Source organism: Hibiscus syriacus, unplaced genomic scaffold (genome assembly GCF_006381635.1).
Source record: "Hibiscus syriacus cultivar Baekdansim isolate YM2019G1 unplaced genomic scaffold, ASM638163v2 tig00110213_pilon, whole genome shotgun sequence".
Lineage (NCBI taxonomy): Eukaryota > Viridiplantae > Streptophyta > Magnoliopsida > Malvales > Malvaceae > Hibiscus > Hibiscus syriacus.
The window spans coordinates 1,785,534-1,851,881 of record NW_024062630.1 but is presented as its reverse complement, the minus strand read 5'-3'; the positions used below and the strand labels follow the sequence as shown (position 1 = coordinate 1,851,881).

General features: G+C 33.8%; 9 protein-coding genes and 2 pseudogenes across 9 annotated transcripts; 4 read left to right on the top strand and 7 right to left on the bottom strand.

The window, feature by feature from the left end:
* The first annotated feature begins 1,772 nt into the window (after window positions 1-1,772).
* On the top strand, window positions 1,773-8,786 carry LOC120113709 (annotated as a pseudogene).
* Window positions 8,787-19,726: 10,940 nt separating this feature from the next.
* On the top strand, window positions 19,727-22,938 carry LOC120113728 (AP2-like ethylene-responsive transcription factor BBM). The gene is made up of 9 exons (XM_039134780.1): window positions 19,727-19,968; window positions 20,086-20,734; window positions 20,826-20,908; window positions 21,072-21,080; window positions 21,162-21,250; window positions 21,654-21,727; window positions 21,816-21,866; window positions 21,951-22,027; window positions 22,115-22,938. Exons 1-9 carry the CDS (start codon window positions 19,743-19,745, stop codon window positions 22,936-22,938), a joined length of 2,082 nt encoding a protein of 693 aa, XP_038990711.1. The 5' UTR covers window positions 19,727-19,742.
* A 1,326-nt stretch (window positions 22,939-24,264) lies between these two features.
* LOC120113911 (acyl carrier protein 2, mitochondrial-like) lies at window positions 24,265-26,753 on the bottom strand. Its single transcript, XM_039134972.1, has 2 exons — window positions 26,434-26,753; window positions 24,265-24,658 (listed from the first exon to the last, which is right to left on the bottom strand). Exons 1-2 carry the CDS (start codon window positions 26,656-26,658, stop codon window positions 24,482-24,484), a joined length of 402 nt encoding a protein of 133 aa, XP_038990903.1. The 5' UTR covers window positions 26,659-26,753; the 3' UTR covers window positions 24,265-24,481.
* A 904-nt stretch (window positions 26,754-27,657) lies between these two features.
* LOC120113707 lies at window positions 27,658-30,860 on the bottom strand. Its single transcript, XM_039134769.1, is given in 10 exon segments — window positions 27,658-27,917; window positions 28,745-28,890; window positions 29,002-29,115; window positions 29,117-29,402; window positions 29,488-29,598; window positions 29,646-29,915; window positions 30,029-30,154; window positions 30,241-30,354; window positions 30,454-30,746; window positions 30,827-30,860. Coding segments are annotated over 9 exon segments (1,548 nt in total). The 5' UTR covers window positions 30,628-30,746; window positions 30,827-30,860; the 3' UTR covers window positions 27,658-27,710.
* A 1,252-nt stretch (window positions 30,861-32,112) lies between these two features.
* Window positions 32,113-34,830, bottom strand: LOC120113952 (receptor-like kinase LIP2). The gene is made up of 5 exons (XM_039135006.1): window positions 34,701-34,830; window positions 33,954-34,111; window positions 33,145-33,334; window positions 32,647-33,038; window positions 32,113-32,549 (listed from the first exon to the last, which is right to left on the bottom strand). The coding sequence occupies exons 1-5, from the start codon at window positions 34,801-34,803 to the stop codon at window positions 32,244-32,246; spliced, it is 1,149 nt and encodes a 382-aa protein (XP_038990937.1). The 5' UTR covers window positions 34,804-34,830; the 3' UTR covers window positions 32,113-32,243.
* Window positions 34,831-35,713: 883 nt separating this feature from the next.
* On the bottom strand, window positions 35,714-38,605 carry LOC120113910 (receptor-like protein CLAVATA2). Its single transcript, XM_039134971.1, is given in 3 exon segments — window positions 35,714-36,211; window positions 36,213-37,315; window positions 37,835-38,605. Coding segments are annotated over 3 exon segments (2,172 nt in total). The 5' UTR covers window positions 38,478-38,605; the 3' UTR covers window positions 35,714-35,785.
* Window positions 38,606-38,641: 36 nt separating this feature from the next.
* Window positions 38,642-52,919, bottom strand: LOC120113705 (annotated as a pseudogene).
* LOC120113906 (tropinone reductase homolog At2g30670-like) lies at window positions 41,859-43,888 on the top strand. The gene is given in 6 exon segments (XM_039134969.1): window positions 41,859-42,032; window positions 42,165-42,372; window positions 42,448-42,567; window positions 42,570-42,669; window positions 42,779-42,885; window positions 43,535-43,888. Coding segments are annotated over 6 exon segments (819 nt in total). The 5' UTR covers window positions 41,859-41,937; the 3' UTR covers window positions 43,724-43,888.
* On the bottom strand, window positions 47,486-48,473 carry LOC120113909. Its single transcript, XM_039134970.1, has 2 exons — window positions 48,118-48,473; window positions 47,486-47,999 (listed from the first exon to the last, which is right to left on the bottom strand). The coding sequence occupies exons 1-2, from the start codon at window positions 48,199-48,201 to the stop codon at window positions 47,742-47,744; spliced, it is 342 nt and encodes a 113-aa protein (XP_038990901.1). The 5' UTR covers window positions 48,202-48,473; the 3' UTR covers window positions 47,486-47,741.
* Window positions 50,922-51,721, top strand: LOC120113706 (CRIB domain-containing protein RIC4-like). Its single transcript, XM_039134768.1, has 3 exons — window positions 50,922-51,054; window positions 51,129-51,260; window positions 51,487-51,721. The coding sequence occupies exons 1-3, from the start codon at window positions 50,922-50,924 to the stop codon at window positions 51,717-51,719; spliced, it is 498 nt and encodes a 165-aa protein (XP_038990699.1). The 3' UTR covers window positions 51,720-51,721.
* A 224-nt stretch (window positions 52,920-53,143) lies between the features above and the next one.
* On the bottom strand, window positions 53,144-62,373 carry LOC120113905. Its single transcript, XM_039134968.1, has 9 exons — window positions 62,167-62,373; window positions 59,962-60,087; window positions 59,817-59,860; window positions 57,450-58,003; window positions 56,533-57,365; window positions 55,052-56,418; window positions 54,459-54,563; window positions 54,151-54,325; window positions 53,144-53,561 (listed from the first exon to the last, which is right to left on the bottom strand). Exons 1-9 carry the CDS (start codon window positions 62,173-62,175, stop codon window positions 53,499-53,501), a joined length of 3,276 nt encoding a protein of 1,091 aa, XP_038990899.1. The 5' UTR covers window positions 62,176-62,373; the 3' UTR covers window positions 53,144-53,498.
* Window positions 62,374-66,348: the final 3,975 nt, after the last annotated feature.

Genomic DNA, 66,348 nt, shown 5'->3' with positions numbered 1-66,348 from the left:
AGATTCGAGGATAAAGTCTTGTGATATGAATCTGATTGCACAATGAATTTGTGTATGACAATATTTTAGGATTGTAAAAAAATTCAACTCGAGATGCTATATCGATTGACGGTTGATCTAGTAGAAAATTTGAGTATTTTTCTTTAAAAAATAAATAAAATTCACAGGTAAGATACTTAATCCACTAAATACTATGGGCTTAGAGGTTGGGTGCTGGTCGCATAATTTTGTTTGGACGATCTATTTTTATTTTTTAATTAAATAATTAGATTGAATTATTTCATATTTCATTGTTTTTTTAATTAAATAGAAAGATATTACATTTTAGAAGTAAATGTCATGATTTAAACTCATACAAGATATAGACAACATAAATATCTTTGACCACTCGACCAATTATTAAATCTCTTCATATATTATGTTTATGTGATTTGAATTTTTCAAAATTTATATTTATTTATGCGAGTTTTTCTATAATTGTAAAGTGTAACGTGTTTAAGGCGTTGCGCAATTATACTAATATACGTGCCGACAAATAATAAGATAGTAAGTAAAATCATTTTCACAATGATTAATGGGATTTAACTTTCAAGTATTTGCATTAAAATAAATCTACATAAATAATGAGTTAATGATAATATAAAAAAGAGTAAAATAATAAATTGTAGTCAATATGTCAAGTCAATTAAGTTGCTAAAGCAATTGCAAGTGATGAGATAGAGAAACCCTTATTGGGAAGTTGGTATTGTTGCCGAATGAATTGCACCAACAAATCAACTCGTTCAAATGCTAGACAGAGCTTCGGTTAAGCCCTCCAATTATGTCTAACAAGAGACTTAGTGATAAATCTGTCACGCAATAGCTGTTTGCGTAAACCCTAAAATGATTATAATTGATTAAATTCACTTTTTTTAGTCGCATGAAATCTTTTTTATGTCTGGTAAAAACTAGACTTCATTAACCTTCGAATAATTAAAATTTGCATCCAATAAATAATTTCGTGAACTTAGTTCTTTCAAATCTAAAGTACATAAATAATAATAAAGTATTTATGTTTAAACTATTTGATTTATGATGAAACATATTATCATCTGTAGTCCTCTTGTCGAGGTAGAGCATATCACTTTATTGAGTCTTCGTCGATAATTCAATACGATGAAAACTCACACTTATAGTCTTATTCCTTATTTGACGGCTACTCCTCACGATGAGAAAAAAAAATTAGTGTTTTTTCCCCGCTTTCTCCTAATGATCTTCTCCACCTTTTTAAATAAAAGATATTATAAAATTTAAATGTTTCATTAATTGGACTTGGTTCCTTATTTTTCTCATTGATTTGAATTGATTCCTTAATTTTTGAAAAGGAATAATATCCTGCACAACACCACAGAAAAAGACTCAGCCCCACAAGTGACATTATAATTTAATGAGTACAAATAAAAGCTTCGAAAATACATACGCAATGCATTAATGCGACTAAATGTTATAGAATTCAAATAAATATTCAAGTGTAAAGACATCAAATATACCCTTTTTCATAGAGTTATCATATAGTTTATGTCGACCCTCAATTTTTTTTCGTCCCGTTATTATTAAGTTATTATTATTATTATTATTATTTAAGATTACTAAAATAATATTTTTATTTACAGATTCGGCCCAAATACCTCAAACCCAAATTACAGTCCAACAAACCTAAGGATGAAAATCAACTGGGGTTTCATCATGTTCTAAGGCAGCCACCTAATCCTAACCGTCCGATCGAATGGAAGATGAAGGGCCCATATCAACCCTCAGTGAAGATTTCCCCCTTGGATGCTGTCGTCACCTTGCAAGAGCCGTCCGAACTGGACCCATCTAACGGTCTAGATCGAGCTCAGGCCATCGAATCTGGCACCATCACAGTCCTCTTCACCAACTGATAATTGGATTCACAAGTCAAACATCAAGACCAAGACAAACCCGTGATTTCAATCTATTTTTTACTTCACTCATGATGTTTCAGAAAAAACAAGAGAAAAAGAAAGTGAAAAATAATGTAAATCAGGGTCTATATAACAATCATTTTTATTTTGTTTTATTAGAATAATGATATGGTCTTCCTACTTATATATATATATATATATATTACAGTCGTTTCTACTTATATGGTCTTCCTATAATATAACAATCATTTTTATTTTGTTTGATTAGAATAATGATATGTAGTATGTAAGGATGATATTATTGGTCGTAAATTACATAAATACTAGTAATTGATTATTGTATATATTGGATTATTTAGATTGTGAATAACATAATGGTGCAATAGTTGATGAGCAACTTAATCGTTATACCCAGGGAAAGTACTTTTCATGTCTCTCTAACATAGGAGTTGTTTTAAATTAATACTTTTATTATTTAATGAATAATTAATCTTTATATCAATAAAAAGAATCGCATAAAATTATTTTTTCAAAAAAATTAACATTATATATTTAAAATTATTATTATAATAAATTTAAAATTTATTATTTAAACCTGACATAAAAATATTTTTATTATTTACTTTTCAACTCTAAATAAAATATTTCATTGGAATAAATATAAAAAAAAAATGTTAATTCTGCCTAAATTTAGCATGAATCGAGGCTTTTTATTTGCTTAAAACTAAATTGATATGGGATTAATTTTAACCGATCACTATATAATAGGGACCTTACTCGTATTTTTACCCTTTTTTATAGTCTGAGCAAAATTTGTTTAAAGTCTCTCCAGGCCCCCACATTCAGTTATACGTCTTTCTAAATAAAGGACGCGACCGCTATACTAAAAAATTAACGCGCCAAAATTTCATTGGCGGGAAAAGTGACGTAGAAAAAATTCATTTAATAAAATAAATTAATACTATGAATTTTTATTACCAGTGACCGTCAGTATTTTCCTTTCTTCAGTACAAGCAAGACGTTTCAATTTGCAGAAATCCTTCATATTCTTTTTTCATGGGTTACGATTTGGTGTGTCTCGATTATAATAGCGGTTTCGGTGCCGTTAATCGATGTGGATGATGATCTGAAGTCCCTCAAAATGAACGGTCAAGATCAACACAGTAAGGGTCAAAAGATAAGGACCTATGGACTGTTAACATCTGTTTATCTCTAAGATGAAACGTAAGGAAATTCTTTAAATTACGATCAGAGGCTTATCCTGTTTTGACTATTGAAACTGTGACAGTGAGAGCTATTTAGGATTCTATTAAAAAAAAAGACCTCTTATTCCCTGGTAGAAGATTATTTGGTTCCCACTATATATTCCTAAACATAGTTTAATCTCTTGGATGACTAAGCTTGATAGACTTCCTATAAAAGAAAGACTCCACCATATGGAATTGATTAATGACTGCAATTGTGTTTTTTGTGACAACCATACTAAAACAATAGATCATCTATTCCTTCAATGTTCTATGGCAGATTTCATTTGAAAATCAATTTTTTTTTATTTCTTACATTTAATTTTTTTTAAATACATGGAATTCTTTTTGTGCGTGGACCACTTCTTTTTTTTTAAAAAAACTCTACTAACTTCAATTTTGAATATAATTATCAACACTACTATTTATTTTATGTGGGATGAAAGAAACAAAAGACTATTTTAAAACTGATCTAAGAATACTCAAAAACTGTTCTAAACCATAAGGATATAATAGAGCTACATTTAAAGAATAGAAACTTTAATAAAAATGACAATATTAATATTACTATCGTAAGAAATTAGAATATATATAATTTTTTATTATTTTTTAAGTAGGTTGCTCACTGTATTTTAGTCGTTGTTATTTGGGTAATAAAGTTGAAAATATCAAAAAAAAAAAAAAGGGCTAGAAGCGGAAGAGAGCGTCATGGGTTTCAGAGACCTTGAGCGGCGAGCAAAGGGAGGCCCAGATCAAGGAACTGAAACAAGAAATGGAGGGGCTTTTTGGGTGTTACAGAGAAATGATGGATCAGAAATCGAGTTTCGGGATGGGGTGCGACATTGGGTCGGTCGAGTCCGGTTGTGCATTAAATTCAGTGGTGGCTGTTCTAATGGAGGAAAGCGACTTGCCGCTGGAGAAATTGGTCGAGGCAATTCATGAGAAAGTCAAGGACAGAATGGGAAATGTGAGTTTGGCCGCCGTGAAAAGCGCCGTGCTACTTGTAGGCCAGAGAGTGAAATATGGATTGAGTAATGAAGAAGCTGATGTTTTGGAGGATGATTCTCACTCTTCTCTTTGGTGTTGGGAGGTATTTTTTTTTCCTTTCGTTTTTTTTTGTATTTAACTTATTTAGTTATTTACATGCATGCTTACAAATGTGATAGACAAGAGATGCAAAGTTAATACCAATGGCCGAGAGAGTCACAATAAAAGCTCGGCGTACTTGTAGGAGGAAGATTATCGAGAGGATTACTGCTGTTTCTGGTAAGAAGAAGAAATTTCTCTGATTTCTTTTCTATTTGATTCTCTTGGATTTCCCTAATGGACATCTTTCTTGCATATTTGCCTGTGCTTTGCATTTCACTAAGGAATATGCTGTTTAATTGATTTTTCGTATTGATATATGATAAGAATTCATTTGATGTTGCATAGAATATGATGAGCAACTTTTCAATTGTAATACCTTAATTTTATGCTTCCAGTAGCTAATGGTGTTTGTGGTTAATTACAGCAATGATAACTCTGTTACAAAAGCCAGAGAATGATCGTAGCTACAAGCATGATTTTGTTAAAGCATCTGAAAATCTTGCCAAAGTATTAAGTGAGGCAGATATTCGCTTGTTAATGAGTAGCATGTTGCAGAAGACTGATGCTGAGATGTATGCATTTATATGATTCTACAATTTTTGTTCTTGAATTATTTTATTCACAGTAAAAGTTTTATCTGTTTCCATAGGGCTGAGAAAGAAGCAAAGCGAGAAGAAAAATTGTTGTTAAAGCAACTGGAGAGAACTAAAAGAGAAATTGAAAAGGAGAAGAAGAAAGTGGACCGTGAACTCCGGAAGGAAAAGTTGCAAAATGTATATGCAAATTTTCAAAACTTGTCCATGTGTGAAACTGATTACTATCAAATATTTGTATCTTTAGTACTGGTTGTGCTATCGGAATGTGTAAATCTGAATTATTCCCAGGAAAATGATTCTGTTGAGTGTGTTATTACTTATTTGCAATCCCTTTTACTGCTTAGATTTTCATGAATGTAATTTGTTCCAGGAAAAGGTAAAAAAGCGCTTGCAGGATGAAGCAGAAAAGGATGAAAAACGTCGTGAAAGAGGAGGCTGAGATGAGGGTGAATCTGCGAAAACAACAAGAAGAAGCTGAGAGAGATCAACGATGGCGTGAGAAAGAAGAGGCTGATCTTAAAAAGAAACTTTCAATACAAAAGCAAGCTTCAGTTATGGAACGCTTCCTCAAAAAATGTAAAACTTCACCATGTCAGATTGAGGAAATGACTAAGCCAACCACATATTCTCCATCTACCAAAAGAATTGAAAATGTGCCTGAAACAATTACCCTCTCCATGGACAGAGCTCTTTCATCTAAAGAAGAAGCTAATACTGATGATCTTCGCAAGTGGGTTTCTTTGTTTTCTTTGACTTGTATGATTTTACAAGCTTTGATTCTGTTATATTTCAAGTAAACATTCTACTATCTTACTTCTCAGGTTGCACTTATCTTCTTGGCGCCACTTGGGTCATTCTCTTCATTGGAATAGAAAACAGTGTTGGGGGATGCGTATGAAACCCAAGAGGGAATTGTTTAAGGAACTCAAGTTAACTGCCAATAAAGGGTTATCCCATGATGACTGGACTGTTGAAGGGCTTGCAGATGCCTGGGAAGAACAGCATTCGGAGGATGGATCCCGCCATATTGATGCTGATGTTTCAGTTCATGATGTTAAGAAGTGCTGTGTAAGAAAGCAGTTGTTGCAGTTTGATAAAAGCAACAGACCTGCATTTTATGGTATTTGGCCTAAGAAAAGGTAGGCTCCTATTTCTTGCTTTTGCTTCATTTTATTCTAAATCAAGCTATATTCACCCTAGAAAATTAGTATATAGTTGAAAGGTTCATTGTTAAATATAAAGAATCGTTGTTATGTCAATATGCATGTAATTGGTTAAGCATTTTATTTGAACAAATATAGAACCAGAATGCATGATTTTATATCTATTACCAGTGTTTCCTTCTGAGTAAAGACCCAAATTTTTTAGAGCTCGGATAACTAAGATGAGAGGAGTTAGGAGTTTCAATCCCTTTCTTAACCTCGTCTTAAACTTCAAGTTTCAATGCCCTTTCTTAACCTCGTATTAAACTTCATAATTTTCAAGCTCATTCAAGTGAGACTGAAATAATATTAGAAGGCAGTGGTGATAATGATTGGGAAAAAGGTTTTTTTGACTCCATTCAGTTAGTGTTCTTTGTGACGCTGCATCAATGCCACTTAGCTTTCAATCTCATAATTAAATTGATAATTGGTGATTTTTTCGTATCTTCAGTAATGTTGTGAGGCCTCAATGCCCATGGAGGAAGGACCCAGATTTAGACTATGATGTGGATAGTGATGAAGAATGGGAGGAGGTAGTGTAATTTTGTTATTCAGACTGAAAATTAGAGGAGAACCTGGAAATAACATTTTCATTTAACAGGAGGAGCCTGGTGAAATCCTCTCAGATTGCGATAAAGATGAAGAGGAGGAAACTTGTGAAGGATGCTCTAAAGCTGATGATGAAGATGAAAGTGAAGATGGATTTTTCGTACCAGATGGATATCTCTCAGAAAATGAGGTAAAAACCGACTTGGGAAGATATTATATCTACCTTGGTACTAGCTTCTGAACCAAAAAAGAATGACATACCATTTTGCAAAAATCAAAGGATTAAAGTGCTTATTTGAGGCTTATATGCAGGGTATCGAAGTTGATAGATTGGAATCTGATGTTCCAGCTGTAGAGACCCAAGCTTCCCATATTAGTGAGCAAGATGGGAAAAATGAGGAGTTTGGTGCATTGCTTCGGCAACAAAAATATCTAAACAGTTTAACTGAGCATGCACTTCGAAAAAATCAGCCATTGTTTCTATCAAATTTATTGCATGAAAAGGCATCACTTCTAATGGCTGAAGATCTTAATGGTACTCCTAAATTGGAGCAGACATGCTTGTTAGCTCTGAGCATGCGGGTATATCCTTTTGGCCCATCTGTAGAGATATCGATTGATAGCATGGAACATGAGAATCAAGAAGCTCAAGAAGCTTGTATGTCAAATGGGAAGGCTGGTGCAACACCAGCCTTGTTTGTAGTACCAATTCCAGACTCAGATTTGCCTCTTATCGTAAGTTGCAATTCTAACCAGTGTTTAATGTAAAATGTCCAATGGTTATCATGTTTGGGAATGTATTATGATTGCAGTAGTGAGGTGGTCTTATGATATATTAGGAGCTTGGAACTTCAATTTTTCTGTTAAAAATGCTAGCATTAAACTGCTGTGGTTTGCTGCTGTTGATGATCTTGCTGGTTTTAGGTATCGACAATCCAGTCATGCTCCCGTGGTATCCGAAGGTTGTTAGAGTCTTTGCAAGCAAAGTTTCCTTCGATTCCAAAGTCTCAGTTAAAAGACAAGGTGCGAGAAATTTCAGATTTCTCTGATAATTGTTGGCAGGTTAGTGCCTCATTTTTTATTTTAGATCTGGCTCTCTGCTAGTGGCATCTTCTTAGCGAAAGAAAATGAACGATTTGATATTATAAAGTCATTTTCATGAATGAATTAGTTAGCTGAACGTTCCTTTCAGTTTAAGAAAGTCTTTGACGGTTAAATAACATTCTATGCACTGATATGGACTGATTCTTTCGTTTGCAGGTGAAGAAATAAATTTTAGTGAAGCTTGGCATGCCAATTTCACCAGGTATTTATTCATCTTACCTGGTCTGTCTCAACTAGTTTAATTGTTAGTAATTTTCTATCAAATGAACCATACACATTTTTCTCTGAACCCGATTGACAGAGAAGGGCGGTGGACACACAACGTATTGCTGCATTTTTCTCGAAAAGGTGCTGCCCCCCTGCTGATAAGAGTAGCAGCAGCCCTCCCACTGAATCCTCTTCGCTGCACTTGCTGATTTCTGGTTCTGCTTCCCAGGAGCAACAGGGTTGTACCTTCAACCATACATAAAATCGCATTTCTCCTACCAACTAGCTATGGGGTTATGCTGTAAAATTTTGTTAAGAATGATGGAATGAAAAAAGGGGTTGGATATTGTTACTGTGTACCATGTTTTTGAGGGTGTAAGTTACACTTATGGTTCTCTTCTGATCATCTTCGTAATATGCTTCCCTTCTAATTCTAGATAAATCGTTACATTTTAGACTCTTTTTCTTTTCTTGTTAAAATAAAATACTAAAATATGGTTGTCAATCATAATCTATCAAAGGATTGGCCATAATGTATCGTTTGATGCTCTTCCTTGTAAATCTGCAATTGTGGTCCTATCTGAAAGATTTGATGAATGGTGGTGCTGGTGTATCCCGGGCAATGGGATATGAACTCTATCTTCCTCAAATTATATATTGGCTAATGATGAACGGAAAGAAGATATAGTACCTGAAATTCTTGATGGTCACAATGTAATCGACTTGATCCAACCCTGATATTTTGTTTAAGACTTAGCGTTTGATAGTGAAGCGGATCGTGGGCAAGCAGAGGAGGAAGCAGTGGCTGAGATCATGAAAAACAAAAGTTTGCTTATTCAACAGCATAAGATGAAGAAAAGCACTGCCTAAAGTACAATGAAATTTGAGGTGGAAATAGTCCTCATAACTACAACCATGGAGTCTTGTTTCCTAGTTTCATCAAGGCCCATTTCTCTCTGTTCCATTAGCCAGCCATTTGAAATCGGATTCTACCAACGTGAAACCATGGGGTCGGCACATGCCTGCAATTTATGTCACTAATCACGATGAAGAAAACATCAATTAAATTAACACACGTCAAGGAAAAGATCAACATATGTTATGCGATGAATGGAAAGTGTGTGTTTGCTAAAGTCCCCAAGTCAAAAAAGTTTGAATCCCAAATAGAGCTGGGAACCCTAATTAGGGCTTCAGAGGGGTTTTTTTATTAACAAATTAAGGTGAACGTGAACCCCAAGGAAAAAAGGGGAAGATTGAGAATTCCCAGAGCTGCTTGTTAGCTTATACATGAGGACTCTATTTAATATAGATATAGCAGAGACAAACCACGCATGAGGACTGCCCATGCATTATTCTAATGTTGAAAAATTTAGTTAAAATTAATTAATCAATAGGCCCAAATCCCATCTCTCTCACTCTCGCTACTTCGACTTGACTGTATGTCTTCTTATTCATGCCATTTTACAACCCTAGTTATCTTCATGTAGTTTTGAGGTCAATATTCAAATTTTGTGATCTTCCTTTTAAAATTATTTGTAAAATTCAAATTTAAATTCCCTCTTAACTCATTGAAATATTATTTATCACTACACCTAACTCATTATTGTCAAATCATACCACATGCATGATTCAAGTATAAACAAAAGTTTTTCGAAGTACAAATGGGAGATTCTATATGACTGTTGTTTCTTGAAAGTTTAAAGGTTGAAGATACATTAATAAACAATTTTTTTATCAATAAATCTTTAAATGTTATAAACTAATCATCAAAATTTATTAAAATATTACATAATTATCATTAAACTTATCAAATTATTATAAAATAATCCTAAAACTTATACAACGTCGTATATATAGATATATTGTAACAATTCGATAAGTTTAATAATCAATTTGTATCATTTGAAAGTTTACTAATCACTAAAATCATTTCAACATAATTTCATGACCTCTAATATACTTTATCCGAAACTTTATCAAGAAGTAAAAATGAAAACTAAATAATAACAACACCCATGCATGCAAACAAAATCTTAGAAAAATCTAAAGAGGGGAGAAGGATCTCTTTTTTGGTGTTTAATAAAGTGATTACTTTACTTGGAAACATTTTCTTTCTTTTGAGGTATAAGAGGGTTTTGTTTTTGTTAAGAAAAAAATATTTTAAGAGATTGCATGGAAAAGTGTAAATAGATAATTTAATAAAAAATTGGAGATAGAGAGAGGCAACATCAATTGGCAATATGGTATATGGAAAACAAGGCAAGCCATTAATATCATGAAAAAAATGAAGATTGAGAGAGGAATTATTATTTCCAAGAAGGAATGGGCTGATTTCTCCGATGCAATCCCACTTCCCACCAAGCTTTAACTCTTGCTTTGGTTTTGCTGCTTCTTATGGATACCCTCTCTCATTCTTGTATGTTTCTGCCTAAAACTAATTTAATTGAATATGCATATCCCAACAAATTAATAAACATTAAGCATCGATTATTATGTATTATTTATACGATTACGAATTATGGATTTGAATATCCAAATTCAATTTCATATTATAAAATGAAGATATTTACTTTTAAATATATAAAAATCAAACCTTGATCATTCAAACATTTAATGATTTTTTTATGTAAATAGAAGCCACTGATTTTATTAAAGAAAAAGATAAAATTTAACATTACAAATAAATATATAATTAGGATATATCTCGATAATCAAAGACGGATGCAAGATTTTATGCTAGGAGAAGAACTTATAAAATTTCAAGAACGGAGAAAACTTGTAAAATTATTCCGCGAAAATCTTCAATACTACATTAGGGAGTTGGAATGTTCTCACTAATTATGAATCTGCTATTAATGGTAGAATATGGCTTCTATGGAAAAAAGGAATCGATATTTCTCTCTGCCATTCTAATGACCAAAGCATTACTGCAAAATGTCTTTTTAACAACACTCCTTTTATTATCACTGCTATTTACGGTAGTAACAGTGGTTCTTCTAGAAAATTTCTTTGGCAGCACCTCAAAAATCTTGATACTAGGTTTGGGTCTCTCCCATGGATTATGGGAGGTGACTTTAATACCTATCTTCACCATAAAAAAAGCTCTGATTCTCTAATTCTCGGACCTTATTCTTCCTCTGAAATGATTGACTTTCAAGAATTGGTTCAAGAGCTTTCTCTTTATGATCACCCTTTCTTTGGCCCTACCTATACTTGGAGCAATAAACAAAAAGAAATGTATCTTGCTAGAAAGCTTGATAGAGTGTTGATTAACACCCTCTGGGCTACTTCTTTTCAGAATTCTTTTGTAGAATTTACAGCCCCTGGCCCTTCAGATCACTGTATGGCTCTTACCTGGATCAATAAAGAGATTCAAATCAATAGGCCTAAGCCTTTTAAATTTTTCAATTTCTGGTCTAAGCACCCTAATTTCCTTGAACATGTCCTCCATTCCTGGCAGCAACCTTGTCAAGGAAACCCTATGCAGAAATTGTTTCTCAAGCTAAAATGCCTAAAACCTTGCTTGCGAAAGCTTAACAAGGATAGCTATAGTGATATCTCTGCTAGGGTACGGCTTAAAAAGATCGAATTGGAATAAATTCAGATATTAACTCTTAATGGAAACAATTCTTTAGATAAAGAATTGAGTGCTCATAAGGAGCTGATTGATTTAGAAGAAACTGAGTATATGTTCCTTAAACAAAAAACGGAAGTCCAATGGATCAAAAATGGAGACAAATGCACCAAACTTTTTCATTCTGCCATAGCCTCTAAAAATAAACGAGACACCATAAGGATTCTTATTAATAATGAGGGTAAAAGGCTAGAGACTTGCGATGATATGGCTAATGAAATAATTGATTTCTTCCACCATCAACTAGGTGCCAATGATCCTAAAGTTCAACCTCCTGACCCTTCTTCCTTGAGAAACTTGCTTCAAATCCATCTGCCTACTGACGCTACAACTGATCTTATTAAAAATGTTACTACTGATGAGATCAAAGAAGCTTTATTTAATCAAGGGAACGACAAAGCTCCGGGCCCTGATGGTTTCACTCCTCACTTTTTCAAACATTCTTGGTCAGTCATAGGGAACGACTTTGTTGATGCTATCAAGTATTTCTTTCAAGAGTCTAAGTTCCATCCTGCTTTTAATTCCACCATCATTGCCTTGATTCCTAAAATCCAGAATCCTAGTAAAGTTAAGGATTTTAGACCCATCTCTTGTTGCTCAGTAGTCTACAAAACTATTAGTAAAATCCTAGTCAAAAGAATGAATTTGTTGTTGCCTGACATTATATCCCTCAATCAAACCGCTTTCGTGAGAGGTAGATCTATCATTGACAACACCCTCCTTGCTCAAGAATTGGTCAAAGGCTATGGTAGAAAGAATATTTCTCCAATATGTGCCCTTAAAGTTGACTTACAAAAAGCCTTTGATTCTCTTAACTGGGATTTCATCTCCTCCATTCTTAGAGCCATTGGACTACCTCCCATTTTCACTAAATGGATTGAAACTTGCTTCAAAGAAGCTAGATATTCCATATCTTTTAATGGTAGTCTAATAGGGTACTTCAAGGGTCAGAGAGGTATTAGACAAGGAGACCCCTTATCTCCAATCCTTTTTGTGATAACTATGAATACCCTCTCTAAAATTCTCAATCTTGCTGCAGCTAGAGGTATTTTTGGATACCACCCTAAATGCAAAAAACTTGGTATTACTCACTTATCTTTTGCTGATGAACTCTTAATCTTTTGCAAAGGCAATCTTGATTCTATTGCTGGAGTGACAAGTGTTCTAAACCATTTCTATGTTTTATCTGGTCTGAACCTCAATGTTAACAAAATAGAATTTTACAATGCTGGTATTCCTGATAGAACCCTGGACTCCATTAAATCTGTCACTAGCTTCAAACAAGGTTTCCTGCCTGTTAGGTACCTAGGAGTTCCTCTAGTTACTCAGAAGCTTACTGAAAAAGACTGTCTACCTCTCTACGATAACATTATTCGTAGGCTTCACCATTGGTCTGGTAAAATTTTAAGTTATGCTGGTCGTCTTGAGCTTATTAAAACTGTTCTATACAGTGTTGTTAACTTCTGGAATAGGCAATTTATCCTTCCTCAGAAAGTTATCAATCGTCTAGAACAACTTTTCTCTCGGTTTCTTTGGAAAGGTAATGATACTGCTGCTAAAGGTGCTAGGATTAGCTGGGATAAACTGTGTTGTCCTAAATCTGAAGGAGGTCTCGGGTTGAAGAACATTCATTCCTGGAATAAAGCTTGCATGTTACAACTAATACAAAAAATAATGGCTGGAGAGGGCTCTCTATGGGTTGCTTGGATCCATTGCTATGTTATTAAAAATAATGATCTTAACGACATTAATGTTAATTCTTCCCACAGTTGGACCATCAGAAAATTGATGAAAATAAAAAGTAAAGCCTATCCAAATTTAACTGTTGGTGCCACGAAAACAAAAGATTTATGGGAAAATATAAGAGTTCATAGAGACAAAGTTTTCTGGCATAAGGTGATTTGGTTTCCACTACACATCCCAAAGCTAAGCATTATCTCTTGGATGGCAATTCTGGATCGTCTTCCTACTCGTGATAGACTTATTAAAATGGGTATTGTGACTGATAGTTATTGTATTTTGTGCAATCAGGACCATGAATCTAGAAATCATTTGTTTGTTGACTGTATTTACGCTACTTCACTATGGCATTCTATTATGAATCTATCTAGCATGAGAGATACTTACAGGTCTTGGGATTCAAGGCTTCATTGGACTGCTCAAACTTGGAAGGGCAAATCTCTTATTTCTACCATATTGAGGATCGCCTGGACTGCTTTCATATACTTCATTTGGGAGGAGGGAAATAGAAGAATTTTCAACAGAGGAACAAGAACAACATACCAACTTCTAAAGGCTATTAAGGAGCTTGTTCGTTTCAAACTCAGTGCCAAAGGTTTTAATAGACTAGACTATGTTAATTCTAGACTTTGTAATTATTGGGGTATAGACTAATTCTGTAAATATGTGTTTATACTCCCAATTGGGATGACAGTTGTATGATGAACCATTTCTATTGGGTAATAAAATTCTACTTATCCAAAAAAAAACTTGTAAAATTTTAGGAAGAAAAAATAGATTATTGATAGACAATACACAAAAAATTAAAATATAGGATAATTTGAAAATTTCAGGGGTAACTAGGACCTGCCCCCATTCGGTCCATCCATGCGACTATAACCATTGACATAAGAAATTAGTCATTTTAGATCATATAAGGACTATACAAAGAAAGGTTAAAAAGTCATCTAAAAAACTCGAACAAAAGATGGAAACAAATAGATCTGACTGTATCAGCAAACGAACCATGGAATCAAACTGTTGAAAGACTATTGAAAATTGTAAATCAAAGTCAAGCATATGAGAAAACTATCTTCAAAGGTAAATCGTGTTCCAAATCCAATCCAAGAGTTCAAAGTAGGGAAGATCAACAAGATAAAAATAAGTAATTTCTTGATCAGTCGAGACGTTGTCAAGTCCAACGATAAGAAAATTAAAAAAACGACTAAACAATCGAAAATGTGCCAAAAATCATGAAAATATTTCATAAAGAGAAATGAAAATGTGTTATAAAGTAAAAAGTTACTTAAAATCTAAAAAAGGGGAAAAATACGATATAAGAAAATAAAGTGCAATAGAGAATATAAACGATTGAGGACTCGTACCGAGATTGATGTCATGGTGTATCAAATAAAGAAAAAAAAAAGCTAAACATTTAGTGGATTTGAATTCATTTTCTTTTAATAAATTTGCATATTTAAGATATAATTTAAAATTATAAATAGAGATTTTTAATGGATTAGATATTCACCTTATAATAATATTTATTTCAAATTAAGATTCTTCTACTGTAGATTCCAAAAATACTCGTTTTTAGCCAATACTCCTTCACACAGGCAACCTAAAGGGAGGTATGCCCTGTCAAGATAGGCCATATATGCTGAAAAACAGTCATCTTGTCAATTAACCCAATCACCCTCCACAGAGAACGTAATTGATTAACCTTCCGCAAAACAATCTTAGGGATAACAAAGTGTCTACGGTCTACTAAAAAGAATTTGCATCTGAAAGATAACCGATTGCACAAAACTGCATCCACCCACCAAAGATTAATAACCAGGAATGAAGTGAGGGAAGATATCGAGACCGTCGACTCTTAAAGATTTTAAATTTTTATATATTTTAAATAATTTTTATATTTTCTATTCATAATTTATTTTCATCTTCTATACTATTATAAATTTATTCTTTAATATAAAATAATATAAAATGTTATGTAAATTCATACCAGAAACCTTTGCTCTTATTCTTTCTAATAAAGGTTGAAAATCATTCTCTTAGAGCCTTTTTAGTCACTAGAGGTATTCCGAGATAGAGAACTAAAGGCTTCTCCACTTTGAAAGGAGTAAGCTCTTGAATCAAACTAAGCTCATCTTGTGACACACCAGCTACAAAACACACATGGTTATATATTTGATCTTTTTTTATTATACAACGCTTTACATTTTTATTATATTTATTTATATTTTGTGTTAGTAATTTGTAAACAAAGTCATAATCAAAATGATATCAACGTAAAAAAATCATATACAAGAGTTGAGAATTAACGTGATTTAATCTTGTCAACTTCCATGAATTAGATGAACAATAATCTATTATAAACGTAGAGATAACGAATGTATAAATAAATACATGATATATCAGGTATCCTAAAACCTTATGTCTATACCAAAAGGTCCAAGACTAGGAGTATCCTAAATCACTTTTCCAATATCCATACAAAACTATCTCTACCACATAAACTCCATAAGTTACAAAAACTATAAAATGATTATATCTCACCAAAATAAATCTTTCTCATAATTATAAAAGTTAAGACAAATTTCATATTTATAGAGTTCAATATTTGATCACCAATAAACTTAATTCCATATGATATCTTGCGTAAAATAAGTATTTACTTATTAAATAAACTTAATTACCAAATAATATTTAATTATTAAAATTATAATAACGTTAATGTAATTAATAATTAAAACTTGAATTAATATCTAATAACATAAACTATTAAATATATATAAAAAACACATATTATAGATATAACTACTCGATTCAAAACTTTATATACAACAAGCATATAATAATAAATTCAACAATTAAAAGTTGCATTAAGATATTTTTTTACATAAAAATAAATGTCTAGCCGTGGCCTTTCTAAAAAAACAATGAGACTAGGTCAAGATCTGCCTTATAAACTAAGTATTAATTAATGAAAATGTATTTTAATTTGTACTACACCTTTAAAAAAAACTCTCACGCAATTGCAATGTTTAGATTATGAAATGCAACTCATAGCTTTTCGCCATGCACGTGTGTTTTGTTTATGTATTTTTTCGTTTTAAATAAGCATGTGCTGTATACATATAGTAATCATATGAACTTTTATCTCATGCCAAAAAAAAATATTTGTCGTACCAAAATATATTAATAATTAAAATTTATTGAATATATAATAATAAACATTTTTGTATTTGCAATATAAAATCTATGATAATATAACCATTAGTTTAAAATATCAGCCACATATAAAATTATAAAAAAAAATAATTTGAATTGGAATATACATAAAGTGACGGCATGTGTCGCACGAGCAGACGGACACGGATGCATTCCAAAACAAATAACCTAATGATAAAGAAAGACCAAAGACAGGATTAATTAATGTTGTCCTACCTGATTTTTGATTTACGGTGAATAAAAAAGTTATTAATTTATTTATATAAGGAGATTGAGACAGTGGTGGGTTGGCATTTAGTGAGGATCCGTAGGGGCAACGCTGTTCTCTCTTAATTCACAAAACAAAGACAAATTTGCAAAGCTAAGGGCACCCTGGTTGGCCACTACCCTTAATTTTCAACCCTTAATTTACGTAAAGATCTATTCTCATGCCCTTAATTTTGACCATCTGCCTCCACCACTGGGCGGCGCTCATATATTCTCGGCCTTATGTTTTGTTACTTCTTCTCTTTACCATTACCAAAACCCTAATTCACTGCATATGCCTTTAAACTATCACAAACTTCGTTTTAAGCATATTAGTTTTGAAATACGTGGCAACAAAATAAGGGTTGACAGAGCTAGATAAATACGTGGCACTAATGGGATCAATACATACCATTTCATGGACACTTCCTTTGGATGCCTCCAAAGTTTAAACATGTCACGAACTTCATTTTAAATTCAAACAACCCCTGTATTATTATCTTTTTATATAAAAAGAATATAATTAAAATGTATTTTATAGAGTTCCTTTTCATTGTTCGGGTCTTAGCATGTTAATCCATAGTTATTGTGTGTTCGTACTTTTACTTTTAAATTTTGATTATACTCCAAATTGCAAGTGAAAGTACTCCCATGTCCATGTGTGTTAACATTGGTAATTTTTATTCATAAAATAAGAAAAGAAATATTGGCCAACCCAAAGAAGATGACCAAGCTAGTTAGGTCAAAAGTGATACTCTTTCCCTCTCACTTATTAATTTAGAAGTATAATAATATAATATATATTAAATAAAATTTTAATCATTTGATAATAAATATTTATAAACTCTGATAAATATATGTTCGAATCTAAGATATATATTCCTACATATGTTATTCTCAATTTTAAAATTTTAAAAAATAATAGCAATAATTTTACTATTGAAATTATTTAATTATTCAAGTCTATTTTATATATATATATATATATGAGGAAGCGAGGAAAGGGTAAGCGGCCATCGAGTTTCTTTTATATATAAAAAGAGAGAGATAGGAGAGGGTAAGCGGCCATCGAGTCTCTTTTATATATATATATAGAGAGAGAGAGAGAGAGAGAGGGAGGAGGGAGAGAAGAAAGGGTAAGCGGTAATTCTCAGTCTAAGAAGAGGGCTCAAAGGAAAGGGTGTGGGGGAGCATGAATGATTAAAACGAGTGGATTACCGATACCATTTATTTTTACAGTGGGGCAATTAGCAGGCTTTTCCATTAATTTAATACAAAAAATTAAGCTGAGCCCCATGTGTTTTACCCCCTTTGATTCCTTTCTTGACGGTCAAACAACTGTTGTTCCTTTTTTTTTCCACCCTTCGAGATCAATCCCCCCTCTCTCTTCCTTTCTGCAACACTTTATCTATTTATTTATTGTTTTTGTCTACACCCCTTCCCTTCACAATTATCATCATCATTTACTCTGCGTTTATATACTCATAATATACTTATATATAAAATTTACTGATTTTTTAGAATATTCGAATTTAAATAATTATATCTAAATTTTTTTAATATATTATTTTATAATAATATCAATTTATTTAAAATAATAATAATATATTTGTATATGTGTGTAATATTTCACAATGTTCATTATTTCTGCAATTAGGTTGAAGCTAGCATGTGACATGCATGATAAGACGAAAGAAAATTAACTTAATACCAAGTGAATCACAATTTGATTGATTAATAATTGTATGCAAATGAAAATTATGATATGTATATATATATGCATGTTAAAGCTAGCCTTGTAGTTATCATACAGTTGATAACAAGAGGCATTGAAAAAAGTGAATGAGTTTCCATTTAGATCCTTTGAAACATTACATTTCATCCATTCTGTACCTGGAAACTGAAAAATAATAAGATTTTTGAGAAAAAAATGAAATTCAATAGACGAGGGTAGTGTCTTGAGATACGGATGCAAAGTGCAAACCCTTCTCCATATATATATATATTATTTTTTAAAATAATGAACATCAGATTCTCCTCTCATTTTTTGCAGTATTTGATTTGCTTTTAAAAGAAAAGGAAATCCAGAAAAAAATGTCAGACATGCATGAATTATTGTTATGTGAAGTGCAGAAGAGAGAGAGATACTCCCGTTTGCAGCGGGGGAGCAGGTTGAGTTTGATGATTAGGGGTTTGGGAATAACAGTAAAGTAATTAATGGCATGTCCCATGGATGGAATGTGAAAAAATTATGGGGTTCTGTTGGCAAACTCTGATGGCAGTTCAGCACTGCTGCTGCTTGCTATCTGAGAATCAATCAAATATAGATTCTCAAACCTGCACTAACTTTTTATAAGAAAATTCATACTATTTCTTAACTATGTTTTGGAATGGAGGGAGCAATGAAATGAGGGTTGGTGAGGGGGAAGTGGTAGCCTGGTAGGAGCAGTTTTCATTGACAAGGAAGAAATGAGGTGTGTACAAATGGGGTTGAATAAATGGGTGTGGAGAGGGGCTGGTTTCTCCCACTTTGTCAGACATATATATTTATATACCATCTTCTGCTACAGGTGTTTCACTGCAAATAAATGAGGAACAAAACAAGCCACCCCTTCAATTATTTCAAATCCATATATACACACCGATATTATGCTATATAGTAGTATATATAATCTGTAAATATCTGAATGTACACACGTGTATACACACATAAGTAATGAATTTAATATTATTATTTAATGAGAGAGAAATGTTTCACTATAAATATTCTTTGTTTTTCTACTTTAGAAGAGATGAATTCTCTTCAATGTTTTTAACCTTTCCTCTTCTTTCTTTTTCTTCTGCACTTTTCCTAGGATGCTCGTCTAACTTCTGTCTCTACTAGTACTAGTTTCATGCATGAGCTAATTCCACATCTCCTTTTGTTCACTCACCAATTCTGTTGCACTTAAAAAGAACAGGAGAATTTCACGCTTTTCATTTCATTTGTTATGGCTTCCATGAACAACTGGTTGGCATTTTCTTTGTCACCTCAAGAACTACCATCACAATCCGTTAATCATCAAGATCATCACTTTCAAACCGCAGGCCCTCGCCTCGGCTTCAACTCCGATGTGTCCGGCGGCGAGTGTTTCGATCTCGCCTCGCCTCCTTCTCTCAATCTCCCTCCACCATTTGGCATACTTGAAGCCTTCTATAGAAACAATCAACCCCAAGGTTATGTTTAGTTTGCTTTTGTTTAATCTTAATAACATCCAAAACACTAACCATTCATTGTTTTTTCTTAAATCATATTTTATTTTGAAAAATGATTCTTTGTTTTTCTTCTTGCAGATTGGAATACAAAGGGTTTAGGTATGAACTCAGATGGAAACTACAAGACAAGCTCGGAGCTTTCCATGTTCACGGGTAGTAGTTCATGCAATAACCAAAACCAAGAACCAAAGCTTGAAAACTTCCTCGGAAACAACTCTTTCTCCTGTCATCAACAGAACAATCTCCATGGTTGCAGTACCTTGTATACCACCTCCACCGGGGATTACATGTTCCCCAACTGTTCTTTACAGCTCCCATCACAAGACACAACAACAAATACAAGAACAAGCAACGGAGAAGATGACAATAACAACACCAATATCAACACCGGTAGTAGCTCCATCGGGTTGTCCATGATCAAGACTTGGTTAAGGAACCAACCGGCACCGATTCAAGCCGAAGCCAAAAACAACGGCGGCGCTTTGCAATCTTTGTCTCTTTCGATGAGCACCGGTTCACAAACTGGATCTCCTTTGCCTCTCCTCGCCACAAAAAGCACCGGCGGCGGAAGCTGTGGCGAGAGCTCTTCCTCTGATAATAACAATAATAAGAAGCAAAAGGCACCGACATGTATGGATATTACCCCAAGCGGCGCAAGTGAAGCGACACCAAGGAAATCTATTGACACTTTTGGCCAAAGAACTTCCATATACCGTGGTGTAACCAGGTTATCATTTTTTACATCCATAAAAGTGTAAAAAATTCATTTTGTTATCATATTTAATACATATGTAAGTGTTGCTTCTGGGTTTTTTCAGGCATAGATGGACAGGTAGATATGAAGCTCATTTGTGGGATAACAGTTGCAGAAGGGAAGGACAAACAAGGAAAGGAAGGCAAGGTATATTGTTTTCATTTCTCAACTTGTTGCACCTCTTAAATATACACACACAAAGGCACTGTAATTTCATTTTATTTTGTTTTTCAACAAATTTACTGATTTTTGTTTTCATTTTCTTCAATTTCGTATGATCTGCTGTTGGTCTTCCTCGATATACTTGCAGTGTATTTGGGTAGGTGCAAAACGATAACTACTCTCTTGGGTTATCTTTACTACTTATTTTTTTCTAAAAGAACTTGGCCTGTATATACAGGAGGGTATGACAAAGAAGAAAAGGCAGCTAGAGCTTATGATTTAGCAGCACTGAAGTACTGGGGAACCACAACAACAACAAATTTTCCTGTAAAGTTTCCACTTCGTTTTGTTCTTCAAACTTGTTAAAAGCATTATATATATAATGCACTAATTGCTTTCCTTCTTCGTCTTCTTTCTACATTTGGATTCATTCTCCTCTCGGGAAAATAGATTCCTGAAAGTTTGCCCCATGTTCTTACTGCCAATGGCATGCAGTCTTCGAGAGTTTTCTATAATTACATTAAATTGAGCACTGCACGATGTTATTGTTCTTCTAAAGTCCATCCCCATTCCCCGTTAACTGGAACTTTGTCATGTAATATAGATCAGGAGATTGAGTTAGATTTTTGTCTTGAATATTGCCTAAATTCATAGGAGTTTGTTTGTTAACACTTGTAAAATCTTTTCTATTTTAGATTAGCAACCATGAAAAAAATCTTTTCTTTTTTAGATTAGCAACTATGAAAATGAGTTGGAAGAGATGAAAAGCATGACCAGGCAAGAATATGTTGCATCCCTTCGAAGGTAATATTATATACACACATACGTAATTTTGTTGTTGGATCATGTTGAAATTGCAGAAATGTTTTGTTTATATGTTTCTTTGATGCAGGAAGAGCAGTGGATTCTCTCGCGGAGCATCCATCTATAGAGGAGTTACAAGGTAATACCAATAAAATGAGAATCTGAAAAATGATTTTGTAGTTCTTTTCACTGTTTAACCAATCAAAGATCGGGTTGTGAACAGGCACCACCAACATGGAAGATGGCAAGCAAGAATCGGAAGAGTTGCCGGAAACAAAGACCTTTACTTGGGAACTTTCGGTGAGTATCGTTTATTTAGATTTGAATCTCAAACTTATTGAACGTTATGGAATGGCAAATGAAAATAATTACTTGTACTAAATATAGCTACGCAAGAGGAGGCAGCAGAAGCCTATGACATTGCAGCCATAAAATTTCGAGGACTGAATGCTGTAACCAACTTTGATATGAGTAGATATGATGTTAAGAGCATACTCGAAAGCAGCACGTTGCCGATCAGTGGTAGCGCGATGCGATCGAAAGACGTCGAGCAAGCAGATAACATGATGGTTACCCAACTGTCTGATGGAATCAATGGTTACGGTGCAACGGCATCACACCATGGGTGGCCTTCTGCCATTGCATTTCAACAAGCTCGGCCTTTCAGCATGCACCATCCTTATGGACAACGAGTATGGTGCAAGCAAGATCCCGATTCCGATGCCAATCACACATTCCAGGATCTTCATCAACTACAACTTGGAAGCACCCACAACTTTATTCAGCCTTCTGTTTTGCACAATCTCATGGCCATGGACTCTTCGATGGAACACAGCTCCGGTTCGAACTGTAACTCGATCATCTATAGTAACGGTGCTACTGGCACCGACGGTCCTAACGGTAGCTATCAAGGAGTCGGATACACAGGTGGCAGTGGAGGATATGTGATACCCATGAGCACGGTTGTAGCCAGTGGCAGTGACAATGAAGTGAAACCTGTTGGTTATGACAACATGTATGGATCAGCTGATCCGAATTACCATTCGAGGAAATTGTATTATGTTTCGCAGCAAGCACCGTCGACACCGAGCGGATTGTCGACCTTGGCATGCAACAACTGGGTGCCGACTGCAATTCCCACCGTTGCACAAAGGTCAAGCAGTATGGCGGTCTGCCATGGAACCCCAACTTTCACATGGAATGATACATAAAAAGGAAGGGAAGGACATAAATTATGTATACATATCTGCTTTGCTTTCCATCCTTTAGATTTAACTAATTCAGTCACTGATTAGGAACATTTATAGTCCTTTTTTGGCTGACAGCATTTTCTTTGCTTTAAATCCTCTAACATTGAAGTTCAGCAATAGCATTTGATCTGAGATCTCATTTTTATCGATTGCTATGAATTTTGGGAAGTTCAGCTAAAGACGACATATTTTGGATCCTCGGATAGTTTAATTGCCAGGCTTTGTACTTTTTATGTAACTTACTCTTCAATCTTGTGCTACAAAGAACGGGATTTTCCTTCGCTTTTAAAGAATCAATTGTATTTTATTAAAAATAAGTACTACTTGGGATCGTATCCTAAATAATAAACTGACCATAATAATAAGTTGAGAAAAATACATATAGTTTACCCGGGTCTATAAGTTGGTTCCACACTTGTTTAGCTCTACTATAGGTTCTCAAAACGTGGCTAATATCTTTCTTTATTTGTTAACAGCCGATTCTGAAGCACCAGCCAAAGGAACACATGTATCCGTCAGGGAAGCTTAAGTTTCCAAACGATACTCCATTCGATCCCTCCTCTAATTGGCTCTTTGGCAGATAAAACAAGACGAATTTCGTGGTGAACTTTAGTTTATCCTCCCAGCATCATCTAGGAAGAACTTCGCCAAGTTCTACTCGTGGAAGAGGAATTGCCTCCAATTTTCGAATCACCAAAGTTGAAGAATCGTTTGCAGCCTACACCAATTCCAATCGTCGAAATTATTGACCCAGGAGCTAACATTAGAGTGGTCTGGTAGTTAATCTTGACAGCAAAGGAAAACACAATGTTAAGTTCTATACGAATATTTTTTAAAGACGTTAAATTTAATTTGTTCATGTATATGTATTTTAAAAATATTTTATGTTAGATTTGAATTGTCAAGTTACAACTAAATTGATAGAGATATACATAAAATTATCATCGATAAAATATTGATAGTTTTTTTAGATAATTTGTTGAATGAAAATGGATGAGTAAGATTAATAGTAAATGAAGGAATTTTAAAAATAAATAAATAAACTATATTTGATTTAAAAATTTTAGTCTCAATCATTAAAATAAGTTAATTCAAACATTTAAAAATTAAAAAGGTTACATTGTGTATTCTAATGAAACTGAACTTGCATACTCTTAACTAATGAAGCAATGACAGAGCCAGCTTTCGTCCTGAAAGAAATCAAGCAATGACATAGGAATGAAGCTGTAACTCAAATATCTAAATTTATTACTTCAAAATGAAATACTGTCAAAGCAAATAAATAAAAGAAACAGCACTTCTCACCAAATTGTTTCATTTTTATGATTTGGAACAGCAGCGTCCAAAGCAGTAAATATCAAAAACACTAATCAGTCGGATACAAAAAGCATTTGCCAATGCCATGTGATTAGGGAATTATCCAATGCAGTTTCAGATTTCATGTCTCAGGTGAACAAAGTGAAAATAAAGAATAACAAAAAGCAGAATATCATAATTTTCTTATCTACTTCGCCTGAGGGTGAGAAGCAATGAACTCAACAGCCTGATTGATTGTGCTGATCTTGTCTGCCTCATTATCAGGTATCTCGAACCCAAATTCTTCTTCAAGGGCCATCACAACTTCCACAGTGTCCAAACTATCTAACCCGAGATCTTTTTGAAAATGGGCATCTGGGGTAACCTGCAAAATGGGAAAAACTAATCAGAATGAAACAACTATCCAATGATATCCATTCCTCAGCATATCTAGATATGGATACAACAAAAGTACTATCCAAGAATCCTTCAAATATATTAGAACACTTGGAAGAAATTCACACCCGTAATAATTTAATTTGATGATACTTTTTATCATTTCAAAACACTCGAGTCTTTGCAAATAGGCCAGAAGATCTTACCAGAAATTGCACCCGTAATAATTTAATTTGATGATACTTTTTATCATTTCAAAACATATCGAGCAAAGGAAATGCGAGGGAAAAGGAAAACACTAAGGATGATATAGCAAGAGTTTTGTGGCATTTTACAGTTTTCTCACAGAAAGGCACATCAAGCATAAATGAAAAAGCTACGAACTACCGACACAGGGAAATCCCCTTTTACGATACCATATTGCTTAAATATGTAGGGATATGCTGGGACACATCAGAGGGGAAGGAAAAAAAATGTCCTGACATGGTCAAGACACATTTGTCTACTGGATAGATCAAGCAAAAAACGAAAGGCTCCACTTCCTTCTCGCTGACCATGTATACAAGGCAGCAAAAGGAAAGGGACAGGGTAAATAGGAATATGCATATGCAACTAGAATAAATCATAACAGAAAAACCTGGTAGACAAGGGAAGGAGTTCTCATTTTTTTAATATTAATATTTATTCAGTAATTAATAATTTATTCAACAATAATTTAGTTTTGTGAAGATAAAAAAGATTCCCTTCATATAAATGAAATGAAACAATATTTGCATTTACAATATTTGTCTTAATTCTTCTAAAATTCTTGTCTCACCAACTTGGACACCTATTTTTTGTAAAGTGTTATTTTTCAATGAACTTTTAAATTTCCAAGTAGCAGAATACCCAACAGACTGTGACCCACTTGTATGTTAACAAAAGCTTCCTTCCAAGTACATGTAAAATCACACACTTCTTCTACAACTGTAACTAGCAACTACATTGATCCAATGCTTATAAAAGTCATCCTTGTTTTTATATCAATCACGAGCCCGGCAACAATAATATTACAAAAACTTGAACTAACAAGGCAGCCACAGCTAATTTACTATTTCAATTTGATGTCAAACCCACAACCAAAACCAGCTGCAGCCTACAAAGGACCTATTTCCTCTTACTGCACTTCTGAAAGAAATTGGATAACCTACCTGACCGTGAATGGTTCATTCAAGCACCCCAATTTTCTACTAGCCACAGAAATAAACATCAAATGAATATGAAATCACATAATAGACCAAATAACTAAGCACAAATTTCCCACAATTTCTTATGCGCAGCTTTGTCAATTCAGAAAGGTCAAATTGATTTCCCCTCTTAAAGATATAAATTTGAAGATATTTATTTAACTAAAGCTAGAAAAAGAACAATTAATATTAGTTATCAGCTATTATATTAGAGAAATTTATAGCCAAATAATTGAAAGGTTGGTTTGATTTAGGAGAAATGCAACTCCTTAACCTGACCAATCATAAAGTAAGCCAAACAATCCAAAACCTAAACCCGTATTTTCCAGTATCACAGACAGAATTAAATCACTATCCATTTTTTTTTTAAATAGAAGCGCATTGCAAACTAAATAAATACCCTAATGTTATAATTTATTTAATTTAATTAACAAGGGTAGTGTTCAATTTTCCCAAACCATATGAAACACAAATAATCTACACCCAAAAGAATTCAATGGGGGAAAAAAGAAAAAGTGTGAAGTAAAAAAGTAAAGACCTTGGAAGGATCAACTTTCTGAAAGTTTTTGACGACGGAGACAACGCGATCGGTTACCTCCGACTTGTCGAGGAATGAGCCCATGACCTCGTCGGAGAAACGGCGTATGGCGTTGAAGGTAATATTAAAGATCCCGTTAGGGGTAGTTTTGGGGTAACGGAGCAGAGGCAGGGGTGTAGCGTTGACCCTCAGGTGCTTTAGCAGAGCTCCTCTCACCGCCGCCATTTCAATAGAGAACTCTCTCCTCTTCTCTTCCCTTCCCTCGGCTGGAAATTTCACGAAACCTTTTCTTTTGGCTGTGAGAAATGGTATACCTTTAGTAGCTTAGGTGTTGGAAAGCGAATAAATGTGAGAAATCAATGCCCAATACGACGTCGTTGCTTCCTTCTTTAGGATTCACTGTTAGAGTAAATTACAACGTTAATCAATAAACTTTAAGTTTTATATCAATTTTAACACAAAACTTTAAAATGCTACAATAAAAATATTGAACTTTAGTTTTAAGTTTAGTTAAAACATTGGACTGATGAATTCAAAATGATAAGAAGATGGAACAGTTTTAGTACTGACGTGAAAGTTAAAAAAGATATATTTTTATCTCATTATCTTTTTTATAAATAAAAAATCGCCATGTCTCTTAAGTCTTTTTCACACACAAAAAACATAGTTTTAGTTAACACCGTTGCAGTGTTTTGTTTGATCATGAGTATGTGCAGCGAGAAGATTTATCAGTGTGCTGGTGGATGAAATATTGTCTAGCAGAACCCATTCTACTGCTTCATTTTCAAGGGTTAACATCATGTCTCCAACGTGGCCAAGGCCTCATCCGGGTTGGGTCAAGGCTAAAGTCAAGTGATAAAATGACGGCAGCTGGTGGTTTGATAAGGAACTCTGATGGGGAATGGATATTCGGATTTTCTCGAAGTTTAGGACGATGCTCTGTCCTAATAGCGGAACTCTGATCCCATGATTTATCTAAACGAATCAAAATATATCATAAAATTTGATCTCTTGATTTATTTGGGTTAGAATTGGCCCCCTTTGGGTTTAGAATAAGAGATTTTTATGAGAGCATAAAATTTGAGGAATTATAAGTGTAATTATCCATTAAGCCCCAATTCCCAATTACCAAATCCTAACAGGTGATCAACGCAAAGCTTAAATTTTCTTCTTCAATATAGTCCCAAAACACAATACATAATCCATTCAATAATGATCACCAAAAGAAAATGAAACTATCAAAATATCTCAAAGCAAGTCCATAATGAACCTCATTCCTACTCAACTCCAACCACAGACTTGAGAAACCCGAGCTTCACATCAACTTCGACGAGATCACAAGTGTCCTTCAAGGATGCCGGGGGCTGTATTCCAGTGAACAAATACAGAGCTTTCAATTCTTCTACGCATGTTTCCTTTCTTGCAGCTTCATACCCAACTATTTTTCTCAGAGCATTCATCTGTTCCCAAATCTTCTCCTCACCCTGTATTGCCTGCAGTTCATGTCCAAACTGTGCTTTAAAAAGATCAAGACAAGGGACATAAATTAAATTGAAAGCGAACCATGACTATTCTGGCAAGTAATAAGACCAGTTTTGATCAATTGCATGCACATCCTAGAGATTTTAGACTACTACGTTGCTCATTCCGGAAGTACATGTTTCCAATTATTTGCTATCCATCGTTACATCTGTTGATGTAAGAACCTAAGTGTGTGAACGTAAGAACCTATGAAAAGAAGAAACCGAGGAGGATCAATGTCCACCGGCAACATATTATGCAGCATTTGTTTTCTACTGAGATCGAATTTAATAAGGCGGTGGCAGGATTCATGTAGGATTTGTTGCAGCATTATATTATTTGTAGCTTGACATCTTATTTTCTTCTCTTTTTCTCTCTGTGTAAATACTGGATATTAAGGACAAAATACCTATCCAACAACATACATAAAGCAAATCACATTGCTCTCACAATTAAGGGTCTGTTCAACACAACTTCGTTAACCACCACAAGATAGCTTTGAATGTTTTTATGAACCCTAAATTGTCTACATTTCTCTCTAAACTGTATATATTCAGAGTTTGATAAATGCTTATAAGAGCCTCCAAAAACTTAAAGACATAAATAAGTAGGCATATAGGTATATAGACTCCCATACACATCATACCAAGAATATTTAAAAAAAAATACAATGGAAAAACATTCTGACCTTATACTTCAATTATTTGGTGCATGGCTCCTGATCTTAATGAGACTGACATACATATTAACAGTTACATTGATATGCAACATAAATAATATTTGGCCTAATCTCGTTGGAAGTGGCATCAATGAGATTTTCAGCAGAAATTCGAATGTCATCTGCTGATTCTGCTCCCTCAGTTTTCGTAGAAACAGGAAGATCTGAAGAATCAGAAGCTTCTTGGTGAACTGAGTAAACTGATGAAGGCTGATTTTCTGCATATGTAGAGCGTTCAATTATAATTATGAGAATCACAATTAACCTTACGAAAAATAGCAAAACAATAAACAGGATAAAGCGGAGAAGCAACTACTGCAAAATGCTACCTTCAGTGTTCACTTCTGGAGGGGAGCCCTGCAGACTAATTGTACTTGCATTTTCTAACATGTCAACAGCTTGTTCTTCATCGATTCCAGTTTCATTTTCATCTGAAAAAACCACGCCTTTATCCTTCCTTATTCAATCGATAATTTGGTTCTACAATATATTCGTTAACATCTGCTTTTCCTCCTCTTATCAATGTAGCACTTTTGACTGTAAACCCCTTAGTAATGCTATCATAAAGCACTATTTCACCCACCGTACCCATTGATTGAGCCCTTTTCTCAACATCCATTTCCTCAGATTTCTTCCCCTCGTCCCGGATTTTTTCTAATAATCCCCTATTCTCCTTTACTAACTCTTCGTCCTCTCCAATACCAGTAGAATGTGATAAATGGACATCTACCTTTTTTCATAAGAAACGGTGTTTTGTTCTCCATATTGCTGCCATTCTTTTCATCTCCCTCGAACTTGACTGCAATATTACAGACCTCCTCTATTGGCTGTTCAGTCATACTTCCATGAGTTCCATCGACATATAGTTCATCATTAACTTCAATTGTTCCCCAAACCTCCATCTCTTTTGGTTGTTCGCTGGTTAACTTCTCATTCTCTTCAACATCAATTAGATGAACTGGTCCATTTTTACCATCAAGTGGTGCTTCCTTATCCCCTCCTCACTTCCATGTAGGCCATCTATAGGACCTATAACCTTATCAGCTACTGGCTGTTCAGCTGAATCTACAATGGGTTGGTCATGTTTCCTTCTCGTTGTTCCATCATCCCCATTCAATATTTTTACCTCAGCGTCAACTTGTTCTTGTTCCCCACCCTGCTTATCTTCTGCTGCATCTAAGCTTGTACCCTCTTTTATGTTTCTTTCTAATGATCCCCTTGAACTTCTCACCAATTCATCATTCTTTACATCAACATCTACATTTTTCAGTTCAGAAGTCTTTTGCTTATCCCCTGGGTGTTTATTCACACTTCCTTTGATGGAGTGCTTCCCTTTCCCTTTCGTTGTTCCCTCACCTTTCGACTTAGTCTTCTTTCTTCGTTTCTCCGTGCACCTACTTTCTCAACACTCTGCCTCATATCTCCTGCTAATTCCTTTTCATCTTCCATATTTTCAGATCCCAGTGATGTTTCCTTCTGGAACTGCCACACTTATCATCCCCCTCGACAACAGCTTCAATACCTGCTGGTTGTTCGTTTCAACTCTCCTCTATAATAGGTTGCTCTACATTCAATCCTGTTATTTCCTCAACTTCCTCAAAACTTTCGGATGGCCTTTCATTCCTATCATCATCCTCATACCTAATTTCCTCCACAATTTCATCTACTTGTTCAACTGATTCCTTTCCATCATTTTCAACACCATTTCCCATACATACATCCTTTTGTAAAGTACCCCATTTATCCAGTTCCTCGTTTCCCTTCCCAACAAATTAGATTCTATGCTCGCTCAACTCGTTATCATCATCGAATGGCTTACCATATTCCAACAACAATAGGGGAGGTGGGGAAGGCATTGGAAGTAACCTACTCATTAAGGTCTCGGTGCAAGCATAGCTTACCAACAAGACACCATAAGGGACAGAACAGACCAACCCAATAGCAGAAATAGTCATAATTGGAGGATACAACAATTCCAGTCACCAAAATATTCCTGCCCAATCTCAGAACCCAACTTAGTTTTCCATCGGTTGATGATTCTTTGATTTCCCATTCTGATTCTGGATCATCCATCCTAAATCACTTCAACAAGCCTTGAAAAATTAGCTTCTTACTAAACAAATTTGAGCATTACAAAAACCCAAAATATATCACCTTTTAGTTTTGATAAAAATTAACTTTGAGCTTTCACACCTTGATGGATGCTGCAAAAAAAAAATGGAGCCAGGCAGCACCGTTAGTTTTTTTTTTTTTATATTGCATTGTTAATGAATGTAACGCGTACACACACAAGGAAAATTAGCAGTGTGTTGAGAATGACACTTGTTGGAAGATGAGAATACTCACACGTCGATTTGCATGCAGAGATGAAGTTTCTGTTTTTTCACGTGTTTGCTCTACACTGCCACCATATCAACTCCCTGCATATCTTTAATATAATTTGTGTATTATAAAAATATAAAATTTCAATTTTTTTTACAAATAATACTTTTCTTTTTATTTAGATTTTTTGTAGTTTTATATTTTTTATTTTATTAAACAAATTCAATTAATAAAAATATATATTTAAATGAAAATTTTAATATATTTTAAATATCTATTTTGATAAAAAAAAATTAGACATTTTGATGAAAAAATAATATTTAAAATACTTAAATAAATAATATATACATAAGATATCTATTTTGAAATTAAGCTCTAATTAATCTATTAGTCAAACAAATTAATTTATTTGATAGAACAACATTCAAGTACTTATTATCATGTATGAATTGAGGGGCATGGAGGAGCAACTGTTCTCTTAAAAAATTTAAATTTGTCTATATTTTAGATATTTTCTTTTATATTTTTAGTTGATAATATGTATTCGTCTCCTAGAATGTTTCCTCCCTCTTAAATTTTTAAAAATTTGTTCTTTAGCATAAGATATTGCATTCGTCTTTCTTGTTACTTTTGATTTATGAAGCTTTTAATTTAACAATATTTAAAAGTGACACGAACTAAGTGACCTCAATGGCAAGGAATCGTTGTTCTTTAAAGTATTTGGTTCGAGCACCATGAATTCTAGGAGTATGAGCGTTAAATATTAAATAATTAAGAGTTAGATTTGAACCTATTATATATTGTATTCAAATTAAAAGACATCATAATATAACCTAGTGTACGACCAACCCGGATATAGATTGTTACAAATTCTATTTTCAACTAATTTCCAAAGTTTTTTTTTTTAAAAATCGAATCAAGTTCAACTCTAATAATTTCTTTATAAAATAAGAGCTTTAGAAGAAGAAATCGTTTTAGAAAATACTAAAGAATCATTTTCAACCAAATATGTATAAAAATTACTTCCAAAGAATTTTTCAGTTCCTGGTCACTTCAAATCATCATGTTCACAATCGGTTTAAATAACAAGTGCATGAGAAATATAATCAGTTTTTTAAAGGAGATACGAGTTCAAAAACCTCAGCATTCTTCGTTTCAACAATCGTATTTCGACCCCAACTATATCACTTTCCAAAACAAGAAACCTATTCACCACTATGTTGGGCATAACCAATGAACATGCATGCAATCACATTTGCTTGTCCTCTGTTGCATCGCCACCGCACTCAAGGCTCAGATTGGTTGAGATACAGTGCAACTTAGATGAGATGGACGGAGGAAGAGCGGGAGGGATGTTATTCTCTTCGGAGGCAGTTGAAAGAAAGCTCAATGCCGCCACTACATCGCCCATCAAAGGACGGGCAGTGGCTTCATCTTGTAGGCACATGGCTGCTATTGCAACTGCTTGATTCAATCCCCTTTCCGGGAATTGCTTCTTAAGTACGGGATCTGCCATTTCTGGGAACTTCTTCGGTTCCTTGAATAAGGGTTGAGCCTGTTCCAGTTCCACATACAATTAAGTATTGTCAAGATACATTATAACGTGTCCGTAACAGGAATTCGTAACTATCGATATAAATACGTATGCTTACCCAAGCGACTAAGTTTTGCTGGTTTGCGGGTTTCGTAGTGTCGACGGCTCTTCTTCCGGTGATAAGTTCCAATAGAACAACACCGAAACTGTATACATCGGCAACAGTTGTGAGTATACTTGATCTCGCATACTCCGGAGCACTGTACCCATACGTTCCCATCACCCTTGACTGCTTCGACGTATTTTCTGCCGATTGCCCGAGCTTGTCCAGTCCAATATCAGACAATTTGGGGTTGAATTCTTCATCCAACAACACATTTGAGGACTTTAGATCACAGTATATTATAGGAGGATCAACCTTGTCGTGCAAATACTCTAGAGCTTGGGCTGCCCCATAGGCTATTTTCATTCGGGTTAACCAATCTATTTCTGGCTTATCGTCCTTGGATTCTGCAATTACCACAACAAACAACAAATGTATTAATAGTGTCGGTTCATTTCTTAAAATTTCACCGGAGAATCAAACAAAGAAAAGAAGAAGAAAAAATGGTAGTACTAAGTAGATTATCTTCAAGGGAACCTCCAGGCAGAAATTCATAAACCAAAAGCCTCTGATCTCCATCAGCGCAGTATCCAATGAGACTAACTAGATTTGAATGCCGTAAGAGACTCAATCGTGCTACCTCTACGAGAAATTCCTTGCATTCTTTCATATGATTCCTGTCTAGTTGTTTTACAGCAACCACCTATGTATCTCCAATATTCCAATACCGAAAACCAATCAGTGAACATTTCAATCTATTTATTTCTTCTTAATCAAATTGTGTTGTTTTTTTATTTTTCCTTCTTGTCAGAGCATCATGTTGATAATACCAAAAATATGGTCTTGATTCTAGAAATAGCCTAAGGATGCCATCTTCAGGGGATACAATGGTTGCCCCAAGTATTTCAATATTTGAGTTTAAACTACAATGCCATCCACATCAAAATTTTATCGTAGGAGAAAAAATTATATAAAAAAATTACAGACGAAAACAAATTATCAATAAAAAATATAAAAACCGCCCCGCCAGCCCTCTCGGACCATCGCTACCCACGTCCTTCTATATTTAGACAGTAAGAACTTGTTTGATATGAAAGATGAAAAATAAGAACGAAAATTTATTAATCAAATATGAATGTTTTTTTTTGTTTACATGCAGTTTTGATCTTCAGATTTGGATCCAGACAGAAAATTTTCTCAAAACAGCTTTTAATCTACTATTTGTCTCGTCTAATAAATCTAATATTCAAATCTAAACATTTTAATTATTGTCAAAATTACATGATTTAAAATGGAAAAAGAAAGAAAGAAAGAGCATGCACCTGGCCACTAGACTGAAGAGTTCCCTTGTAAACTCTTCCGAAACCACCTTCACCCAGCAAACATTCTTGACGGAAATTCTTGGTTGCGGCGGCTAGCTCTCTGAAACTGAACTTTTGAGCCGCGATTTTCGCATGCTCTTCCTGATTCGCCTCCATTCCTGCGCTTTTCGATCGGTTTTTTTTGTTTCTCATTAGCTTCTTAATCCAAGAGACACATAAATCAACAAATTAAACAATTTCCCCCCAATAGTATTGTTTTCCTTTTACATCATTAAATGTATCTATAAACTACTGAACGCAAATTTTGGATTTAATCCAACTAATTCACATCTAATGAAATTCAGATTCTAATTTTAGCATATATGACGTACTTAATTATATCATAATTCAATTTAAAATATCTAACAAAATTCAGATTCTGATTTTAATTCAATTTAATATATCTTAACTATTTTCTCATGTTAAATTTACGTTATTTTTTTAATTAAATACATCATAGACTCATAATTTCAACTTTTAAGTTTTAATATACTTCAATTTAATTTTTCAAAACATCAAGGTGAGATGAGATATTATAGCATATGGCATGATTGGCCTCATTATTTTTCAAATGTAAAAGAGGTATTTAAATTTGATTTCTAATCATCTATTCCTACCTAAAACAGTCTATTCCTACCTAAAACATGCTTTTCATGGAACGAGGAATCAAGTGGTGTACAGATGAAACAAGGGAAAGGGAGCGCAAACCTAACATTCGTGATCGAATGAAGTCGTCAGCGGAAGAGTCATGTTCCCTTTTGCCGTTCTCTTTCTTGCTTTTGTGCGATGAGAAGCAAGGGAAACAATTCATGGTAATCGCCACCAGGAGTGCCGAATCCCCAGAATTTCGCCTAAACTAATTTTGAGTAACGATGGATGTGGGGTGTAAGGTCGCCTAGGTGGTGGGGGTTGAAGAAATCTTAGAATGCGAATTCGGGCACGGAGTCTTCAACCCCTTCATTGAAGGAGAAGCCGTTTTGGAACCCAAAGAAAACAAGGAGAGATCATGACGACCCATGTTTGGAAACCAGCAAATCAAAACAAAATTATTCTAAGTTTTTCCCTTACACTTCTCGGCGAAATTTTGGGAGAATTGAGTGGACCGCACCATTTCTTAATTTTGTACATTTTCATATAATTCACACACTCGTTTTGACTGAGCATCTATATAAATAGAATCCAAACTCCATTCGTCCCCAACAACCACCACCTCTACGGCGACTCTGGCCAGCGTCTACCTTTCACGAACATGATTGTAGCTTCGGACTGATGCAATCAACAATCAAATCCGGCCTTTTAACTTTTAATGAAATGATGATTTTATCAGTAACATTTTTACTGGCTAATGATAAATTATAACTTCAGTCACATTTTATTTCAATTTTATCTAATTTTGATGACCGAATTTTAAAAAATTGTATTCTAATTATTTATATTATCGATTGATGACATAACATGATAAACAATGATTAATTTTTAATTTAACCTTTAAACTTTAAATAAAATGTCAATTAGTGTTGAATATTTTAGACAAAATATTAGTTTAACCCCATAATTATATTTCCGTCGTCAACCACCTACTGTCATCACTGGTAGGTTGGACCCTAAAATCTTCAAATTTATCCCTTGTTGGCCTCATGAATGTGAATGGAAGAGTTGGATTAAATATCAGTGAATGAAGATAATCTATCATTCAAATGCCATAACCACACCTTCTGATGTGCTAAGCATTAGCTTAATCTCATTAAGAAGCAGAGATATACATACATAAAATGTATGGAAGAAAGCATGCATTAGAGTTTAGTGTGGAGGATGTAACTCCTTGCTCGTGCCGAACAAAAGAGACCCACAACACCAAAATAGAAACTAACAAAAGCACTTACACAAAACACCCACACAACTATCGGTCCCTCTACTTCTTCAGCTGTCTTCCCAGGGAGACCTGCTTTGTTACATCCCTCGCCGGTACACAAACCCGGATTACCAGCCAATGCTCCCGGGAATCTTTGATATCCCTGGTTAACGGGAACAGATCCGGAAAAACTGTTGTACGATAGATTCAAGAGTATAAGACTTTTAAGGGTGGAGATGTTTCCTGGGAGCCGGCCAGATAACAAATTGTGTGACAAATCCAATGTCTTCAAGTTCCACATTTTCTCCAACCTAGGAACTGAACCGTTGAGGGAGTTGTAAGATAGATTCAGATACTCCAATCCTTTTTACTTGGAAGAGAATGTCCGGGATCTCACCGAGCAACAAATTATCCGACAAGTCGATGGCAACTGCTGAAGACACCATGTAGCTGAAGCTTAATTCAGTGCTATCAATGACCACGGCAGAAATTTTAATCTCAGCATTCCACAATGGCTCTTTAGCTGCTGATCTATCACTGCTTCCTCTGTTGTTGTGGAAGCTAATATTGAAGTTACCATCTGGTATGAAGCCTGAGAATTTGTTCCCAGATAAATCAATCATCTGGATTGCTCCGAAAGTGAATAGCCAGCTGGGTAAATCCCCACTGAATTTGTTGTGAGCTAAGGAGAGATACTTGAGGTTCGACCATTTCGTTATTGCATCGTTCAGTGTTCCCGACAGGCTGTTGAAGCTAAAATCCACAACCTCTAGTGACTTCAACCCTGCCAAGGTTAGTGGAATTTCACCAGAAATCTTATTGTGGCTTACATCCAATATCTTCAAGCTATCCAATGCATCGAGTTCAGGTTGAATTTCACCGGAAAGATTGTTGTTATTGAGCAGCAATGCAAGTAACTGAAAACACCCAACAATGTCCAAAGGAATCGAACCAGACAAGAAGTTGTGTGAGAGATCAATTACTTGGAGATAAGTCAAATTCCCAATCCTTGCTGGAATAGCCCCTGTAAGCAGATTATGAGACAGAAACAATGCTTGCAAGCTTTTCAACTCGGTGTTCTTCAGCGGAATTTTACCAGAAAAACGGTTGTGAGAAAGGTCCAGAAGAACAAGGCCCAATTTCTCAGTTGCCTCCGCAACTTTTCCAGGGAGAGGACCTGATAAATCATTGAAACTCAAGTCTAGCACAAGCAATTTTTCTGTAAATACAAGCCTGGGAGAGATACCATAACTCAGATGATTGAATGATAGGTTAAGATGTGCCAACACTTGCAGTGAGGCAATACATGTAGGTATTCCTCCTACAAGTGAATTGTTAGCCAATGTCAGAACAGTTAGACTCCGAGTCGAAGCAGCGAAACACGGCAAAGTACCGAATAATTGATTCGAAGAAAGATTGAGGAACTCCAAGGACTGATGAAACTCATGAATATTGCCTGATAAACAATTGTCTCCGAGATCCAAGTGCTTCAAGGACTTCAAATGAAACAAGCTGTCAGGCATCTCCCCATGAAAGGAATTGGAGCCGAGATTGAGTTTTTCGAGATTAGTGGAAAAGTTACCGATCCATGACGGCAAAAAGCCACTGAGTTCTCGGTTTCCATTCAGCACAAGTTCCTTCAATTGCCTCAGCTTCATGATATCATCAGGTACAAACCCAACAAAGCTATTGTGACTAAGATCCAGAGTTTTAAGACTACCCAAAGAGCCAAAACATGTTGGAATTATGCCGTTGAAGCTATTACCAGACAAATTCAAGTACCAAGAAGTGAAACTTCACATAAGAGTGCCAACATTGCAGTGAGGCATACATGTAGGTATCCTCCTACAAGTGAATTGTTAGCCAATGTCAGAACAGTTAGACTCCCGAGTCGAAGCAGCGAAACACGGCAAAGTACCGAATAATTGATTCGAAGAAAGATTGAGGAACTCCAAGGACTGATGAAACTCATGAATATTGCCTGATAAACAATTGTCTCCGAGATCCAAGTGCTTCAAGGACTTCAAATGAAACAAGCTGTCAGGCATCTCCCCATGAAAGGAATTGGAGCCGAGATTGAGTTTTTCGAGATTAGTGGAAAAGTTACCGATCCATGACGGCAAAAAGCCACTGAGTTCTCGGTTTCCATTCAGCACAAGTTCCTTCAATTGCCTCAGCTTCATGATATCATCAGGTACAAACCCAACAAAGCTATTGTGACTAAGATCCAGAGTTTTAAGACTACCCAAAGAGCCAAAACATGTTGGAATTATGCCGTTGAAGCTATTACCAGACAAATTCAAGTACCCAAGAAGTGAAACTTCACATAAGGCGGGGTGCACTTCACCAGACAAATTCATGTTAGCCAGGTTCAGAGAAACAACCCGACCGGTCTGGTTTTCACAAGAAATACCGGTCCAGTTAGTGCCGTTAGACCCTGACCAGCTTGCTAATCTCAGGCCAGGGTCATCAACTGATGACCTGAACCGTATCAGTGAGACTTTGTCTTGTGGGTCAAGATCAAAACACCGAGAAGGGCCCAGAAACCACAGAGATAGCAATAGAAAGAGCAGTGTGGGGAATTTCGAGGGATTCCATGGGTGAAAAACAGGAACACTCCATTTTAATTCCATAAGAGGAACGAACTGAAACTAAAGTAAGAACTATTTACAGAAAGCTAAAACACTAAACCCGCTTTTTCTAGTGCTCTGAAAAAGCTAAAAGCTTGAAGCCATGAACCAAAACTGAGTAAAGGCAGCAGAATAAAAATCTAGAACCCTTTATTCTTCTTGGATGGAAGCAAAGGGATTACTGGGAACAGTAGTGTAGTTAGGAGAGAAGAGAGACTTACAGTAGAAGAGGGAGTGCTTGTTTTGCAGCTGAGCTAAGAAGTAAAGGAATGTTATGCGAGAGAATTTTGATATTCTACGGAGGAATAATAATTAAATTACACAAACATTTTGTTACCTTTTTGCATTTAAAACGATGAATTAAAGTAAAGTGGACAACACATCACTCACTTTATTTATTCCTTTTCACTTTTTTATTAATTAGTATTAAATATTTATAATCTATCATGAGTAAATGAGTACATGCAATATGTTATGGGCCTTAAATGGATTCTGCTGTGAAACGAGTTGGGCCTCAGCGTCGTAAGTGTGGCTCTGCTCCAAACCGTAATGGGCCTGTCCCGTTTAAAACCAGAGTAGAAAATAAAATGCATAGACGTTGAAGTTTAAAAAAAAACTTCGTCCAAATAATAATAATAATAATATTTTTAATACAAATTAGCTTTACAGTTAATAATATCTAACAAATCTTTATGATTGGCGGCGACACCAATTTTAGTGTTAGTCGTAGTTTATTGATATTTATTGTTTTCTAATTTTATTATGTTGAATTTTTTCTTATTTTTTAATTTTTAATAACTATACATTTGTAACACATCTTTTTCTAACTTTTATGACACATTTTCTTCTGCATTTCTAAAATAACTTTTAGGTTATTTTGATCATTGTTTTTTGTTATCTTTTTTAGGGTTGGATTTAACATTATCATGACTGATCAAAATGATGCTTATTTGTTATCATGTTGATCTTCCCTGCTTTGGTTTCTTAGATAGAATTTAGATATGCGATTTGCATTTGTAAATAGATTTCACATGTCGTTCGACTTTAATTTGTGATTTGTTGATAGTCTTCAATAGTTTGATCCTCTTTTGTGATTCGTTTACTGATACGATCATATTTTTTCGTATTTATTTTTTGTTAGAGTATTTGATTAAGTTTTTTTTACATTTTCTTTGTATAGTCGTCTTGTGATCTTAAGTGATTAGTTTCTTGTGTTAATAATTATAATAAAATATCCTTATTATGTTAGTTTACGATTATGATAGCAGTTAAATCTAAAGGGTGTATGGAGGTATTGTCCCTTAACTTCACTCATTTCTATTTTTTACCCTGTTTTCTATGATTTTCATTATAACGTTATCGTCCTACTTTAATTTTCGTAACAAATACAAGTACCTTTCAAGTTTAATTAAAAAAATATGTGATCGCATTATATTTTTTAGTTACTTGGTGTTTAAAGTTTTAAATTTTTTATTTTAGGTGTTATCATCTATCTATTGCCCCTTATTGTCAATATATGGCTATATGCCTTAAAAGAAGTGACGTTTGGTTCGCTGGAATGTTTCTGAGGGAATTGAAATCTATGAAGTAATTGAAATTTGTGAAGGAATTAGAATTTGTCAGGAATTGGAATCCAATTCCATATTATGTTTGGTTCGCAGTCATGTTAGATGAATTTGATTTCAGTAATGTAAAATGACAGGATTGCCCTTCTTGTTTTTTTGCTTAATTTTAGTTTGTTTTATAAATTACATTTAGCAATTTATTATAAAAATTTTAAAAATATTAAATTTTAATTTTTAATTTTATTGATTGATTATTCATTTCAATAAATTATAAAAATCATGCTAATAAACATAATAAGTTAAAATCATCCCAATTAGGGATGGTCATTGGTCGGGTTTTTGGTCCACCCGACCCGACATGAGAACAAGGGAACCTCCATCCGAGACCCGACCCGGCCAAAATAAAGTTTCATACGACCCGACCCGAATATATGAATTAGAAACCCGACCCGACCCGAAATAATTAAAAAATTAATTTTATTCAATAAAAATAGTGACTTAACTAAATATATATATATATATATATGTATGTATAGAGGGGTATTATTGTAATTATTCCTAAATATATAAGATAAAATTATATATTTTTTGGGTCGGGTCAGGTATTTTCGCCCTAAACCCGAACCCGACCCGACCAAAATAAAGTTTCACCCGACCCGACTCAAATATATGAATTAGAAACTCGACCCGACCCGAAATAATAAAAAATATTTTTATTCAATAAATACAGTGACTTAATTGAAAAAAAATTATATAGAGAGGGGTATTATTGTAATTATTCCTAAATATATAAGGTACAATTATATATATTTTCGGGTCGGGTCGGGTATTTTTCACCCTAAACCCGAACTCGACCCGACCCAAATATCACACTTAAAAAAACCGACCCGACTAAAATAAAGTTTCACCCGACCCGAATATATGAATTAGAAACCCGACCCGACCGACCTGAAATAATAAAAAAATATTTTTATTCAATATATGAATAAGTTACCAAAAGATTGATGAGGGTAGTATGGTCAAATTTTAAATCCCTCCAACAAGGGAATTGAATTCCATCATAGAATGGATGAAATTCACTTTCCCTCGTTTGATGGAAAGTTGAAGTCATGAGGGATTTCAATTCCCTTTGAAAACTTGAATCAAACATGAGAAAGTGGTGGAATTGGATTCCAAATCCCCCTAATTCAAAGGGATTCTTGCTAACCAAACGCCACCTTAGAGGATTTGGAAATTTTGAGAAATTAAAGAGAAAAGATTTTCTAAAAATTTAATGTTTTTTACTTTTAAAAAATTAATGTCATGTGTCCACCGATAATTAGTTGACAGATTTTTTATCGAGTTGACAGAATTCTTAAAATAATAACGGAATAAAATTTGAAACACCTTAGATTATAATTTTATGATAATTTAAAAAAGGTAACATCTACTTTGATAAAAAAAATTAAACATCTAAAAATATATATATATATAGATTAAATATTTATTTTTTAAAATTAAACTTTTATTTTATAAATATCTATGAATATTTGAATTCATTTCACTTTGGTCAAATAATAAATTTGTAACCCAATCTATCACTAAGTATACATAAATGTTTTTATGGTGTGTATCGGATTTGCTGCAAGGAGATTCAGTTATGGATTTATTGAGTTGATATGTGAAATGTCAAACTTTGAGCAGGTGAACAAGGTAGTGAATAATTTTTTTTTTATATGTATCTCTATCATGTCGTGTCGTTATCTTTTGGGTGATTGGGTTTGCTTCTTGTATATATTGGCGATTATATTTTTATATTTCTCTATCATGTAGTCATCTTCTTTATTTAATTTCCACTGGATAATTTGTTGTAATGAAGGTTCTAGACCTTATCATTGTAACCAAAAAGACAGAAAGAAATGGCAGAGACGGAGAGCAGCAAGAAGAACGAGTGTAGCCGATGGTCTCTCAAAGGCAAAACTGCTCTTGTTACCGGCGGAACGAAAGGAATCGGGTTTCTTCTTCTTCTTCTTCTTCTTCCCTTGTTTTCATTATGTTATTTTTCTTTCTTCTCCAAAACAGATGGTAAATTTCAACAGTAGTACATATTGTTTGAATTCTTTGGTTAAATGATGGATTCGATCAGGTATGCCATAGTAGAGGAACTGGCAACGTTCGGGGCTAGAATCCATATATGCTCACGAAATGGAACACAGCTTAATCAACGTTTAAGCGAATGGAAGAAAAAGGGTTTCGATATCACCGGCACCGCCTGTGATGTATCATCCCGAGATGAACGAGAAAAGCTAGTGAATACAATCTCCTCTCTTTTCAATCACAAACTCGACATTCTCGTAAGTACTCCAACTACATCAATTTCCTCGATTCCAAGAAAAAACCCATTTTACAGGATGGAATTATGTGTGAAGATAAACAACGTGGGAGTAAATTCATGGAAGCAAACGGTGGAATTCAGTGCCCAAGATTTCTCAACTCTAATGTCTACAAACTTCGAAGCTGCTTATCATCTTTGCCAACTTTCATATCCTCTCTTTTGAAGGCTTCGGAGGCTGGAAACATTGTGTTCATCTCTTCGATTGCTGGTGTTGAGTCGGTAAATATAGGTGGATCCTTGTATAGTGCGGCCAAAGGTTAACTTCTAGTTAAATCTTCTTTTTTATTTTGTGGTTAAAAAACTTTGATAATTGATCATGCGAAGACATGTCGTGATGTTTTGTTTTCTGCTATTGGGAATAACAGGTGCAGTGAACCAACTTACAAAGAGTTTAGCATGTGAATGGGCAAAAGATAATATAAGAACCAACTCGGTGGCGCCCGGTTTCATCAATACCCCTCTCACTGAAGCGGTAACATACAATCTTTTAATTTGTATCTGTCTCCGTGTTCGTGGTTTGTGATAATTACTGCAGGATACGTATAATTTTTTTGAGAAAATTTAGATTATTCTTTAATAGGTATCAAGTTTGAATGAGAAATCTTCTCTAATATTTATAGTATACATTCTTCCCTTATTGGATATTTAAAGTGTTGGTAATGCTTTGTTAGCTTTTCAACTCATTCTCAACATTCACATCTCCTCTCTCAAAGCTTTCTAAGCATTCTCTGTTTATGGTGAAGAAGAGCAATATCGCCAGCAGTTCACTCCGATTTCGGGTGTACGAAATCTCGGAGCGACCGTGCTAACCTCGATCCGTTTTTTATAGAGATTACATACATCAAGACGAATTTGTTTATAAAGAAGTGGTTTTGCTAATACACGGTTTTTAGTCGTTCAATTATTTGTTTTTAGTTATTTTGTTCAATCAGTGCTAACGGTGTGATTTTGTAGTCCCGTTATTTCCAACAATGAGTAGTGATTCTTCTCCAACATGATTAAGTCTTGGTAGTTTTATTTATTTATTTTCTGATCAGAGCTAACATTTCATTTTGCAGTAATATTATTTCTAACATTATTTGTAGACGACATCATTAGACACTAATAACCAGTGCTTACAGGCATTCAAAGAAGAAGATTTGGCGAAAGCTATGGTGTCACGAACACCTTTGGGGCGGACGGGAGAGCCGAAAGAGGTGGCGTCCTTGGTGGCATACCTATGTCTACCGGCAGCGTCGTTCATAACAGGACAGATTATTTGTGTTGATGGAGGGGTGACGGTGAATAGCTTCTCCTTCTCAAGAACATGACAAGCCTCAAATTGTTATTGTCCTGTAAACTACTTTAATATCCGTCTCTGCCATCTTCATTTTTAGTTTTTTCTTCAAGCTTCAGGGACCTGGTTTCCCCCTTCGTTGTAATAAATTGCTTGCAACTTTCTATCAGACATTGGGGTCATCCAAATCATTCATCAAGCTTCTAGCTCTCCCAATCCCAACTTTTTCCATTGTTACATAGAGCATGGATCAAAGTGTTATACACCACAGCATTTGGCTTTACAGTGCTGTACATGATGAGTTGCAGAAGCTTAAAAGCATCAGCAATTCTATTAGTCAAGCAAAGACATTATCATCATCCCAAAAGTATAAACATCAGCTTGAACACCACTCGGCATCATTTTTTCTTCCTGTAAAAGAGCCTAGCCAAATATATATCCTCCTTAACAGGAGAGTCGAGTATCGAATTGAAAATCTTCAAGGAAGGCGGCGTGTTGAAGCTGGGAAGCCAAATCAACAGCCTTGTCTGATGATATCCTGGATCATCCGGGCTCGTCCGATCCAAGGCCTCGAACAAGGGTAAAAGAGTGCTTAACTACTGAGATTAGGGGATCAAATCTAATTAAGATTAATAACATTTAGATATAGTTTAACCTGATTAAATTTATTGAATTAATATCAAATTAATAAATATATAAATAATAAGGATCAAACTTGTATATATAATTTTATTTAACCATCACGTTAATATTATCACCAAAGGTTAACGACAGATGGTTTAATTGATTTAAAACATTAAATGACTTGATTAATAAAAATATTAGTTCAGTGATTAAAATAAAATTATCCATAAAATTTAACGATTATACAGGTAGTTAACCTTAAAAGTTATTATAATTATCAATTAAAGTTGACAATTTCCATCATAAAATTGCAATATAATTACATAAAACCTAATAGACAATTATATAAGTATATGATAGAATGAAGTTACAATAAGAAGGAAAAAAAGGTACATGATTTTTTAAAAGAAAAGGAACGAAAATGATCTGTGAAAAAAAGTACCATCAATTTAACTTTTGTTCAAAATTACCTCTCAATTGTTACATGCTGTCATGAGTTCTTAATCAGATTTTCGGAAAGCCCAATTGACATGAACACCAATTATGGATGTTGGGGAGAAATCAAAAACAAAGAATTTGCATGTTTCCAAGGACATTAATCATCTTCATTCAGATATTGTGTACATTTTGCATATTTGCTTTCGGTTTTGCTTCAATCCCCAAAACACCGAAACTTAATCTTTTTGAAAAAAATAATAAATTTTAATTTTTTTAATAGTCTTTGTGATTATAAAATAATATGTATTTAAAATTTTCTTAAGTTATAAATAATACACATATATCTTATAAACACAATTGCTTAAATTAAAATTTAAAAAAAATAATATTCACTCAGACAACTTGATAACTTACCTTTAATTAATAACAATCTCCTTGAATGGGTTAACTTTTAAGAGACCGAATTGCTGTTGAAACATAGGTTGGGGATATGGCCCTACCAATTTGAGAAATGGGAGAGTGAAAAACAGAGTAATGAGCCGAAAGTAATGTCGGCACAAGACATTGAAGATTTCCCTTCATAAAGTAATCGTTTACTATCATAGTTGAATAGAAGATGGGTAAATTATATTGGTAGTAACTATACCTTCAGAATCATTTCACTTTAGTTACCAATCTTTTAAAACTTACATTATAATCATTAAACTTTTAATTTATTTTCATTCTGTCATTGTCCTTAGGTGCCTTTAAGAAATGTTGCACAATAAAGTCTTCTTCTAAAAAAACTTTAGTTTTCTAAATTGACAATCAACATAAAGGATGATCTTTGATGAACAGGGGTTAATCGGTGGAAATATTTCGTTTGATTAAAAGATTAATATAATTTAGTTTTAAGGTGATCCAACAATTGATAGTGGTGGATTAGAAAGTTTTAGCTTTAATTTTCAATTAATATTCGAGGAGATTGAAAGGTTTTCTAAAGAGTTTAAATTTAAAATAAAAAAAGAGAAGAAGAATAGTTTGGTAATAGTTTATATCAGAGAAATCACTGAACGGTGAACAAGTAACGAGAAACTAAGGTGATGATCTAATAGAAACTAAAAACTAATTGGCATGTCAGTATTAATCGTTAAATCAACTTGAAACAGAATTATGTTAATATTCTGACCATACAGAACCTTTCCATCATTGAGATTGACCGACTACCGCTTTGTTCATTCAAAAAATCGACCTTTGCAATGGCAATTATTAAAAAATTAAAGGAGGTTTTTGGGTAAGATTACTTTAACCTACAATGTCATCATTTATTAACGAAAATGATTGTAATGAAAGCGAATTAAAAATTTAATGATTGTAATGCAAATTTTAGGAATTTATTGACCACAATGAAAGCATCCTAAAAGTTTATTGACTACTAGTGTAGTTTACCAAAAAATAAGTAAGCATAGGAAGCCAAATGGGATTTGAGAGTCGCGATCTATATAAATATACACATTTAAGAATTGAGTCACGTTTCATTCGTTGAATGTAATGTTATTTTTAATAATAAAATTATTTAATATAATATTATTTAATATACTATTAAACATATTATATTATCATATTCAATTCATTTAACCGAAATATAAAATTTTGATAAAAGTAATATTCTGATTTAAAATGTATTACACAAAATGTTAATTTTTGTCAACTTATACTATAGAAATGTTACTTCAAAATATACTAAAGAGTTAAAATATTTGATTCGTTAAATTCTATTATTATTTAATTTGATTTAAGTAAAGTGAATAAAAATATTAAAAATAAAAATGTAGAAATAACTAATTTTGCATTCCACATACTAAATGGTCCTAACAATTTTTTAGGAGCACATGGGCTGTTTCATATTGCCATCATCATGATGATAAGGTCAATGAGATTCCTTATACACTTTTCTCAATAAAATCACGTACAAATTTTATGTGCCTCTAAAGTCTAAAACCCTGCTGCTCCCGCCTCTCATCCCCCCAACAACGATAACTTATATGACCAAGTGGAAATCAAGCTTAAAGGTCTTTACCCAACTCCCACCCACCCTATATTTTTAAGGCACTTCTACATACATATCTTCATCATCTTTTAAGGCATTTCACATTGTTGAGGATCTTCCAACTTCTTTAGGAAAAGTTTCTAAAGCGTACTTTGTCGAATAGTCAATTCTACGTGTAGAGATTCGACCGACTATCCAACAGATGACACTTCATAAACTTATGGAAAATCCATCAACACAGAAACAGGTACAAGATTTTATATTAAAGGAAATAAATTTATAAAATTTTAAGAGGATGAAAACAAATTATCTCGTCAACCTCTCGATCCATCACTGCATCGACACAAATCTCATCACAAGAAGCCAAACTACTAAGTTCCATCAATTTGCTTCCTCTTAAACACCATCATCAGCTAGGGTATTTGTTTATAAAACTACTATGGTTTAAGATACTGTGCAAGATCCAGTGTGAAGCATAATTGAAGCAGCGGCAACATTAGCACAATATATATAAAAAGAGGATTAAAATAAACAAAACACTATCCAAAAGCAATTTGATATTAAAATAAGAGTTCCTTGCATTGTTCCAAGTTGGATTCAGCCTAACGCATCTTAGTAATACATTAAGCATACGAATTATATTAAACAAACGTAAACAACAACAATAGTAAAATAATAGATATCTTGAATCTTTGTCATGGCTAAACAAGGGAAATTGTTCCTTAGCATATGACTATTTCCAGGCAATGCTACTTCCTTGAAGAAACAAAAATTATAGACAAAAGAACTAACCTGGAAACAGCAACCTCCCAATAAAATTATTAAACAATGGTGAAAAAAGAACAGATATTCTCATCCTCACACTCCCAACACAAGCAAGAATCTTTTTCCCCCTTTTTTTTTACTCCTCAGTTAAAATAAACCAAAATTAGGAAATTTAGGCATAATAAAAGCTTGAAAACTAGATATGGCATCCAAGGCAATTGCAGGTCTTGGGAGTAAAAGAGCAGAAACCAAAAGGTCTATTTGGAATGTTGCAATTGATGGCATAGCAACAAGGGGAGGGAAGGCAAACACCTTTAGCCCCACCACAGCATGTGCAAGCAGCACATATCTGGAAACTCCCTAGCCTTCTTCTGCTTTCATTGAACATCATCATCGTCATCATCTCCACCGTCTTATTGTCCACCAATGGGAACATTTCCGAAGACCCATTTACCTGAAAATCAAGAGACCAACTTTAAATCCATAGAAAATAGGCAAAAAATTCAAATCTTGGATACGAAAAAGCAAAGGGGTCTATGGAATTCAAAGCAAAGGTTGTTTTTTTTACTTACTTGGGTAGATTCACTGTAATTGAAGACGTGAGCTGAAAAGATCAGATACAGGAGAAGAAGAGTGACCCCATGAGCAGATTTCATGTTTCTTCAAGTGGGTTCTTGTTTCTGTGATCTGCTGAGCAGAATTAAAGGGGGGGGGGGGAAATGGAAATTTTGATGTATAAGAATGTGTAAAGGGTTTTAGTAGAGTGAAATCATAAATGAAAAAAGAACCGTCTTTTTGAACAGCTAAATTGACTGTAACTTAAATGGGATTTAGCTGGAGTGAAAGCAAGAAAAAAAGGAAGAGAGAGAAAGAGAGATCGGGTTTAGGAGGCAGTGAAACTGAAAACCCATTGGTTATGTGGGAGTGTGGGTTCCTTCCTTTATCTTCTAAGATTATGGGAAAATTACTTTAAACCCCTAAGATTTGTTTACCAAGCTTATTTTAAACAAAAAGATTAATTTAGCTTTTATTCATTGTTATTCAAAAAACTTTTATTATTTTTAAAGTAATGAATACAAGTAGATCAATTTCATTATTTTGAATAATTATTTAATTATGTAAACAATTATTTTAAATTAACTAATTAGTTCAGAGTGGAAGGACCTTAAATGATAATATATATTAATCTGAAGAGTTGTATTCCAGTTGAATTCACCGTTAACAGTGAGATGACCTAACAGTATACATATTATTGATGGTTAATCACCATTAACAGTGAGTGTACAATGATTGATGACAAAAATTCCATACATGCTTGTAAGACTTTCATCTGCAAGTCTGCAACTACTACATTTGGCCTGGATTCAAATTTTTGTTTATTTTTCTTTTCATTTACAGACTTGAACTATTATGAATTTTCATGGTCGATATGCAACAGACTGTCTTGAAGTTTGTGGATAACTGGATATTTTGAGCCATCGTTTCTCTAACCAACTTACAATGCAAGACTCAGCCTTGGTTTCTAGGTGTCGGGTGTGCTAATTTATATGCATTCAAATGCCTGTACACCCAACTATGAGACGTCGGCAAATGGTGCAGCTGGCAACGCATAAAAATGCAGCGGGAGTAGCAGTAGGAGCCACATTAGGACACACCGTCTGTACATCATTGGCTGTGGTGGGAGGAAAGCATGCTCGCAGAACGTCTCAAAAATTGTCGAACTCTAACTACAAAATAAAAAAATAAGTCCTTATAAAACGAAAATATATACTATTATTTTGAACAATTAATTTAATATTTTTATTAATAAAACATAAAATATAATTAAATATTTATTATTTTATTAATAAAACATGTTAAATAAAAATATATTATATTAGCCCCCCGTTCATCTTATCACCCAACCCAAGCCCTTGTGCTTCTTACAACCCAAGCCCCATGTCATCATCCTTCCCAAGCCCCATTCGTCTTCGTATGTGGTTAATCCCAAAGCTGATGGGAGTTATGTTATCCCATGGCTCAAAAATCTCTAGTATGCATCCTCATCATAGTCATCTTCCGAGCTTCCTCATATCTATCTTATTAGCAGAGAAAACAAAATAGAAGTTGATGAAAAAATAAAATAAGAAAAAAGAATTCAACGATCAATCAAACAATGTTAGATCAATTAATTTAACGCATCACATCAGTATCATGTTATTGTAGTAATATATAATGTTAATAATTAATTTATTAACTTCAGTAAAATAAAATAAAAATCACTCAAACAGAAGTATCCCTTTATATAATTTACCTTTTAAAAAATTGCAATTTACGTAAAAAAAAAGGCTTTCTCGGCCAATTTTTTACGTTTAGGTTTTGATTGAAAGTAATCACAGTGATTACTAACATATGTACGAGAATAAACCCCAAATGTAATCATTGTATTATTAATGTGTAAAACTGAAATAAAATTATCAATAAATTAATATATGTTTCTTTTTAATTTACGATATTTTATTTCAAGGACGGATCCACCTTATAAGTAAGAGAGGTAATTGCCAACTAACATTTATAGTCTAATTATATTTTAGGCCATTAAAAATTTCGAAAATTTTGCAATTAAGTCCTTGTTCTTCCCAAAATTTTTTGGTATAATTGTTTTGGGATATTATCGGTTTTAAAATTAATGGAATTAAGTCTTGACTCCAAATTTATCTGATTTTATTACCTTTTAGGACTTTTGAATTTTAAAATTAATAAAATTAAACCTCTAATCTCTTAATTTTTATGATTTAATTACTTTTTAAGACTTATTTATTTTAAAATTAAATAACTTATCCCCTCGTAACTCAATCCTATTTCCTTCCCTGCATCAATCATTTTATCCTTCTTTAAACTCCAAGGAAAACACACCGCTTGGTACCCATGCACCAAGAGCTTGGTGCATGTGTTTTAAACACAGAAGATGGCTTGTGAGGCACTAATCCAAAGGAAGAGTCCAAACTAAGTAAACAAAAGGAAAATAAAAAATAGTTAATGCACTAAAAAAGTTTTATAGGGAAAGTGACTGAAAGTTAGAAATTTGGGGGTTTGATTCTGAGTTCTAAGACCCTAAATATAAGTTCCACTACATTTTGAGCTTGGATTTATACCCTTAAACTTCAAAATATAATCGTGTTGGTATAATCAGATCATAAGTTTGGTAGTTCCAAACTGCTTGTTTTGCTCCACCAAACTGAACTCGAATGTACCTTGGCATTTTTTTATACGTAAGAATTATTGTAACTTGATAACAAAGGCAGTCATAGCTACCCAATATAAGAAATCAAATAAAAATGGCTGCATCTCCCTTCAACAACAGGTTTTCTGGGTTTTTCTTCCATTGATTAGAATCATGGAAAGAGTTGTTCCTCTTCCCTTTGGATGTGTTTCTGAATCAAGTGTGGCGGTTGCTGTTCAGCAGCAGCAACCTAGAAGATCAAATTCAAAGCAGCCTGTAGATGATACCCGTTCGGCTTCTGCAACAAGTCTTTTTCTCTAAGATTATCTTTGCTATTGTTTGGTTTCTCTCACAGGAAACTAACAAGGTTTTGATCTGTAGGAGCACGACATGAAGAAGAAGAAGAAGAAGAAGAAGAAGAAGAATATAAAGAAAGTTTATCCATGAAGCCTGACGTATCAACTGGGTTTCATAAACTGTTCAAGAGTTTCAAGACTTTCTCACATTTATTTGGTAAGCTAATTCCATATCTAGCATATGTTACGTCTGAAATCAGGGATGACCGAAAGGGCGCATCCGCTGAAAATTTCAAATTTTTATATAGTTTATACATTAGGTTTTTTTTTTTGTATTGTCTACTTATGATCAAATTCCGTACTTCTTAAAATTTGATGATATAAAATCATGCGTTCGTCTTAGTCTGAAATCGGTTTTGTTACCTTTTGTTGGGGTGTTTTAGTGTACAAGGAAGAGATGGAAGATTCGGAGGATGATATGGAAATAGGGTTGCCAACAGATGTAAAGCATGTTGCACACGTAGGATTGGACGAATCTTCATCAAGCAGCTCCAAGAGCATGGGCAGCTGGGACTATCTTTTTTCGCCTCAATTAAACCTCCTCACTTTCCCATCTGATCCTTCATCACAATGTGAAGCCATTGAAACACAGGCAGCTGTTCAATCTTCTACTTGAAAATACGAAAATGTCCTTGACAAACCATATTATGGTTGTTGTGGTGAAATAGGATTGTGCTCTAGCGAGGGACATGATTATATTTAAGTGTCTAAGAAATGGTTAAAACTGGAATGGATTTCTCTCTATTTTTTCTGTTTTTCTATTTGATTTCATGAATTTTGTAGTTATGGTCGAGATTAACAATAAAAAATAAGAAAACATTATTTTAATTTAAGAATCTAATCTTAGTCATTAAACATAATAATCTACTGATTCAAAAATCGTATAAAAAATTTACACCATATAAATATATTTTAACTCATATACTTATTAATGAAGACAAATTTGTTTGAAATAAGATATAATAATAATTAATGATGATATTCAAATGTACATGAGTTTTCATGTAATTTGTGTTTACACATAGAGAAAAGGGTTACGAGAGGTGTTCAAAGGAAAAATCTACTTGAAGTAGTAAGGAAGGTTCAAGACATAAAGGAGGAAGTAAGCCCGAGTGACACCCGAAATGCCACCAAAGAAAAATCCACCGGTGAACTTAGCCCATCCATCAGCCGTTTGCAGCTGATCCGGCTCCTTCTTCCGCCCGGTCAATGTCAAAGAAGGCGCGGTCGATGGCTCTCCTTCCTTAAATGAAGCGATCCCATACATGGTGAGGCAAATGCTCAATATAAAAACAAGGCCAGCAGCTGCCAGACTCCCTGCTCCGCCAGCCACCGGTGTGTTCCTCAAGGGCCTGCTTTCACGAACGGTCCCACCAGGAGAAATCCATGAGCCAGCCCTACTTCGACACCTCTAAGAAGCGGGCTCACCGCTGTTCTGTATGCCGGAAGACTGGACAAGTACCATGCTATCAAGGGGCTCGATGTTATAGGGGTTTCCAGGCTTCCAATGAATGGATCTCCATTGATGGGTTGTATCACTTGGTTCGTTGGCTGCAAAATTTAAAAACACGATGATATGTCATGATCTGGTAATCGGAAAGAACATAGCTTGATTGAAATATGTTAAGTGTCGAACTTTCCTTCTCATATTGAACGGCTCGGTGAAGGAAGATTGCCTCCTGGAACTAAAAGGCAAGATTCTAAGCTAAGTGGAGAGACCCTTGAGGGAGAGCAAGACCCTTGAGGGAGAGCAAGGCCCTTGGAGTTGAAGAAGTGAAGCTTGACTTTAAACAGGCCATGGGGAAGCAGCTGCCATGGCTATACGCAATTTGCTGATTCAACAAGGGAAAACAATATATGAAAGCAAAAAAATGTGAAGTGTGAGAGTCAAGCATGGCCTGTGGCTGTCCATGCACACAATCTTTTGTTGGACCAGATGTCCCACCATCTTCTTATCCAAACTTTGGAATTGTTTAGTTCTATTTGGGTTTGAATGACCAAGTATAAAATGGAAAACTTTCAACTTTGATTGAACAAACTTATATACATTATTTTGCGGTCCGCATAAAAGATACGCAATCACCCTATATGAAAAAGTGAAGACTAACATTCATTCAAAATGAAAACATACAAACAACTGTACCGAAATCCACTGACCAAAGAACACTATGTTAAGGTTAGTTTCTACCTGGACATTGCTGAATTAACTGAATAAGCCTAAAGAGGTTATTTGTTGAGTTGCAGGAAATTAACTATTGCTGCCTTGAGAAAAAGAACTCGTAATCAGGGTGCCTGTTAACCGATGTCTTATTTCCCTTGGTGACAACTGCCCTTGCCATAAGAGATGCAGTCTCCTCAAGCGTCCTTAATCGCTCCTTCAGTAATCCGGATGGATTTAAGCCCTGGTTTTCACAAGTATCATTGTTGTAGAGTTCCTCGGCTGGAACCAGCATTCACCCTGTCCAAGTGAGGTGCATTTCTGATTAAATAATCCATCATCTTTAAAAATAGATGCACGACATATGCAAATTGCAGCAGCAAAACCGAATTTAATAACTAACCAAAGAGGCAGTGACAAAATTTGGGAGAAGATACACTCTGCACAATAGAATGAGTCTAGGACATAATTTCATGAGATATTACACAATATTATATGAATGAATGTACACTTTTGGAAGCTAATTTCAAAACATAGAATTACATAGTTATCTCTTTAGGCTCTTCTAGGTTGGGATTTTCATGTGTGCGAGTAAAATTAAAACAAGGGGCCAAAAACCCTTTATGTCATTGGAGTAAAACTAACAAAATTGTAAGGCTGCCTATCCACTTAATGATTGGTCAATGTTCATGGTAAGCTAAATAAAATAGAGCTCCTTGACTTCGAAACACATCAAAGTTCAGTTAGGAAGGTTTGTCCAAACAAAGTTAAGTAGGCCACAGAGAACAACTTAAAGGCTGTTCAAAGAAAAAAAAAATGAGCCTCACAAAGCCATATAAAGTATCAAAGTTTATATTCAAAATGATAGCAATTGAATAATTGTGGGTACCTGAGCATTGTAACTCTGAAGACCTACAACAGGAGATACTACACATGCATCCACACTAGGGTAATCAAACTTGGAACTTCTACGAACCAAATGGCCAAGTGAATGGTAAGTCAAAAAGGCTGCACGGAAATTCCCATCTGGAATTTTGTAAATAGGATACCAAGCAACAGAATACCTGAAATATAGAAGGAAGCAAACATTGCAAGAAATATTGGTATATCTAGATGATACAGAACTTCCATCTTATGCTATGTAAAAACCAAAACATGTTTCATATTTAGTTAAGTGAAGCATATTCTATCACTAACCATGATTGAGGATGCAAATCATGTATATTTATGGAGTTCAAATAAACTGGATCCCCATACATTTTGCACAGAGAAGATAGATCATCTCTAACCAGGTCTTGTATCCTGAAACAAACAGAATCACAATCATATGGTATTTGAAAAGAGAATTGTTACTTTATTAGCAAAATGGAACTCACCAAACCTGCATCTTCACCTGTTGCCCCACCATTAAATGCTTGTTTACTTTTAATTAAAACAGCCAGAAGAAGCACAACAATGGCATAAAACAAACGCACACCTAAAACTTATGGGCTAAAAGAACTTTTCTACTGCATTCAGCCTACCATTCTCTCATAAGCAAGTGCAGAAGGATTGCGATTCCACTCATCAAATATGTTAGAGGTCAAGGATAGGAGATGTAAAGTTTTGAGTATTTGACATCAAAATATATATCTATGCAATCAAAATGACAGACTATTACATTCATGCTTAGCAGATCTCAAGGGAGAATAGGGGAAAGGGTCGAAAGGAAACTGTGAAGCATGAAAGTAGATTCCACTTGGGGAAGAAACTTAATGCATAAAATGACAAGATTCGTGATTAACACTTACTTTTCATATAATGCCTGTCTTTGTTGAGGCTGTTCAGATTCAAAGTACTCAAAAGCCAGATCAAGACAATCAGACTGTGTAAGGTCAACCGATTTAACAGGCAACGCATCTTCAGGAGAAACTGCAGACGGTTCTGATCTAACCACATCATTTACTTGCAACTGATTACTTGGTTCTGCAGCGCAAGGCTGTGGAACAAGTACTGAAAATATCGGACGGTGACCAACAGTAGCAGAGTTTCTTGAAGTGGAACAAGTATCAGAATCTTCAGAAACAGCAGGAGAAGAAATTCTGGTGTTATTCCGTGTGGAATTATTTTTACTGTTCCTGAAGAGTTGAACTGCTGACAAGTATGGAACAAAGTAGGCACGAAATGCAAATTGATCAATACCCAATTCTTTTGGATTTTTATGATCTTCTGCCCTTATTTCTAATCCATAGCTTCCGTGTTTCTCATACCACTTCCAGAGGCATCCCAGTTGGATGTTCGGTATCTCATGTCTACACAATAGAGCACTAGGAACCTGGTCCAGAAAGCAAGTTTGACAGCCTACTGAACTGTATGAGTGACAAATAACTGGAGAACAAAAGTGAAGAAGCCTTTCAAACTCGGCAATGGGACACCCAGTGACCATCTGAACAGCTTCAGATGCCATTTGTGCCCTATAGGCATCATTCAATGCCTTTGCTATCTTGTTTAAATCAGTTGCAGCTGCTGATAAATCTTGTTCTTTCGTTTCATCATCAATAAAGAAATTAGCCCCACTATGCTTGTTTTCATTTTCTTTTTCATTTACACAAGAATTAAGATTCCACAATTTTCGAATATGGTTCCCGCCTTCGTGAGAACTAATTTCTTGTCCCGAGTCCTTCCCAGTCCTACACAGTGTTCCAGAACTCAGAGAAGAAATATTTTCAGAGTAAGGATAAACATTCTCTTCAAAAGTATTTTTGGAAATCCAGTCTTCAGCATCTGGCCCATTAGTATGTTCCAAAGACAAATTGGCAGATCTAACAGATGTTATCAATCCACAATCCTTTATCCTAATAGGTATCCATTTCTGCAGAACAGAGCCCGAATTATGGCTTTGCTTAGCATTTTCAGCAAGAGAAATTCCTTTTTCTGTTTGAGCAACACCATTCACCATCAGATGAGAGAGATAAACTGGATTTTGCACCTCAAGCAAGTTTGGCTGATCCAAAGGGACGAATGATTTTTGCATTATGTTGTTTTGATTCTCTATGCACAGATTATTCAAACCAAAAGCAGTCCCACAGACAATGTCACATGGTTCTATGCCACTTGGACCTGCTTGAAAGTTGTCAACTAATTCAGATTTCATGGTCCCAACCCTTGGACAATCAACCTGAGAACAAGACCTTAAAAGATTTTTTGTTAATCCATGATCATTCTTAGTATTTGAAACATCTAATATTTCACTTTTTGGCACGCAAGTCTTTGCATGAGCATTTAAGTTTACCTTGTTCGGATGAGACTCCTTCCAGGATAAACTGTTTTTCTCTTCTTTTGATGCTGGACCAACTTTTCTTCTCAACTTCCTAGGAACCTTACTTTTTGACTTCTTATCATTGACATCATTAGGATTCCTTTTCAGAACAGGAGCACCATTTAAAGAAACATCAAACTCTGAGGAGAAGGGCCTTGTTTTCTTCAACTCTGTGTTGCATTTCTCTACAGCTTTCTTCTGAACCCTTTGCCAGACAGAATGACTGTTTTCAGTTCCCCTTCGACTATAATAGTTTCCAATATTTCCAGGTCTGAAAGTAACAGAACTCACAGGAACAGATTTAAATTGCTTATCCCTTTTGTTTGATGCAACCATTCGTCCATGCTGGCTTTCCTCCATATAATCTTGGGTTTGTATAGTGCTACATAATGTGTTTTGATGATAGGAGCACCCTTTCTTTGTACCAGAACCTGATAGCTCCGATTGACAGATTTCAAGGATGTTCTTGTTAAATGGGTGAAGAATAACAGAATTTGTACCGTCTTCACGGTTCAAACCAGAAGAAACAGAATCCAGAGAATCATGCACAACAGAGAAATCTTTAGGATTTAAATCGTCAAGAGAGCCCATATGTGAAAGATGTTTCCTCTCTTTATTTCCTTGACATCTGGAAAGTTGCTGTTCCTCTCTACCCATTTCATAGTTATTTGTATGATGCTCCCTAGGGAACTTCTGACCTTCAGAGGGTACAACTTGTGATATATCCACTTCATCGATGTCAGGTGTGCTTATATTTGGTGAACAAGAACTTGTAACAGTATCATTGCTGCTGTCTGCAAAATCAATTACATTAAGCAAGCTATCAGAGGGTGAAACTTCAGGTGAAGTTGCATATGGTTTCTCTATAACACCATTTATATCATTATTATCACAGATTTCAGATGCTGAACTTCCACGGGTATACTGAGAATAAACTTCTGATTCTGTGGAGCCAACATCACACAGCTGATTCTTTTTATGTTTTCCCTTCATTTTTGCCCTCTTTTGTGAATTTCTCTTTTTAGACTTGTCTTCCTCAGAAGGATTGATGAACATGGCTAGTGGATTAGTAGCGTTAAATTCTTTTGATATAACAGCAGAGGAATCATTGCAAGTGATGGAGCTATGATAGGAAGCATTGTTTGACACTTCATTAAATTTAGTTCCTTCATTGGCAAAGGTCTTGTTGTGAAATTGATGTTGGACATTGGATCCAGAAAAGCTTCTGCCTCTAAATGGCTTCGCAGGTTGAGGCCCTTTCTGCGGCTTCCGTCCATCAACCATAAATGAATTGATAGATACAGAGGAGACTAAATGCAGGTCATTCATATTCACCTGGTTTCTAGATCCGAAATGGTTTGTGTGATCAAAATATTGCAAGGGAAGTGCAACAATTCTCCACTGCCCATCAGATTCAACTGTAGGGAATGTCACAATGGCACACCTAAAAGATTAAAGGAAAAAGACCCAGTCAAACAATGAAATAAATATAGTGTCAAATAAAAAATATAGACGTTATGCGCAGCAGAAAATGAGCAAGAAAGAAAATAAATTATTATTTTCCAGCAATAAATGTTGCCAATCAGGAATTATCAGAGTTGTTTCATCAACAGAAGGCACAATATAACAGAAATTGAAACTCTAAACACTCATTCTTTACCATTAATGTATTCCAAGTTCCAAACATGACTTTAAGTCGTTAAACATTTAACCCAGACCAACCATGTACAAACTGCTCAAAGGCTTGTCTTAAGACTCCATTGACAATTAGAATATTCATGCCAGAAAGCTTATATTCAAGCAGTAAATATATTAAAGCATGGTCAGCACAAATATAGTAAACTCGCATAGATTTTTGAGATTACTACAAAGAGAAGAAGACAAGATTTTGATTTTGTATGTAAATGACATCCAATGCCAGGATCAAGCCCTTAATTATGTTAATCTAGCATGATATATCAAGTAAACAAATTTACTGAATCATAAGTGCACCCCTAGTAGAGACGGATGAATGAAAATTTTGAAGAGTATGACCAAAACATTTCTAGCAAATCTTCATAAATATTTTACACAACTTGATTCACATATATATTCAGTGCAAAGAGAATTGAAATTTTCAGAAAACTATTTGCCAAGATTTTGTGAATAATACATAATTCGCATTAGTTGATGACAGGGTTTCAAATCGCGGTTGCGGTTGCGTTTTCGGTCATTTCGTTTTTACCGCTATTGCGGCCGTAGCGGGCACTATCGCGGGTGTAGCGGGTATATCGGAAGGCAGCGCTACCGCGAAATCGCGGACCGATTTGAAACCCTGGCTGGTGATTTGAGAGAAGAAAATTAATTCTTCTAAATGTTCTATACATTAAAAATTAAATAAAAACTTTTGGTTCCTCTATTTACTTCTGTTTATTTATAATTATATCTATTTATTTATTTTTTTGTTGTGGAGAAAGGGTCATTCACTTCCTTCATTTTGCTCTTCATGTCAACAAACTGAGAGGTATTTGGGAGAATGGATTCACTTTACTTGCCATATAAATTGTGAATGGTGAATTTTTTTTCCCCTTTGAATAGGGGGAAGAGTTTGGGTACGTCGGGACAAGGTGTCAACTGAAGACTTGATAACAACACAAGTCCTTCGCCACAACACCAGTGGCTTAGTTGACTGAAAGTAAATGATACTAGACACTAGTTAAGTTTCTATACACCTTTATATTAAAAATAGTTTAAGCAGATAATTTCTAATTTCCTAAATTGTTAAGGTACTCCAATCCTCTAACAAAACAAAGATCTAGAAAATCCATGAATTTGAAAAAGATAAAGAATGCCATTTTTCCTGAGCCTGATTGCCCACTTTTCAACTAAATCAAGTTTAGGTTTCCAAGTGCAACTAAAGCAATTTTTGGTGAATCACATTTAATTTGAAGCTATAGAACATGCAAATACATTCATACATATCTAACAACCAAAAATTACCTCTGGTCAATGTTCCTCAAATGGAAAGAAGAAATTCCAGAAACCTGAATAATTTATGGATGGTTATAGGGGAAAAAAACTATTCAAGCTAATTACAATGTAAAAGACTATGAACTTAATAATTTAATGTTGGTATTCCTGAGCCTGATTGCCCACTTTTCAACTAAATCAAGTTTAGGTTTCCAAGTGCAACTAAAGCAATTTTTGGTGAATCACATTTAATTTGAAGCTATAGAACATGCAAATACATTCATACATATCTAACAACCAAAAATTACCTCTGGTCAATGTTCCTCAAATGGAAAGAAGAAATTCCAGAAACCTGAATAATTTATGGATGGTTATAGGGAAAAAAACTATTCAAGCTAATTACAATGTAAAAGACTATGAACTTCATAATTTAACGTTGGCATAGTATCTAACCTCTGATGATCTTCTAGAACCATTAAGCTGCAAAGAAATTTTTGACCAGTGAGCCTGTCCTACCTCTGACACTTTTTCACTGCCGAGATGGATTTGTTGAAGGGCACAAGGTATTTTTTGCTGTATCTGTCCAAGTCATAAAAAAAACATATAAATGGGCATCCTTAAGAAGAACTAATGAAGAGTACTCCACGCAAAAGCTACATTTCATATCAAAGTTTTTCCAGACAAGTTATAGAATGAACAGTTGTTTATAAAATCAAAAAGAAATATGACAATCAACAAATTTTGTTCAAAGAAAAGCTCTGAAAAATACCCAGATACAGCTAATATTCCAACTCAAAATAGATATACGAAGAAAACATAAAAACTCAAGGAATGGGGGTATAAAGGGATTGGACAAACTATATGTAACTAAGAAGCTGATGAAAAAGACATTTTAGAGCTATTCAATGAGCTCACTTCTACTGAACACGTTAATGATCTACAGAAAGTTTAAAGTATAAGAAATCATCAACAGTCTTTCATGGAAAAATAATAAGAGGAAAACAGGTGCAGTGGATACTCTTCCTTGAAATTAATTTTCTCAAGGCAAATGTGGAAAGTGTTAAACCATTCCAGTTTCTTTGCTATATAGTGAAATGCATTTCCTTTAGAACCAAATTGCACTTTAGTTCTCATAGTATAAAATAGGAAGATTATGGACTCAACTGAAGCAGAACTTGATAATGTGAGTCAAATGAATGCTCGTGGTGAACAAATAAAGGAATGAAATCTCAGGTTGGAGCAGGAAAATTGCAATGTTAACTAAGGGCAGTAGCTCAACTCGATCAAAAAAAACTATATGATTCAAAACCACAAAAAGGTCACATAAACCATAATGTTAACTAGCTGCTCAATCATACAGAATGTGACAAACACCAAATTTGTTGGAAAGCTAAAACAAATAAACAGCAACAGCCAGTCAAAATCAGGTTCTCCCAACAACCAGAATAATCCAAGCTTTGCAACATATGACAAGCAAACTGCTACCAGCCAATGATAAAGTTTTGCACAATAACCACAGCCAAAAATAGGCAATACTAGAAAACCGTTCAAAATAACCAATTCAAGAAAAAATTTATGGGTTCCATTATTTTAAATTTCACAAAGTTGGTGATTATTGTCCCTGGGTTCATAGTGATATCTTCTTTTAAACTTTTATTAGAAGAAAACATATATGAAAAATAATTAGATAGTAACCTTCATAACTACATTTAGTTTAATTTGAAAGTGTAATAAATACACAAAATGGTTAAAATTTATAGTAAAAACACATTAGACATATAAACATAAACTAGTACGAATATGATCCCAATTTCTATAAAAATCAAACAAGTTTATATAATATAAAAATAAACATATCATATGAAAAAAAATGACAAGAGTTAATGAATTAATACCATCAAAAGTAGAATCATATCAGATATTTTGTTTACTTCTTGAGAAGTTATTATTAGAATTAAAATAAAATAATGATTAAATAAATAATCAAAACTATAATATAATTCTATCAAATATAAAACTAAGCAAATATTTATTCATTTAATTATTTAATTAAATATAAGAAAACAATACAGAGACATAAATCAATTCAGTTCATTATTTTTCTTTTACAAAGGAATAAAATTACTTGTCATTTCAAAATTCTGGAAAAATAAATAGAAAAAAAAATTGATAAAAAATTGAAGAAAAGAGATGCCCCACCACAAATAAAACAAAAATAAAATAAGGATTTGCCACAGTTTTCGAGAGAGCAATAAAAACCTAATAAAAAAGGGGAAGAAAAGAAGAAAAAATAGGTTGGATTAAACTCACCAGAAATCAAGCGATGTTTTGAAGCTTTAGGGAATTCAAAAAAGAAAAGATAAAAGAAAAGAGTTAATGGGAAATTGAAAATCATAATAGATAAAAAAGAGTGTGAAAGTTCTAAAAAAAAAAAAAGGAGATCCCCAATTTTCCCCCAATAATCTCTGTGGAAACAATCTAAGGGGAGGTCAAAAGGATCAAAAGAAAAGGTTCCCCAAATTTAGGTGTGAGGTTCAGATAGAATCGCTAGAATTAAGTCTAGAACTAAATATACCACGTGATTTTCAACATTCAGTCTTCCATTTTCTTCACACACAAAAATCGAAAATAGATAAGGAGAAAGATAGATAGACAAACCACAAGCATAAGGAAGGCCGCTACACAGCGACTGATTTTTCATTGTGAAACACTCAACAAAGACTCCTTTCTGTGTTTTCTTCTTTCTTTCTTTTTCCTGGTTTCCTAGTTTTGCTTTGATTTCGTCTTCCTTTTTCTCTCTAAAGATTGAAGTTGTTACAAACTTACAATCGTGCTTTTGCAAGATTCTTAACGGCCGTATTTTCGCAGGTTTATCCAAATAAAAGATCAACAGCTTCACTAGGTAAGCACTTCAATGGATAAACGTACGACATGCTTGCCACATTTTATAGTTTAAAAATATTATATAAAATTTATTTATTTTTATTGAAAATGCTATAATTAATTTATATGTTTAATTAGGTTATTAATGGTTTTAATCATATATATATATGTAATTTATATAAAAACAATAGTTATCAATATAATGAACAGTAAATTGAGTCGAATCAAATAAAAAATCAAATTGATAAATATTATTTTATAACTAGAAATTTTTATAACTAAAATTTTAGACTTAAGGAACTATTGTTAGTGAAAAAACACATTAGGGGATTCATGTTAGCGAATAAATATTTAAGGAGATAAAATAAAATATATCAGTTTGAGTCGTGATCTTGTGTCAATAACTTTTTTTATAAAAAACTAACTTTTTATTCTCAAATTATTAAAGTTAATATTTAATGTATACGAGTTTAGAATTTAAAATTACAATTAATATTATAATATTATAAACATTTATAATTAAATTTATATAGAAAGCCTAATAACTCGACTCCAAATTTATAAATTCGACTAATAAAACTATTTGTCACCTAATTTTAATTTTATAAAAATATAAAGATGAATATTGAATTATTTTTATTTCCAAATAAAGTTAAAAATAATTTAATCTTGATTTAACAATAATATATAAATTAAATAAATATGTTGGTGGAATAAAAACCAATTCTTAACTTAGCTCGTTAGCTTAATAGTTGGTTATTTATACCAAGATCCCATGTTTGAATTCTAGAATAAACCAAAATTTATAATTTAAATTAAGTATAACCTTGTTGGTAGAATAAAATCAATTAAAAAATGAAAATTGCTAACGATGTGGAAATAAAAAGAAAAATATGTCATATGTGCGTGCAGTGGCGGATTCAGAAATTTAAGAATGGGTCCAAAATTTTAATTTTCTTTTCTTAAAAATATTGGGTATGCAAAAATTGTAATTTTTTTCTTTTTTTCTTAACACATTAAACTAAATTTAACTACATTTCCAAAATAATGGGATGCACTTGACCAGTATGGGGGCTTAGTGCATCCGCCATTGTGTGGGTGTATCAAAATAAAAATAAAAATAAGATATGATTTAAGTAATAGTCGTGCAACCAAAATAAAACGAAGTAATATATAAGTGGCTAAATATATATGCCTTCAATATTATAATAACAAAGAATGACAATTTAACTCAAAATAGACAATCTGATTCTACCTAATAGGGCCATTTTTTTAAGTTAGGTTGTTCAGGTCGGGTCGAGTAGAGTTCGAGTTTAAGGTGAAAATCTTCAACCCGACTCGGGTAATACTATAATTTTCTTCTATAAACTTAGAGAAAATTATTATAATACACCTCTTTCTATATTTATTAAATTGAGTCCTTATTTTACCAAATAAAAATAATTTTTTATATATTTATATCTAGTCAAGTGAAATTTGAGTTTCTACTAAAAAAAATCTGGGTTAGGTCACGTTCGAATTGAGGAAATATGCTCTATCCCCCCTGCAACATTCAACCCATCATATATAACTTAAAGTTGCACATGTAGGACCGAATAGCATTCAATAAAGTTGAACCCATAACTTAAGAATTCATATATATAATTCTCTTACTACTCTACGCATTATCATTGTTGAATAAATTTTAAAAATATATTTTATACTTAAATAATTTTCTTTCTCCACACATTGTATGTGTGATAAAAAAATATTATAAAAAACTAAGAATAGATAAAAAGCAAATTATTTAGAATTCTTTTTGTTGACTAAACTGTTATTGAGTTAACGTTTTGCTAATCAAAACATGGAACATAAACTATAGTGGGGACGGAAACGGCGTGAACAGTAAGTTACGTTAATGAGTTAACGCTTGGTGATTAAAATGTTAATGTCCTAAATTGAAAATATTTTTTAGGTGACTAAAATGTTAACACACTAAAAATTGAGCAATCATTTATATGGTTTACCATATTAGTGAACAGAAACTTAATTGTAAAATAAGTTTTTAAATTATATATATCTTTTATTTTAAATCCCTATATTTTGTAAGTATTTTAAAAAAAGTATCAAATGAAATCTTGACGCATCACCTTCCATATTTCTTTCTTTTAGATTTTAATTTTTCAATATTTCCGTTTTTTATTATGTATTTTTTTAACAATGACAACTGAATTTCATTAATGAAAATAATGAAAGAAATTAAAATAACAACGTACCCAAAGAAAAAAATTAAGGACAATAGTCACACAAAAATTCATACATAAAATAAAAATATTAAATCCAAAGATACAAAGAAAAACGAAACATTCAATTGAGAACGACAATCAACATCAAAAGAATTCAGTCACTTTCATTTAACTTATTATCTCTGTCGAACGAGACACTTTACGAAGTGATAAATGAGTGGTGAGCGAACAAATAATTTGACATACTGTTTTGTTACACAATGTTGATCATATCAACAAACAACCTTTTTTTATGAAGGGGATTTGACAATATGTGATCATTAATAAACTAATCATAAAACAAATGTCGTGAGGATCTTTGTATGAGCACCAACACGACCACAGATGTGTATGCAAAAAAACGTATCAAAAATCATAATGAACGTGCTATAAGAATAGAAAAAAGCGTGCCACAAAAAAAATAGAGAAAATATATCACAATGATATATATTCTTATTTTAAAAAACTCAAGAACAAAGGACATATTATAAAAAAATAATAATAATTATTGACGATCAACAATTAATATTAAAATTAGTATTATTATCGAAGAAATAAAAATTAAAGGAAAAAAAAAGATAACACAAAAATATTGAGAAAAACCTTAAGTTAGAGAAAAAGAAAGAAACCTAAAAATTTAAAAGTTATTCTCTTAATTTTTCTATTAACCAACACAAAAAAAAAGGGAAAATAGATAAAGATAATAAAAAAACCACTCATTTATCACCATCATATTCTATTCGACTTCCATTCACACTTATACACTTCCATTATTATTATTATTTTCAACAGAAAATGCCTTTTTAGAAATCGAAAAGCACAAGTTTCAAACACTTCTATTTTAATTTTTTTTATTTGAAAGTAAAATTAAACTTTCAAATCTCAAGATCAATCATGATTTGTTTATATTTAAAAACTCTAAAATATAAACAAACGATATGATTATATAGCTTAGTTGGTAGAGCACAAGGTTTTAATCTTGAGGTTGTGGGATCGAGTCCCACAAATGGCATTTTATAATTCGGAGGTCTTCTACGAAAGCTGCTCTCAACCTGGTGTTGGGGACAACCTACTCTTACCTCCCTTATCCCATTATATATGGGAACAAGGGACAACCATTTTTTTAAAATAGAAACAAACAGATTACAAGATTAAAGAACTCATCAAATTCATATTTGAATAACTATATTTTAAATATACATAATAAATTGATCTTAAAATGATTACAAAATAAAATATTAAACAGATAAAAAAATTAAACAACTATATATATATATATAATCTAAACACTTATTTTATAATAAAACTATAAAAAATCATTTTTAGCGATATAATTACGTTAGGTGGGAGAGATTGTGTTTGTCCCCCAAAATGATTTAATTATTTCCAAGGCCCATATCAATACTAAAATTTAGCAAATTAACCCTCAATCTCTCTTTTTTTTTTTATAATTCCATTTTCATTACCCAAGAAAACATAAAACTTTCTACATAAAACAACAAATTAGCACTTGCTGTGCAAAACAGCACAAACAACATAAGAACAATAGTACAAGTTCACCCCAACTTAAGAGATACCCCATTTTACACAGAGGGAGTCATTTCTCGGATCAGTTCTGCTGATAGTCCAACCTTTCAGTCAAATCTGAACATCTTCTTTAACATCCTTCAACACGTCATCCATCAGTCGTGTT

Excerpts from the sequence above, each read along its gene's own strand:
- LOC120113728 (XM_039134780.1), top strand. The coding sequence starts at position 19,743 with ATGGCTTCCATGAACAACTGGTTGGCATTTTCTTTGTCACCTCAAGAA. Across the intron at positions 21,728-21,815 it reads TATGTTGCATCCCTTCGAAG|GAAGAGCAGTGGATTCTCTC; the intron begins GTAATATTATAT and ends TCTTTGATGCAG. Across the intron at positions 22,028-22,114 it reads CCTTTACTTGGGAACTTTCG|CTACGCAAGAGGAGGCAGCA; the intron begins GTGAGTATCGTT and ends TACTAAATATAG.
- LOC120113911 (XM_039134972.1), bottom strand. The coding sequence starts at position 26,658 with ATGGCGGCGGTGAGAGGAGCTCTGCTAAAGCACCTGAGGGTCAACGCT. Across the intron at positions 24,659-26,433 it reads AGAAAGTTGATCCTTCCAAG|GTTACCCCAGATGCCCATTT; the intron begins GTCTTTACTTTT and ends CCCATTTTGCAG.
- LOC120113952 (XM_039135006.1), bottom strand. The coding sequence starts at position 34,803 with ATGAATTGTTTCCCTTGCTTCTCATCGCACAAAAGCAAGAAAGAGAAC. Across the intron at positions 34,112-34,700 it reads CATTCGATCACGAATGTTAG|GAATGGAGGCGAATCAGGAA; the intron begins GTTTGCGCTCCC and ends CGAAAAGCGCAG. Across the intron at positions 33,335-33,953 it reads CTCTTCAGTCTAGTGGCCAG|GTGGTTGCTGTAAAACAACT; the intron begins GTGCATGCTCTT and ends GGAGATACATAG.
- LOC120113909 (XM_039134970.1), bottom strand. The coding sequence starts at position 48,201 with ATGAAATCTGCTCATGGGGTCACTCTTCTTCTCCTGTATCTGATCTTT. Across the intron at positions 48,000-48,117 it reads ATTACAGTGAATCTACCCAA|GTAAATGGGTCTTCGGAAAT; the intron begins GTAAGTAAAAAA and ends CTTGATTTTCAG.
- LOC120113706 (XM_039134768.1), top strand. The coding sequence starts at position 50,922 with ATGGAAAGAGTTGTTCCTCTTCCCTTTGGATGTGTTTCTGAATCAAGT. Across the intron at positions 51,055-51,128 it reads CCGTTCGGCTTCTGCAACAA|GAGCACGACATGAAGAAGAA; the intron begins GTCTTTTTCTCT and ends TTTGATCTGTAG. Across the intron at positions 51,261-51,486 it reads GACTTTCTCACATTTATTTG|TGTACAAGGAAGAGATGGAA; the intron begins GTAAGCTAATTC and ends GGGGTGTTTTAG.
- LOC120113905 (XM_039134968.1), bottom strand. Across the intron at positions 58,004-59,816 it reads TTGAGGAACATTGACCAGAG|GTGTGCCATTGTGACATTCC; the intron begins GTAATTTTTGGT and ends TTAATCTTTTAG. Across the intron at positions 53,562-54,150 it reads TTCAGAGTTACAATGCTCAG|GGTGAATGCTGGTTCCAGCC; the intron begins GTACCCACAATT and ends TCACTTGGACAG.